This window comes from Eucyclogobius newberryi, unplaced genomic scaffold (genome assembly GCF_026437365.1).
Source record: "Eucyclogobius newberryi isolate DKJ021-1_F unplaced genomic scaffold, fEucNew1.0.hap1 SCAF_13, whole genome shotgun sequence".
NCBI classification, from domain to species: domain Eukaryota; kingdom Metazoa; phylum Chordata; class Actinopteri; order Gobiiformes; family Gobiidae; genus Eucyclogobius; species Eucyclogobius newberryi.
Window position 1 is genome coordinate 26,987,405 of NW_027315757.1, and position 71,323 is coordinate 27,058,727.

At 40.5% G+C, this 71,323-nt stretch overlaps 4 protein-coding genes and 1 long non-coding RNA gene across 11 annotated transcripts in view; 2 read left to right on the top strand and 3 right to left on the bottom strand.

The window, feature by feature from the left end:
• Positions 1-1,674: 1,674 nt before the first annotated feature.
• Positions 1,675-21,447, bottom strand: ppap2d (phosphatidic acid phosphatase type 2D). The gene is made up of 6 exons (XM_072443173.1): positions 21,217-21,447; positions 7,900-8,057; positions 7,486-7,772; positions 7,310-7,367; positions 3,310-3,486; positions 1,675-3,163 (listed from the first exon to the last, which is right to left on the bottom strand). The coding sequence occupies exons 1-6, from the start codon at positions 21,416-21,418 to the stop codon at positions 3,059-3,061; spliced, it is 987 nt and encodes a 328-aa protein (XP_072299274.1). The 5' UTR covers positions 21,419-21,447; the 3' UTR covers positions 1,675-3,058.
• Positions 21,448-30,978: 9,531 nt separating this feature from the next.
• On the bottom strand, positions 30,979-33,571 carry tnfsf14 (TNF superfamily member 14). The gene is made up of 4 exons (XM_072442179.1): positions 33,293-33,571; positions 32,430-32,469; positions 32,270-32,350; positions 30,979-32,193 (listed from the first exon to the last, which is right to left on the bottom strand). Exons 1-4 carry the CDS (start codon positions 33,497-33,499, stop codon positions 31,814-31,816), a joined length of 708 nt encoding a protein of 235 aa, XP_072298280.1. The 5' UTR covers positions 33,500-33,571; the 3' UTR covers positions 30,979-31,813.
• Positions 33,572-39,009: 5,438 nt separating this feature from the next.
• On the top strand, positions 39,010-42,257 carry LOC140357669 (transmembrane emp24 domain-containing protein 1-like). The gene is made up of 4 exons (XM_072442180.1): positions 39,010-39,276; positions 40,515-40,612; positions 41,246-41,423; positions 42,018-42,257. Exons 1-4 carry the CDS (start codon positions 39,112-39,114, stop codon positions 42,240-42,242), a joined length of 666 nt encoding a protein of 221 aa, XP_072298281.1. The 5' UTR covers positions 39,010-39,111; the 3' UTR covers positions 42,243-42,257.
• A 1,068-nt stretch (positions 42,258-43,325) lies between these two features.
• The window catches only part of dnm2a (dynamin 2a), a 29,566-nt gene continuing 1,568 nt past the window's right edge, over positions 43,326-71,323 (bottom strand). The window contains exons 2-22 of one of the 7 annotated variants that reach the window (XM_072443205.1): positions 65,411-65,484; positions 65,157-65,306; positions 63,673-63,876; positions 62,448-62,546; positions 62,199-62,359; positions 61,972-62,114; positions 59,917-60,052; positions 59,763-59,830; positions 59,146-59,284; positions 56,441-56,527; positions 55,464-55,534; positions 54,846-54,899; positions 54,564-54,615; positions 53,540-53,572; positions 51,497-51,607; positions 50,221-50,330; positions 49,925-50,036; positions 49,329-49,493; positions 48,801-49,024; positions 47,718-47,981; positions 43,326-43,467 (exon numbers count right to left, since the gene is read on the bottom strand). In XM_072443205.1, the coding sequence (XP_072299306.1) occupies positions 43,431-43,467; positions 47,718-47,981; positions 48,801-49,024; positions 49,329-49,493; positions 49,925-50,036; positions 50,221-50,330; positions 51,497-51,607; positions 53,540-53,572; positions 54,564-54,615; positions 54,846-54,899; positions 55,464-55,534; positions 56,441-56,527; positions 59,146-59,284; positions 59,763-59,830; positions 59,917-60,052; positions 61,972-62,114; positions 62,199-62,359; positions 62,448-62,546; positions 63,673-63,876; positions 65,157-65,306; positions 65,411-65,484 (2,494 nt within the window). In that variant the 3' untranslated portion in view covers positions 43,326-43,430. Of the gene's footprint in view, positions 43,468-45,764; positions 47,145-47,717; positions 47,982-48,800; positions 49,025-49,328; positions 49,494-49,924; positions 50,037-50,220; positions 50,331-51,496; positions 51,608-53,539; positions 53,573-53,729; positions 53,742-54,563; positions 54,616-54,845; positions 54,900-55,463; positions 55,535-56,440; positions 56,528-59,145; positions 59,285-59,762; positions 59,831-59,916; positions 60,053-61,971; positions 62,115-62,198; positions 62,360-62,447; positions 62,547-63,672; positions 63,877-65,156; positions 65,307-65,410; positions 65,485-71,323 lie in introns of those variants that run through there. The other 6 variants (XM_072443201.1, XM_072443203.1, XM_072443204.1 and 3 more) reach the window with 6 other exon arrangements.
• On the top strand, positions 50,752-52,840 carry LOC140358393 (uncharacterized). The gene is made up of 2 exons (XR_011926707.1): positions 50,752-51,063; positions 51,336-52,840. It is a non-coding gene; the product is annotated as an uncharacterized lncRNA (long non-coding RNA).

Below are 71,323 nucleotides of genomic sequence, written 5' to 3' on the forward strand. Positions count from 1 at the left end.
TTTGAGGTGAGTAGCAGCCCTCAGGACAAAAGACTCCCGGGCAGCACAGTGTCCCTCCTGTGTCCTGCATCACAGCAGCATTCAGAGGGAATAAGACAACTCTGGAGACTCTGGAAAACTCTCTTCTAAGCCCCATCCATTGACTACATATAAATATCTCAATATGTTTTTTTATTTTTATAATCTCATGTACATGTCTTGGTTGAACACAAACATTTAAACAGTTTATCCTTGTTTTGGAAATTACACTGCAGGTTTTTGTCCTTTTATTTGGGAATGGACTCTTTTTTCAGACTATTCTATTTGTTTAATGATACAAAATGTAATCTGTAATCTAATTGTTCTCATCTCCAGAACAACAATTGCAATATCATGCATTTTTGGACATATTCTCCACCTAAAACTCCCATTACTACGTCTAATATTGCAGCTACGGCAATGACCTCATCAATGTTTATCCCTAATACTACTGTTTGTCCTCCTGCACAACCCAGACACACCTGTCAGCCCCGGTATTTCTGTCTCACAAATATATGGCATCGCCCTGCAATCAACTATGTCTCCTTAGTTACTGTATTATGAAACAAAATATGCCTCAAAACCACAATCGCATTCTTCCCACCCTTAGCCCCACGCCCTCCCATCTGCTCTGCCAACTGTTCACACACACACACACACACACGCACACACACACACGCACACACACACGCGCACACACATACACACACACACACACGCACACACACACGCACGCACACACGCACGCACACACACACGCACGCACACACACACACGCACACACACACGCGCACACACATACACACACACACACACACACACGCACACACACACGCACGCACACACGCACGCACACACGCGCACACACATACACACACACACACACACACACACACACGCACACGCACGCACGCACAGAACCATGTCTTTTCCTTTAACATAACAGTGGCGGCCATTAATGCTCCTTCTTCTTCTCCTTCTTCTCCCCCGTTTTTCATTCTTCTCCCACCACCTGGAAGCAGTTCAGCAAAGCAACAGAGGAAATAAAGAAGCTATAATCTGTATCGGGCCAAGCATCACCATGGTAGCGCGACCCCCTAAAACATCCCATCATGCTTCGGTGCACTCCAAAAGGGGCAGAGAGCAGGGAAAGGGCAGAGCGAGGAAGGGGCGTGAAGGGGAAGAAAAATGGCCCGAGAAATAAAAGAAAAATGGTGGCGCGCTGGAGTGGAAAATGGAGGTTAAATCATTTATGTCGATGTTAATATTTGGGCTCACCTCACAATTCCTCAACTCATTAAGGAATAAAATTAACAATGACAGATATGGGATCAATGTGGTTCACCTATGTTTCTGTGAGAGTGTTTTGTAAATGGTTTATAACTTTACTTTTACTTGTTTTTTTTGACGTCCCTTGTTGCAGTTCAACTTGGGAAATGTAGTTGGTGCGAGATAAGGGCTTTCAATACTGAGTTAGCATTAATTAGCTATTAATCCTAACTCATTATTACTGTGAAATAATGTAGAGTAACAGATTTTTATGAGTTACTGCTTTTAGTTACCTGGTTATTACCATGCTATTACTGTGATATAACTAAAAGTGCTGCAGATAAACTGACAATGACCTTCCTTACAATGCAAAAATTGCCATTTACAAATATTCAACATTCATTTATTGGTTTGGTTTTTTGAGTACAGTGGTTATTTGTGCCATAGAGGCGTTCACAGACGACATACAATAATAACTACGAACACAAAAAATATAGCTTTCTGATAATAACTGTGGCTCAGTCTAGTAGTTACAACATAAACTAAAGAGAAAAATCTTCGTACCTGATCAACAAATGTAAAATAAGCAGGTGTACAAACTGTCCAAACGAACTAATACTTTTGAATTTGTGGTTTTCAAAATTAGATATTTACATTCAGTTGAATAATTATCATTCAGAATACAAACATAGTGTATAAGTTTGCCATTAACAAACACTGATTATTTACTTGTGATAAAATACATGTTATGATCTGTGTTCTCGCTGAGAATAAGATGCCGTCATGCTCAGGCGGGCCCCCGCCATGCTCCGGCGGGCCCCGCCATGCTCAAAAGATACCGCCAGGTATTAAGATAACCGCGCGCGCCCGCACGGTGATCTAGATCGCCGTGCGGGTGGCGTGCGGGCGGCGTGCGGGCGGCGTGCGGGCAGCGTGCTGGCGAGCCCCGTGGTTCTTAATTTTTTTAAGTACTTTTGGCGAGCGCCGCCTGCGGCTCGGATTGTCCCACCTCCATCCTTCAACCTGAGCCCAGCGAGAACACTGCTGATTATAATTAGTTTGCATTAAGTACTTTCAAGTGCTAATAATAAAGAGGCACAGGAGAGAGCCCTGTTCAGAGTGGCATAAATCAAGGTGCATGTCAGGAGACAGGAGTCCAGGGCAAAGGTTAAAGGTCACTAATTCAGTCAAACATCCTCCTCTGACACAAAGAAAAGTGGTTAGAACAAAAACAGTAGAAGAAAATAAACATCAACATTAATAATTCCTTTTTACACAAGTTAAAGTTTAGTCGTAGTGATTAAAGATGGCGTCAAAGAGCAGAATTTTGTTGATCCAGAGTTGGACAAATCTGGACAATGTGTTTCCTGATTACAGACAGTCACAGGACACTGGTTTGTTTCCAGGAAAGCCAAGAAGGTCGTCTTCTTGTCTTCACCAACAACAAGGAAATACCAGTGGGGTTTACGAGGATACACTGACCTCCATCACAAAGGAAACAAAAATAAACTATCAACATTAGCAGCTTCTAAAAGTCCTCTCAAAAATAGATGTTTTCATATAAAAATCTGGAATAGAGCTATGCAGTTTATTTCACTGGACGGGTCAGACTTGCAGTCGGGTGCTTCTGTGGTTCACATGTGAGTTAGGTCCCTGTGTTTGTGTTTTGGATTTGATTGCATCGGTTCTTTTTTTCATAGAATTTCCTCTCATTGTCTTGCTGTAGTCCATCTGTCGTTTTTTTTTAACTTCATACGGCTTGGACGAGGCGCTAACAGACAGTCTGCTGGCTGGACAGTGGGCTCTCCAGACACATGGAGGTCGGTGACAGGTCTGGACGAGCGCACGGTTTAAACATGGAGGAGATGTAGAAAGCCTAAAGGCAAAAACAGACATTTAGAAGATCTGTACGCGGACCACACGTCACTGTCAATCACTGTTTATACCAATGGAGATTAGAAGAATGTCAAGTTATGCAGTATTTATCAAGAATTTAGACAAGACAAGTGCTTTGGGACGTACCACCCAGTACGCGGTGAGGCCTCCCTGGATGAAGCCCGTGAGCACGTCCGTGGGGTGGTGCCGGTAGTCGGAGATGCGGCTCAGACCGGTGTAGATGGCGATCATCAGCAACAGGAACTGGATCAGCGGCCGCAACAGTCGAGCTCCTCGCCATGAGAACCGAGCTTGTAGATAAAACTGCAAACACACAAGTTACATTTGATTAGATAAATTAAAATTAATTCACAGCACATTTACTGAGGTTTTTTACTGAGGTTTTTGTCCATATTCTAAAAAGGGTTATTTTTAGAATATGGACACTATTTTTAAAAAAAACCTGGACTAATCTGTTGTCTTAAAACGTTTGTCCAGTTGACAGAATGATATTTTCTTTTGTCATCAAACCAGCCACTTTGACCAGTTGACTTTGATGCACATTGAAGTTAGTCTATTGTGAATTGTAACGATCTCTCACCACCTTTAGCATATTGATAGTAATTACATGTGTGAATTGTTGGCCACAGCTTTAGAACTTTTTTAGACGGCGAAATGAAGGCTGGACCCACGCTCAGTAAATCCCAACGACGCTCACAGCGTTCTCTTCTGGGTTTGCAGTACTTTATATATATTAAATGCAGACAGCACTGCGACTTTTACAAAACACCTTATCTAAAATGATTTACAAATTTACAAGAATAAAGTCTGTTTAAGTACCATTAAGATGTCTTCAAAAACAAGCAAAAATATAATGAGGAAAAGGCAATTGGCTAGTCATAAATAATATAAATGATTATGTGAACCTTGCAATACTAAAAGTCACCGTAGTATATTTCAGTGGCAGTAAACTATTATAGTATATAGAGTTAAAAGTTATTATATTGCACCTTCTCTGTGTAACACGTATACATTATATTTTTCTCATGTATATTCGACCTCAGAACAGATCCTTTGTCCTGTGCTCGTACTTCTGCTTTCGTTGGAAAATAACTTGGCGTGACTTCATTAATGCTATGTTTAGTCCATTTCCTCCCTTTGTCCATCCCTGGCTCCTGCATCAGCATTGTGCTCTTGTGACTGTGGCGCTGTAAAAGAAGGTCGAGAGTTGATGCGGGGGAATTTTATGAGGTGGCCAGGGGCTTTGGGGCGGTCAGTCTCGGGGGACGGCGTGGCCCACATTCCTACAACGCGCTGTACCTTTAGTGAGCAGGTGTCACTCTTTCTGCATTAAACCAAAGCAGCTGGCCACAGTCCGGGTGGCGTGTGCTTACAAGTCTGACATGCTAACTGCTCCAGGCTACACACTACAGGCGGTTGAACGACTTGCATGCAACAGTGTGTGCTGGCGCTGGGGCAGTGCAGAGACGTGGTGTCGGATGTAGAGACAAAACCTGTCGCTGACAACGAGCTCTTTGTGTTTCTCCAGACTGTTTGGGAATTTTGTGCCTTGGATTTTGTCGCCCAAATATTGTCCACGCCTTGAATTTCTTTACTATCTATTAGGGTTGTCAAAAAACGTATACCCAGATACTAATTGATACAAAATCTAGGATCTAAACTACATAACAATTGGAGCAGGTATTGATATATAGTTTTATGCTGCGTTCCAGTTTTCCAGTCTATTCATTTCTGAGTATATTACAGTTTATTTACAGTCACGACAAACCAGGAAGAGGTTCAAATCAGCTAAAAGGTCGACCCAATTAAGTACATTTACTAACCCGAGCAGTGCTATTACATTTGTCAAGCATAAATCAACGTTTGAGAGTGAATTTCTGCTTTCTGTTTTTTTGTCGTTGTCAATTAAGATAAGATATGCCTTTATTTGTCCACACATGGGGAAATTTTGGTGTTGTAACGCAAGTAGATACAGAAGAAAGGAACAGATAACAGGAAAAAACTCTTATAAACAAAACTCCTATGTATAGAACCAATCATATTCTTAATAGGGAATAGAGAGAAGAAATAAATAAATAGAAAAAAATAAAAATAAAAATGAAAAAGCAGGAGCAGGTTCACACACAGAGAGTGGACAGTACAGAACAGCTAAAGGGAAAATAACACAAGTACTATCAATATCTTGACTGTTGGATATAACTCGGGATTCTGAAATGTTACCAGAGTTCCCAACGTAGGAATTCCAGTGCGAATGTACATGTCGCAAAACAACTGGAGCAGCAGCATTAGAACGGTCTTGAGCTATGTTAGAACTAGCAGAAGACCGCCCTGTATTTCTGGGTTGATAAGTGTCGAAATCAAGTTTGTTCAAAGTGTTGTGTCAGCACTACTTACTATTTGGAACAACAACACCCTCAATCTGTTGCTTCCTTGAAAAATTGCACTAAATAAAACCCCCAAAAAACTATGCCCCAAAGTTTGACAAAACCTTGGCTACCACAAAGCCTCCAGAATCTAGTGGCATTCAAAGGTTTACAATGAATTTATTGCTCAAACCCACTGGTAACAGATGGGCAGTATGGCAATTAGCACATCACACAATAGCCCTGTTCATACCAAAATTTAAAATGTACTTTTAAATTTATGCCTTTATTCTTTTTCCACTTTCAATGCAGCAGATTTCATTGGCAGCAGTCTCTATTTTGGCATCTCTCTTTCACCATTAACATAATATTTGGTCCGTAGTGTTACTTCAAATTCTGCTCACATCCTCCATTTCAATCAGCGTGCGGACCCCAGAACGAGAGCGAGAGGAATGTGGACATTATCTGGATAATAATGTGCTTTTGTCTCCCTCTAACTGTCATTTCTGGCGCACAATGCCGCGATGATTACTGGGCAGTGCCGACCCGGAGCAAAAGAGGAGAGATGAAGAGTTCTTGGGGGGACAGAGGGGGGAAGGAGGGTTGTCTCACGCTGAAAGAAGTCTGTCGATCTCTCAGCAGGCACCCCCCACCCTCCCTCTCTCTCTCTCTCTCTCTGTGCTAAATGAGATCCACAACAAGGCCTCCTCTGTCTGCCCAGTCTCTTCAACTATTCATGTTCCCAGTGGAAAACATTCTCCATTCTTTAACTCCCTCGTCTCTGTCTTTCTGTGTTGCTTCTTTTTAGCTCAAAAGTAGAAAAAAAGAGTCTTTAAAGAGTCTGCTCTCAAAGTTCTCCTCCTTCTCGATCAGGGACGTGTGAAAGTCTTTAACGGCGCATATTTTTGTCAGTGTGTTTGTGCATGTGTAATTAGCTTATCTGGTTAATCATTACACAGGCCGTCCCGGGCCTCAAGGGTCCTGTGCTGTCCTGAATAAAAAGGAAGTATGTGTTTTCTTGCAAATGTTAAAATGTGACCACATTTGCATAGAGCTTTAATTAGTAACTTGTTTAAAGGTGCACGACATAACTTTGTGTGTGTGTGTGTGTGTGTGGGGGGGGGGGGGCTGTCACCTGCTCTTCTCCATGGAGATCTTATTCAATCCGTGCAAAGCGTTCGAAGCGCCCTAACGGCTGCTCCTCCTACCGTCGTTCAGCTGTTGCATGTTGCTACAGTCTCGACCACGTCAGGCTTTTCAAGAGGCCTCCAAGACCTTCTGCAAATGAGTATCAAAGAGACTCTCTCCTGCAGTTGATTTCTTACTTAGAGACACTGTGACTTCTTAAGTACCCAGACGAGCAGTGGAAATTACTTTGCCTTTAGGTCGCCTCAAAGCTTATGCACAGAGTGAATTTCTTTGCCTCGAATGTTCCAGTTGTTTTAAATGCTAAAACATGTATTCATACTGTGAGCGGGGTCGCCTCTCCACAGATCTGACCTTGGCCTGGTGCTGTCACCTGCCCGTCTCCATGGGGACTGATAACTTTTATGGTATACTGCGGAATATACACACAAAGATAAGCAGTGGTGTACTGTACCCCCCACCAGAAAGTTCCATAGTGCCCCTTTAACATGCTTTACGGGATTCTGGTCCATTTCATTCTGAGCAAGAAGATTATTGGTCCAGACTGGGCACTACATAACAGTGTTAATACAAAATGAGGGCTCCGTTCTCTTTGAGTGGTCCTGGAGAATACTTACTGCTAGATACATCATGGTGTACATGGCAAACGAGGCATGCCCCGAAAAGAATGACTTCCTGTAAGAGAAAACACAATGAGTTAGTTATTAACAGTATTAACAGCATTAGTCAGGCTGCTGTAAAACCCGCCCTAAATAAATGAACCGTTTATTAAATATTCAGTATAAAGACTGACCTGGCCTCCTCCACCAGCTTGGCGTTGCTCTGCCGACAGGGGGCCACAAGTATGTAGGTGCCGGGAGCGCAGTTTATGGACGAGTAGGTGATGTTGCACACGGACAGAAAGTTCGGTCGTAGTCTCCCTACGCTCAGCTTGGCCATGTTGGTGAGGGACTGACCGATGCAACAGCCAAACAGGAAGCTCCCCAGCTCCTTATATAAACACGACACATAGCGGTTTCGAACAAAGGCCCGCGAGTGCACGCCTCTGAACTTGACTCTAAAACACTCGCCCAGTGCTATCTGAAAAGCAGGATAAAACACCAGCAGTTATTGTAAAACCTGCTTCTCGTAAAAGGAAACATCTGTCATTTCCACTTATAAAATATCAATTTTTTTTTATAGCGCTATAAAAATGAACGTTACTTACTGTGATGCCTGTGATCGCGATGCCACCAGCGATCAGCAGGCCGTCTGGGATCGCCTCCCTCTCCACGTACGGGTAGGTGATGCTCGCGTCTCCGCAGAAGAACCCGCGTCTGTACGGAGTCACTGCTTTCAGCTCACACGCGAAGAATGGGATGGAGGCTGAAAACAAAAGATGGTTTGATCAATTTTAAAAGCCTTTGAAGCATGCAAAAAAAGAAAAGAAAAATGAGGTGATGGTGGTGGGGCATAAAGGAGGTCTTCTTCTGTCCCGCTGGAGCGTTGGCCCGAGATGAAACGTGAACAGGGGGCATTTAATGAGTGCCAGTCGGTATGTCTAGGTTCCCCGGGGATCAGGCATTCCTCACATATCTGATTTAACTGAAGGAAGACTGACCAGGACGGACATATGGACAATGGGGACAATTAAGAAGGTGAAGGAGGAGAAGTTATTGCAGAAAGTATCGGTTACATTCATCACGTTCGGTTCAGTGGTCCTGAACCCGCAGTGAGAAGTGCAGCGGGCAATGCACCACGTATGTAAAGTACGTCCAAGAATAAAGTTTTATTTTGAATAGTTTATGATTATGCATGGGACAGCAACCTGATTTGCCTCTCTTTGCTTGACTGACTTAATTGTTTGTGTGTTTAAAGGGAAAGATTCTAATTTTAACTTTATTTTTGAGGCATAAATGTGGGTATAGCTGTGTAATACATTGAATAAGTGATAATATTGTGAATGTGGTTGATGAAAATCTCAAAATGCTGCCAAATTAAATGATTAGAAATTAAAATGGAACAAACTAATGTTATAATATTACAATTAAAGGTATAATGTGATATTTCTGCACTTTTGTTGCTCATTTGTCAGCCCTTTTGCTTAAACCTCAAATACGACATTTCAATTCAAACTTCACTTCACTTCCTTTTTCCTTTTCGCCCTAGATACCAGCTCACTAGTTAGTCACTAATTAAACACAAAATAACATAAAGCGCTGTGCTAGGGGTTCAAGATCTAAACCATTCCACAGAACTTGCTGTCCCCCCAAAATGCTCCTGGTTTTCTAAAGTAAACCCTAACACAGGCAAAAGACATTGTTTTTGTTGTTGGACATTGACAACATGTTCCATTTTTTTCTGTTCCCAATCCCATGTCCCCTTGTCACCCTGTGGAATGCAACCAGAGCAACTAATCATTAACCTCCTCTCTCTCTCTGTAACCTCCGGCCTGCTGCTGGTTGGCTGGAACACTCCCAGGACGACACACTGTCCCAGCCAGGGAATTGCTCCAACTACGTGACAGATATGTGCGCTGCAAGATACATGCTGCGAGAAAAAAACCCAAGCCAAAACACACAATGCACACTATTCAAACATGACGTGCAAAACGCTGAACTACATAGCCCCAACAGCAGCGAGCGTTTGACTACTTTTGTACATTTCTGTGCCAAAGACCAAGGTCTACCAGTTGCAATAGGGACAGTTTGAAGCTGCGCCCCACACGACTTTTGTATTTGAAGTCACCCTGCCCTGCTTTAAAGACGAAACACAGATAAAAGGCCAGGACTACTTCCATTGACAGGAGAGTGAGGAAATGTTGGGAGGGCGGGCGAGAGGGAAGCACGTTGCAGGAGAGACGGTGAAAGGTTGCGACGCCGGCAGAAACCAGGAGCAGACAAGGAGGACTGACCACGAGGACTGGTCAAGCAAGCGTAGGTGGGTAAGGAGATAAATGAGAATGAGTAACACAAAAACATTCAAACCTTTCTCCCTACATGTGAAGTTGTGTGATGAAATAATATGGCATTTTTCTAAGAACTAGAAGGATCTCCATATCTCTATATCTCGTAATCCCTTTATCTGTGTTTGGTGCCGTGTTGGAGACCTACATAGATATGGTGCGGTTCATATGTGGTTCATCTCCATATTTTCATCCATATATTTAAAATATACAAACGACTAGTAGACATTTTAAATAACGTTTAGTATCCAAGATGAATATATTTAAGGCCAACATAACTGTTGATATAATACTACTTGAATTATGACAAAAATGAATGCAATTGACTTGACAATGACAATTGAAGATTATTTTCTTAGTTGGATAGTGATTGTACAAGCCCTATGACAAATAGATCAGCTAATTGTGTACTTTTTGGTGGTTTTCCCCGTTTTCATTGAGTACATTTTGCCTCCAGGCCGGCCCTCTGACAATAATCAATTTGTAGGTATTGACCAGGAAGTCATAAAGTGATTCCACATTAATGGCAGCTCTGCGGTTGCAGGCAGATCAGTTTCAGAGGTTGCAAACATCCGTCTAATGGAGCTCAGACAGAGCAGTGAGGTAAACAGCTCAGCTGGCAGTGCTAATGTATCTGAAGTCAGACGGAAGTAGTTCCCACACATAAAGTAGATCAAACATAAAAAGGAATGCCTTTTGAGTATTCTTAAGATCAAGTATTCCTTTGTCTGTGATATAATTATTTATCCATGTACTTCATGTGCAGCCTCCTTCACAAGTCTGCAAACCTTGTTGTATTTAAACATTTAAAATGGATCAGATTTCATTATGTTGTTGTGGCTGCATTCTTACATTGTAATGTCATCAATCATATTTGTAACATGTTGTAATATCTTGTAGTAACTTGCAACTCCCTCAAAAGTAAATACTTTCAACTTTCATTTTCATTCTCCAGGAACAGTTTCTTGGCTACAATGCTGTAGTAAACTTAGCACACATCTTGCTGTAACTTGTACCGTTCACAACAACATTCAAACGGTTTTCACAACAAGGTCCCAGAAACTAGAGGCACAGCCTCCTCATCTGTCAGGCAGCTGCGAGGCTGCACCTGGCCAAGATATTGTCAAAGGAGGGCCATGCCAGGGGAGGCCTTAGAGGGGACCAGCTCTGGCACTCTGCAACGCACCCACACTCAACGCAGGAATGCTTTTTCAAATTGTGAAAGGAGATGGAGTGAAAGAAGCCGGGGCAAAAACAGGGGAGGAGGGAGGAGTGCGAAACTGTTCTGGTTCTAATTTACACATCTATGACCACAGCCCAGAATGAGCTCACTAAGAGAAATAAAAATTACAATAGGCCCGGCAGACTGGAGTTGTTCAATGGTTTAAGGTCATATTATAGCAGATCAATACACCATCAGGCTAATGTAGGCCAAAGTGCATAGTCCAGTGGATTGGGAAGTAGAAGAGAGGAAACGATGGAGCGGAGAGAGAAAGGGGTGAGAGAAAAATCTGGGGAAACACAACTGCGGAAAGAGGTTTGTCGTCGACGAGCGGCACACGGAGGTGATTAGTTGTGCTCCAGGAATGCGAGGGTCAGAGATGTGGACTCTTTTGGGAGCCACTCTGTAAACATAACCTCGCCTTCAACCATGCAACACATAGATGCCTGACAGAGTCACATATATACGACAACCGCACGCAGATGCAAACAAACCCTGAGCCACAACCACACGGGCTTAAAAGACAACCAAACAAACCACAGATAGCCCACTAACGCCTGAAAAAAAACAACTTGGTGAACCACGCTCCATCCTGGAAACCACATGTAATCAAGTGGTTTTAGAGGCAAACATGGGGCCTTCTCATTATCACAGATCTAACTGTAGGGAAAGAGCGTGTGAATTGTCCACCACAAGTCTGAAGCTATCTGTAATCAGCATCATTGCGGTCGATAATGTCCCGACTGTAGCGGCCTGGTTCTGCTTTAACACATGGAGAGGACAAACAATTAGCGGCCCGTCAACAGAGGTCTATGTGGCCCACAGCTCATGCTCGGGTCTGAGCACTTGAACACTTGATCCTGTTCCTTCTGGGGTGGTCCGCCACTAACCCGACCCCTCTCCCGGGCCTCACCAGCCAGCATGTGCCAATGTTTCCCAACTCGCCTAATTCGCCTTCAAGACATCATTGCAAAAAGAAATTAATAAGCCAGAGAACTTGGCCGTAAAGTGTTGTAATGTGAATCTCAGAAAACCGTGGTAATCCCTGGTAACAGCATTACAACATGGAAGCGTGACAGCCGACGTTACATGCCCCGTAAACAGCATTTTTCCAGTTGGGCTGGGCGGACTAGTGCACTTATGTGTGCAGTGATGTCTTTATGAGCAAAACTTGACCTCATTTTTTCATAGTTTTTAGATGAAAACATTTAAAACAGCAACGGTATTATTTGTTTGTGTGTTAGGTCCAAGAATGAAATGGAAAAGCAGTAAACTTTACAATTGTCACTGACGCATAGGCTGTGATTATGATTGGCAAGACATAAACTGTCAAAACACCATTAAGTGGCAGGCCAAGAGTTACGAGATATAGCATTTCCCACTCTTCCTTGGTGGGCTAGTCTAGGTAGTAACAAGATAGGGAGTATTTACCGTGCCCCCTTTTTGCTCCGCTTTTTTTTTGTACCTGCTTATATACCATCTTCAAGGTTTGTTTAGTCTGCCCTGATGGCGGATGGAAGAGCTTAATCACCAAAGAACAAAGACGCCAAGTCAAAACAAACCACAACAACCCAAGTGCTATCTTCCCCATCTGCTATAAGACTCCATTTAAACATTTCTCCTTCACTATATATACCACGGAGTGAGTACTGTTCTCATTAGTATGTAAACTGAACAGTATTCTTTTTTCTATTATTTATAATGTAAAACCATAACATACAAAACAACTAACACTAGTTCATTGAGCAAAGTTATAAGTTGCAATCTAAAACCAGTAGTTTTCTGTCTGTCTATGTATCTTTTTATTAAACACGGATTATAACTTAACATACTTGTAATTCAGTCAATAACTGCTTGATCTATTTAGATCTAAGCATTGGGAAAAAAACATACTTTGCGGTATTCCCCAAACGCACAGCCTTTAAATCTTGCAGCGCATTAATATTTATTCACTCCTTGAATATCCTTATGTAGAAAATCAATACTTTGCTTGACTCTCCATCAGGACATACCGGGAGACTTCTGCCTTGCCCCCAAGCATTGTTTCTGTTGCCACGGGCCAGAACTTGGAGACACGTTGCCCCACAGCTGGGTCTGTTCCCTCCACACTTCGCTGACCTGCTTCCTGGAGTTCAAGGCCTGACTGGAGTGGTGCCGGTCTGATTGCTGAGGAAACACAAAAGCGCCCGCCGTTCTGACACGTAGCACACTTGAGGAGGATCTCTGAGGTGGTTTCGCGGCGGAAAGGTGTAGGCAGGGAGGTGAGGGCTGCCAGTCTGCAATGTGAGACCGACAAAAGGCTTGTGGTTGCACAGAGGAATTTAGCATGGAACTAAAGTGTGTGTAAGGAGTTTTCAGAAGCTTCAGGGCTGTTTTAGTGTTTTTTGTCAGAAGACTGGAACAACATCAGGGAAGCTTTTTGGATGATGAAAGGTAGGAAATATCCGGCAGGTGAAACATGACAAATTATTTTAAAAAAAAGATGTTTCAGATAATGGGAAACAATGAGACAAAGCCAAGGGGGGACGTCCCGTTATGGGAAGAGGACGAGTCATTAGCTTTGACAAAACACAGAAGGCAGGGCTATGGGCTGTGTGGAGAGAAGAGGATGAACTGATAGGAAGAACCATTCTATCTAATGAGCATAGGGGATTACAGAGCTGCATACATCTTAATAGACTCATTACGACTAATACCTACGGAGCACCCAGGGCACTTATGGAACCGTCATCGAGTAGACGATCGCAGCTGCCTCATTAAAATTACATTTGAAGCTGTTTACCGGCTCAAGTTTTGCCCGGTCTTCGACAAGTCTTTGCTTAAGACATAAACAGACAGCTGTGTATCCGATCTCTCAGGCGCCCGAGGGTCTGACCCCTGGCCCCCCAACTAGAAATTCTCTGTCCCTTCTCCCAAAACACTTCTCACACTCCCCAACCTGATCCCTCAATCAGGCTCTCACTCGCCCAACTTCCTCCAGGCGGCGCAGACAATATGAAGGCCCTGACCGGTTTTCTTGCTAATGGTGTGCTAAAGGAAGTACAGTGAGTGCACCGGCTGCAGCTTGTTCAGGGAGGGCTTCTACTAATGGATGCAAATGGGAAGGACGTGCATTAGGAAACAAGGACGCGAGAGTCAGCAGAACATATCGACTGAGGATGTGACAGACGCCGTTTCGATGCAGTTTGGTTTTGGTATGGAAGCAAAGTATCCAAATACATGCGATACACATACATACACGCGTAAAGTAAAAGTGCTGAGTGATTTGTCAACAAAGCCGCACATGGCAGAACATACTTGCGTTAAGTGACACACCGGCGGCATGTTATGACGCATCAAATTCCCACCGTCTTAGTCACTTGACAACTTTCTCTGCCAAAACAGCTTCCAAAGAAGTGGCCAACTGCCAAATATACAAATGTAAATACACAATTTAAGAGCAGTCTTGTCAAACTGAAACACCTGAGGCCCTGAAGTAGAGTTGACGTGATGTAGGGACCGGCGGGGGATGCTAAGATAAGCTGCTGCTATAGAGGAGGAGAGCCCCAAAGGTACACCTGATCTCTTAAGCAGATACAGCAGGTCCTGGCTCGCTCCTACGTGCGGAGACCAACAACAAAAATAGCGATCCAGCTCTATCTATTGATCTAAAATATATCACAAAGATCCATAAATAAATACAACTCATGTTATTGAGAATGACAAAACTGCAGCCGGGCACTTTATAATGTTATACTAATTGGGCCTGTCAGAATAGCAAATTCAGATGAGCGATATCATTCTAATGAAAAAAATCACAGTGGCAGAAATTGATTATTTCAGATAATCGTCAACTAATTTAGTATTGAAATAATCGTTGTCTGGACTGTACAGACTCCAAAACATGCAAAGTGCCGAGAAGAGTTTTTACGACTCAAACAAAGCAAGAATTACTTTTAACTGTACATTTTGTGTTTTTGGTGAAGAGTCAGTATGTCCTCAATTTAGCTTCATTTCGGTCAAATATAGTAAAAAGCTGATCTTAACCGGCATTTCATGTTCTAAGCAACAAAACGATTAATCAAAAGAATAATCACAGACTAACCGATTACCAAAAATATTGTTAGTTGCAGCCCTAAACTATATTGAAAGTACTTTATGCCATTGACAATACACAAAATTAGGATAATACCAGTAAATAGTTATCTAAATGTGCAATATCATAAACAAACATGAGCTGCAACAAATAAATCATTTAGTCTTTTAGTAATTTAGTGTCTATAAGAAGGACCTTTACGTACTACAAAAGTCTCCACATGTGCCAGAAAAAAGTACACACAATAAATATTGAGCCTTGAAATATATTGTTTCATCTATTGAACGAAAACTTGATATAGTAAATATCGCGATAGAGTACAAAATATTTATTGACCACTTTTACACTTTTACAGTTTTAAATAATCTGTCTTTATACTCAAAAAGATGATATTTCAATATCAAAGAAGTGCATAGTCCTCCATACAAATTTGTAATCTGCATTCGACCCGTTCTCCAATGCCGTGCTAGGCGTGGTCAGGACTACACCGTGATAGACAGCTTCAATAAATATGCGTCTCAAGAACAACTGCAATATCGAAATACAACAAAACATTTATAAAGAATACTTGTCAAGGCTAATAAAAACATGTTTTCATTGTACTGTAAATTATGTTCTGCTTTGTCTTTTTTGTTCAAAGCAAAATGACATTGCATGTGCACAAAAGTAAGTAAGTAAGTACATTTTATTTGTATAGCACCTTTCACAGACAGAAGTCACAAAGTGCTTCACAAAACACAGAATAAAACAATAAAAACACAAAAACTTACAGTGAGCAATACATTGATTTTATAAGATAAGATAAGATATTCCTTTATTGTCCCACATGGGGAAATTTCCCCCATTAGTGTGTTTGTTTGATTTAATTTTCTATTTGATTATGTTTTTATATCTTATTTTATTACTTTTATCCTATTTATGCCTCTGTAGTCTTTTACCTTGCTGTGAAGCACTTTGGAACCCTCTGGTTGTATAAATCGTGCTATATAAATAAAGTGGATTGGATTGGATTGGATACATATACAACAATATACAGTCGAATCAGTCCGTAAAACAAAAGCAATTCAAAGGCTTGACTAAATAAAAAGGTTTTAAGCTGACCCTTAAAAGCAATAACTGAGTCCAGTGACCGTAGGGAAAACATAAATATAAGTTTGTGGATCTTGCTTAAGGGAATATTGAGCAATTGGAAGTCAAGCCCCAAAGGAAATCATGATAATCTTCCTAATCTTTATAGGCTAATGGGGCCTTTACCTAACACTGCTCCCAATCATCTCCCCATTTCACTTAGACAGTCTGTAACTGCCTTTATTGGGGCGCTGACAGCCTAAAGACCACCTGTGCAAGGGGCCAAACACAGTGCGACTACAGCGAGGCCTGTCCGCGCACGCACCGCCCAAACCACAAGCACCCGGCATCTCCTGACTCTGGGACGGCTGTGTGGACCCGTGATCTTATCCTCCTCCTCCTGCCTCGTCCCCTATCGCTGTCCCACCAGGGAATGCCTGCACGCTCTCCCTCTCTCGCACACAAACACTCGGGACGTTCAGGTATGCAGTTTACGCGGAACTCGCTGACACTGAGACCGACCTGAACAATCCGTCTTTGTGGGCCGTCCATCAGCAAGTCAGAACAGCGCTGTAAACATATAACCGCCACAATGGGGAACAAGTCCGGGCTATTGGGAAACGGAGGGATCATCCAGGCAGACCTTTAAATCTAGCAATTAGACGGCGTTAAACTTGTGATGCAATTTCGACACAAAGCCACATTTTTTTCAGATCAGAGGTAGATAATGTATAGTCTCTACATACTCTCTGGTGGTATGAGGACATTTAGACAACATTTTATTCACATTTTAGTTCTTCCTTGAGCACTTCCTTAGTTAAAACTTATGTGGCAATAATGTATTCATACTAAAGACCTGGTTTAGCCCTAATTTAAACCTGGAATAGTCCTATTATAGACCCAATTTAGCTCCGGTGGTACTCCAAACCTTTTATTTGGCAGTATTTGATGTTTGATGATTGAGAACCACTTATCTACAACATAATAAATAAAGTGTTGTTATTGTGAACAGAATCATCGAGTATTTTGCCCACAATAAGAAAATTACCGTATATGGAAAAAAACACGCACAGCAAAACATGTAATTCAATAAAAAAGACAATCGGACTGTTCTGCACTATTGTGGTTTCTTAAACTTCTACCAAGACATTTCCAGGCACGTTTTTGCACATTTCGAACATTGAATTGTTTGTTATCATTGAATTTTTGGTCAATATCGTCAACCACTTGAGAGACTACGTTCCTCCCGCTGATAACATAATAAGGGGTGCGCTTTGGGGGGGAAATTCCACAGCTACAGTAGAGAATGGGCCCTCTTCACAAGACGAATTACGCCCGCGGGTCAAAACGTCTAGGATCCGATGATGCCGTTTTGAAAGGAAAATGACATTAGCCAGAGATAAGGGGGGGTTTTGCTAAATGAAGGGGCTTGATTCATGTCCGGTAAGTGATGACACGCTGCATCAGAATGAGACGAGCCAAGGTCAGGGCTGTCGGCTGATAGGGCCGCTGTCATGGGGACACGAGAGATAGACAATGAACAGGAATCTAAAAGTCTAATGTAATTATAGTCAAAGTGGATCAGGAGTAGCTTCTTGTCTTGATATAATGAGCTCATTATGACTGACTGTATTAGATGTTTTTTCAATCTTTAAAACATGTTTTGTGATCTCACTGTATCAGGGGGTTAGAGGGGGTTAGTAATCCATGGGTTAATAACTGATAAACAACATATATAATACAAGTGGCATCATCATCATATACTAATACAATTACTACAACTTAGGAGATGTGAAATAATCAAATATTAATTGAGTTTGAAAATCAGTTATGTCTAATTCGAGAGGTTTACAGCCAATCTTTTGTCAGTGAAGAGACAGTAGAGTTTGACTGGATGAAGAAATGTGTATATTTTTTGTTTTAAATGTCAATTATTAAAAGTATGTCTTGTTTGTGTTCAGGAAGTACATTTTGTAAGACATTTTTGTCTTAAAATCGAGTGGAAAATTGTGATTAAACAAAATTATGAAAAAGAAACGTGTCGTCCCGCTCTACTACAACAAATTAAGGAGCTCGTTAAACTGCTTCTACTACGATAAAAACTACTATTACTATGACTAATAATCTTAGAGCCATATTGAGAAAATTAAGATGGCTTTCACTCAGATTGTAGAATGATACCACTTCTACGCCCAACAATAGATTGTAGATAGATGATTTTATTGATCCCTTAGGTGAAATGCATGTGTTCTGCAAAAAATAAACATGCTATAACTCACACATAAATGAATGAATAAAGTTTACGATCAGTACTAATAAAGTGCTCAGGTTCAGTTCAGTGCAGACACAGATTTTCTGTCTTACTGCAGACGGGACAAACAAGTCCTTAAAACGTTCTGTTCTGCGTCGCAGAGAAGAGCCTCCTCTGAGCTGCCATTGTGTCACGCAGAGGGTGTTTACTGTTATTCAGGAAGTGTGTATGTCGTGTATGGTTAATCTATAAGAGATATCCAAAAGGGAAATGCAAACATTATTAACCACGGGTCTCATTTATAAAACTTAACATTCTTACTAAAAGTGCACGTACAGACAAAACACTAACTTCCTCTAACTTCCTCAAATTTCCACAAACTTCCACATACGTGCTAATTCCTCATCACTGTGAGCGCAGATCTCCTTCTTTCTCATCTCTAAAAGCTCTGATGTGCAACTTTCTGGATCAAGCCGCTTATTTCCATGTAAAGTAAAGTAAAGTTGATGTTTTTTTACACATCACAAACTTGCACTTTATAAACGAGACCCCTGAGACCCCTCACTTATTCAGTGACTGGGCCCTTGAACTTGTATTTATAAAGTCCACAGCTATTTTACACTTGATGACATATTTAAGTCCAGTAGGACATTTTAATGCCATCTGAAACGACCTGCCTGCAAGTATGACAGTAACGACTAAAGATCATCTAAAAACGGTTTCATCACGTTTAACATCTGACGTCACGTAATAGTAAACAGACTCGGCGTCCCATGCGGTTGTCGGAGGAGGAAGGATACTAAAGGCCGTCACACGCAACATTTGTCAAAGAGCGTGCCCAGAGAGCCTTTGTGGCGAGCTCAGACAAACCCATTTCCCTCGTGGCGCTGACAGATCCTGCATCAGCGCACCACTTCCTAATCGCAAAACAAAAACCTCACGAACAATGTGACGAGTGTTAATTATAGCATACCTGCCGGGAGAGCGTATGAAGGTGTTTTGTCTACACCGGGGCCCCCTTTCCCTTACGCGAGCTCTAACCGCCAACCCGGCTGAGGACCTGTCAGTCTGCTTGGACGGGTTACGCCTCTTTGCTGTTTGCATCGCGCTCATTAGAATCACTCTCGCTCCAACAACAAGGGTGTAATAGTCATGTGAGGTGACGGCAGGGACCATATGGAACAGACTATGCAAACACGAGAGCAACGGGTAATAAACGGAAAAGCATTAGGCAGCAGTCGCTAAAGATTGTTTCGTTGTAGAATTTGATGATGTAATATTTACCTGTCAACCGTTTGAAGTAGGGCTGGGCAACGTGACAAAAAATGTACGATTTTCTTGGGGTCAGATTGCAATTTCGATTTTTATCACGATACATGGAAGGTGTATTGATAAATGGATGATATTGTGATTGTTCTTTAAAAAATATGCTAAATTAGAATATTGAGTGTTCGTCTATACTTAAAACGATTAAAAATGAGCTCAAAAAGAGACAAAAACGCCTGGTAAAAGTGATATTTCTGCAGTTTTTGGGTTCATTTCATGGTCTGTTTATGTTTTGTGCAATTTACAGACACATTTTGCACTTTTAAGAGAAAATCGCTGAATCAATCACGTCGATTTTACCAAAATGGCAAACTGACAGAGAGATCACGATTTGATTTTTTATCACCACACTGCCCAGCCACAGTTTGAAGGACTGAATTTGACGTCATCTTTTGTCACGCGGACAAAAAACTTTTTGTTATCATGTCCAAAGATGAATTCTACCAGAACTCTTCGTACCTGCCTTCATCTCCGATTTTAACTCTGGGGCTTTTATCATTTGTGTCATATCACTCGAGACCTTGTTATGATAAAAACTCTGCCCCTTCAAACTCTTCCATGTGTTCTTATGTTCCAAAACGCCTAAATGCATTAGTATAGAGAGCAGCTTTTTTGAAATCTCAGCTTCTGTCAGTAGCCATTGGGACACCACATTCCTCTCCTGGTGTTTTTAATCCCCATGTGAAGATTTTCTGCTTAATTTGACAGAAATGATAGGCCTGCCTTCCTCTCCAGCTGAGCACTGTAAATCATTCCAGTTTGACGTTGTGTGCCGTGCTGCAGCGGCGTGCGCGTTTCCTCACAAGTCCTGGGGCATGTTTTTATTCCCATTCCCACGTTCTTCTCCCGGGAACTTCAGGGGGTTGCCATGGAAACTGATGAATTCCCGGGACAACTCTGCGGCTGCCAGCTGAGCTCCCCTTCCTCACCCCTCCTCACCCGTCCTCGCTCGGCTGCTTGCCCCACGTGCAACAAGGGAACTTGGCTTTAGTTCTTCAACTGCTTTGAACTCTTTCCCTTTGACTTCTGGGAAATCTTGAGCTGCTCCTCTAACTTTTTAAAATCCCCATGTAACTGCATTTTTCCTTACCACAACTTTTAGGCTGAGCGCACAAAACAGTCCGAGTGTGATTTTGTAAAAGACATTAGTGTGCGTCATGTCGTGTGGTGTTTTTGCTTTATCTTGTTATCCACACAAATTAGACTTGTGGCCTCAGTTTCCTGCCTCACGGTAATCCATATCCCAGCATTTCACAACAACTCCACTAACACATTTTACACCCACATGTTAGCAATAAAAGAGCAAATCAGATTACCAAGGCCACACAACAACATGTTATATCAAGGCTTTGGGGTAGGCAATTTAATAAAGATTATAAAGTTTTGTCTATTGCTGTATATACAATATGTAGTGTACACATTGCAGAGTAATAATGAATGCACTTTGAAGCTTGTTTGTGTCTGGCTTTGTTAGAAGAAGGTAATTATGACCATTTCAAAGAGTAAGAGTAACCTTGTCTCCAATAATACTGCTTGTTACTGTGTGTTTAATAGTAATAACGACTTTATAGACTACTTATGAATAGGTAAAGTTGTTGTTACAGATGATATTAGTGTTGTAGAGTGCATCATTCTCACCAACACAGAGGCAGATGACATCCAGGCCCACCAGGACCCTCCTCTTGGTGCACAGGGGACTCTGCTCCGGCTGCTGGCTCACAAAGTGCTTCCCAGCCCCGTTCTCCCGGCTCTCTCCCGGGGCTCCGCAGTCCGCCAGCCGCAGCTGGAGGTCCGCGTCCCGGGGCAGCGTGTCGTCGCGGCCGGAGGTGAACTTCTGCATGTCCGCGCGTGTGTCCCCCGACTGTGTCCGCGAGACAAACCCCGGTGCAGATGCTGCGAGCGGCGCGTGGATCGTGTGGGGGGGAAAAGTCCTGAGTTTAGTCCCGCTGTCTCCCGGGCAGCAAAGCCATGTCACAGTCTGACAGAGAGAACCCGCTCCGAGACGCTCCGAGTCAGAGTGAAAAGTGAATGTCCAGAAAACTCTTGTAAATCGATGTGGATGATAATTAAAACTCCCGACAACTTTCCAGAGCTCTTCTTCTTCTTCTTCTTCTTCTTCTTCTTCTTCTTCTGTGGTGTTTTAGCTCTCCCAAACTTTCTTCCTCTTCTTCTTCGGCGCTTTATGACGTATCCAAGTGTTACTTTATTGTCAGACTTTATTCGTCAGACTTTATTTGTCAGATTATGGCGGCTTGATGCGTCGTCCCTCCTAAACTTTCACTGGGAGCACGTTAGATCCACGGCATGTTCTGTCCCTGATGACCTCCATTCGTGAAGTGAACGTTCCACACTTTGAACCTTCAAAGTAAAACACGCGCCGGAGGAAGTGCGTGTGTTTGGCGCTAACCTGCCGCAAACGCGTTTATTGCACCGGGGTTTTGGTGCGCTAACTCTGGATGTGTCCACGCGGATTTGACGCAGATCTGAGCCCATGTGCAGTAAAATCCCCCCCCAAAAAAATCGAAGTTTTAACGACCTGCCTCGAGCTCCCAGACGTGTTCGATCCACCTGACCCGCCTGAGTAACGCGCGTGCCCCAAAAGAGAGACCCCTGTCCCGCCACGGTGCCCCGCCCACCGCGCGCCATGGGACAGCAAACTGAGCCCACCCCAAAGAAAAGTAGTCCACACAAATGTTATCATGTGGGCCTTATTATTTAAGATATTTATTCATTTATATGTTTATTTGGTTGATTTGGCTTATTTGTTACAGTTTGTATGGTTAAAAACATAGGGGGGATAAAACATAAGAGAAAATGAAGGCGCACATTGACCAAAGTAAGAAAAAATCAATATTTGTGGGCTTCAAATGAATGCAAAGTTAATCGTTTTAACTTTGACATTAATGTATCATTGATATTTGCTAAAGGAGACATATTAAAACATGTCATTTCATAGGTTTCAGCTTCATTTTATTACTTATATGAATACGAATGGAGAGAGTTGGACTGCAGCATTAACACATTAACAAGACATAAATAAAACACACATAACATATATTAAATAAACATTGCACAAGTCCCTCTGGTTCCGGTCAGTCCATATTAACAGGCTGAGACATGAATCAGGTTTAGAGTCTCACTTTTCAGGCTGCACACATCAGAACAGACAGATGTTGGTGTTGAACGTTCACTCACTGTAGTTTCCTGCCATCTGCTGTAAACACTGCAGCACTTCAGAGGATCCTGTGCACGACATGGACCTCAGATCTGGGCTGCTGGTGTTTCTTTGCATTTAAACAGTCGTAGCAGGAAGAAGCTGAAGAAGCAACAGGAAAAGAACAGTTACACGGTCAAATGTGTACTCGAATACAAATATGACTTTGTAGAATACATACTCAACTGTTCAAGGAGAAGGCCTGTTTGGGAGGTTTTTTTTTTTGTTTTTTTTGTGTGTAATTAGCCCCAAAGGTTTAAGCCTACACAACTACAGTAACAATCATAATGTTGTATATTTCATTGTATTTTTTATTTTATTTATTTTTTTCTTAATGTTTTAATTTATTTATTTGTTTATTTTTAATCGATCAAGGTATAAGGGGATAAGGAAACGATAAGGACAACGATTAGCTAAAGCAAGTGGACAAAATAAATAAATAAATAAATAAATAAATAATAATAGCAAAGCCTATACAATCAAATAAGGCATGCATGAATTTAGAATTAAAACAAATAAAATAAAGCCTGTGGACAAAAACAAAGCATATGCAGCAGTAGTTTGTTCTTTAGTACTACATTATTTTTATTCTTTATTTTACTCTGACGTACATTGTTTTACATTTTTATAAATTGCATTGTGTTTTTATTTTTTTAATTGCGTTTTAAACACTGTAAAGCACTTTGAATTGCAGTTTGTATGAATTGTCCTTTATAAATACATTTGATTTGATTTGATTTAGTGATCCTCAAACGTTTGTATTGTAAGTGTATTTACTGATCACTAGATGGCAGTAAATCACTTTTTTGTGGTGAACAGCCTCAAAAACATTGAAAGGTGTTTTCACTGTTTCCCTTTTACAGTTCTTTGAATATGCTTTGAAATTTATATACAAATGTATATGTATATGTGATATAATAAATCACTAAATACCAGAAAAACTTGACTTACTTTTTCCCATTGAACAAGAACCACAAATGTAATTTGGCAATTTGGTGCAAACACATGACAAAGAGAATAGGCTAATAAAAAAAGAAAATCAACACGTTGACAAACTCATTATAAAATATATAATAAAGAAAGAGATAATGTACATGTAAAAGTAAAAAGTAGGCACTAACATAGACTAACGTAGATGACATGTTCTTGGTCCTTAGGGAGAAGTCTTCCCAGAATGATCAGACTCCAGGCAGAAGCCGTTTATTCATATATAAGGTTTTGACATATGACATAGGTCCGACTTTGGGTTATCCATAAACAAATGTGCGCTGCAAGAGTTACTTATCACTCTTTTATCTTGAGCTACGTGCTATGTCACAGAGTTTGTTCCACATGAGACATTGACTCATTGTATGGGGATTTGGACCGCATTAGCTATCCAAAACAAATCTGCAAACTTTTCCTTTGCATTTGGGTGTTTTATGTACAAACCCACACAATAATCAGTAAAAAGAGTTTCCCCACCTTTATGTGAGTGTTATCTGGTTTAAAAAACAAATGTGCCATCATAAATGCTGCTGCATTATAGAGCTGTTGGAGTTACCAAAGTGGAACATTATGGCCACATGTCTGAACATGTTGTGTTCACCAGAGCCATATGATAAAGCACAGGTGAGATTTCAGCTGTGCTGACACATACCTGGACCAAAGACATCCTGTTTTGATGCCACAGAACTTTCCCTGGTCAAAGGGTACATAACAAACTGATATTACACACACCAGTCTGATTCTGCAGGGAAATCCAGCTACTGTAAAGTCTAAATGGCAAATAGCTGTGATGAATCAATTTCTACTTGTTTCAGAGTTAGTCACAATATTTTCAGCAGTATTTCTGGCACATTAGTGAATATTTGGTCACATTTTATTTTACAGCACTTGTTACTATGTAATAGCATGCAAACACATGGTAATAACTTGGGTTAATTAAGTGCCTGTGTCATAATGCAGACACTCGAAAATGATTTTTTATACCTCTTTACGATCGTTTTAACTGTCTTAGGAGTGCTAATACTTTTGACATTTGAACAAGTTTGCAGTATTTGCAAAAGTATCAGTATGTTTTCCCATTGAAATTAATGGGGTATTGAACACAATTCAGTTTGACTTTCTTTTTTCAAAATCGTCCTAGGTTTTTTGTCCGATCGAGCTCAAAACAACACTTTTTGCATCTAAAGACATTGAAAATTAATAAAAATTCAAAAAAAAATTGATATTCCTTACGGTCTCCACGTAACACGCCCTCAAAAAAGGTTCAATTTCCTGCTAATGCTAACGCTAATGCATTAGGAGGGGGTGCATGAACAACTTGTACGTTTTGCAGTATTTGCAAAAGTATCAGTACCTCACAATGGTAATAAAGTTAATCTTAACCTTACAGTAGACACCACATTTAAAGTTTTAACAGTATCTAATCAGTATTATTAGTTTTTTGTTTATTTCCCCCCACAAAGCCCTTTCTTAGTTTGAAACACCTTTAATGTGTCTAAATGTGAGCGCCCAATTTTCCTCTTCAGCAATTTTACACAATTAAACTACTTTACACAACTTCACAATTCAACAAATTAGTGCTTACACACATTTAGTACTCTTACAAACATGCAGTACTTTTGCACACATACAGTACTTTTACACATAAAAGTACTTTTTCCACAAATTTTGCACAATTACTCTTCTTAACACAGCTAAACTACTTCATCTTAAACAAACTACCAGTACTACTTACTCACATGTTGTACTCTTACACACATGTTGTACTTTTACGCAAGAATGCAGACACACATTATCTAGTGTTATTTTGTTTTTAGTTGTATGTGCATTATATTCAGTGTTACAGAATATGTATTCAGTGCTTATAATAGAAGGATAGATTTATGATAGATTATCATTCATAATATGAAATATGAATATGAAGTGGATGGGTTTGATAGTATCACAGTAATCCTTTTATCAATAGAAATAGCTGCAGTATAGCAGAGGTTTTCATTTACTCATATTGCAGGCACATTAGCAGTGGAAATGGCAATGTAAGCAGAAACAATATAAACTTAATCCACACACATCCCAGAGGATTCTGCTGAAATTGTGAAACATTCATTTCCATTATATTTCATTTCTAAGACTGAACAGAGCTCATTAATGACGGGGACTGAAGACTATCCATCCATCCATCCATTTTCTACCGCTTGTTCCCTTTCGGGGTTGCGGGTGACTGGAGCCTATCCCAGTGACTTCGGGCCTTAGGCGGGGTACACCCTGGACAGTGGCCAACTTGTCGCAGCGGACTGAAGACTAATCTTAATTAAAAACATGCTTGGACATGACCAGTTCTGATTGGCCATTGGCTGAATCTGGTTGAAACTTTATATCAATATCAGCCTAAACACCACGACAACACAATCAAACCACACTGAAAGAGAAGTTTGTCATGATTCACTGTTCTCCTATTTTTCCTTTCCAAACAGACAAGACTGCTTCCTCTTTTTTCGTGTTCACTGTAAGTAACATAAAAAAAGGGCCTGTCCCAATAAATGGCACATGCGATCTCACGGCGCTGTGTGGCTCGCCTGACACCAGGGGAAAGTACCATGTGGACCAAACCCAGGGCCTATAGCTCTCTCGAGGAGGCAGTGATCACAGACTTCAGGAAGTGTCACGCTGCTGTCACTGCTGCTGCTGACACGCTGGGAGACACTGCACTTCACTCATCTCCTCTCAACATCTGCCTCCGTCTCTGAGCTCCTTGCGAAAGGCTCCCGGCCCCGACCATGCCCCAGTCCAACCACAAGACCCTGGTCCGAGTGCTGCTGTGGTGGGTCGCCCTCCTGTCCCTCTGCCAGGGCGCGCTGCTGGTGCTGTTCTTCACCGTGGGACGCTTTGGACAGGTGAGACGCTCGAGCCCCTTTCACGCATGGCAAAACACGCACGAATGGCAGATATAATGAGGTTTATGGTCGTTGTATTATAGTCAGAAACATGCTGCGGTATCGGGGTGCTATGGGTGGCTCTGGTGTGACACCTGCGCGCTGCATCTGCTCTCTGTTGTGGTCGGGAGTCGCAGGTGCTGAGTCACTCCACATCTGCAGAAAACACAGAATCGCACCACAACAAATGACATCATAGCAACAACATGAAACATATATCATTTTTGAAGACTTTCACTTTTTTTTGAAAACTTTCTCTTAATCTGTGAGGAAAATGTGATTCGTTTGAGCCATGTTTTAATACAAACTAATCCCCCCTTTCCTCCCGTACAGTCCCAGGACAGTGATGCGCAGAGTCCCGTCCTCAGTGACATGCGCGGTGACCAGTGGGTAAGCTACGTAGCAGTCTTTATTCATACCGTTGAAATCAATGTCTACCCAGCATCCTCAGTTCTCGAAAGGAAGTTTGGTGTGACGTCGCGACCACATTCGGGGAAAAGCCACTTGTTTTTTTTTCTTCTCTCTTTTGTATCACGTTCAAAACACACGATTTCATTCTCTGCACATTTCGTTCTTCTTTGTTTGTCATTTTCATATACAAAATGATAATGATTTGTTCTTTCTTTTTCATCAGCCGTCTTCAGAGCTGGGCATGTTCACCTATGAGGCCAAAAGAGGTCATTTTGAACTAAATCATTCCATTACTTGAACAGAAAGTCGTAGTTCTTCCTTTTTTATGTTCTTTTTTCTTCTTTTTTTCCCCAGATCTCATAAATCACAGCGTCAGGTGGACCGCGGTGAACCCTCCCACTGACGAGGGACGCCTGGACATCCAAATGAAAAACGACGCGTGGGTCTTCGTGTGTCTCAGGATAACTCTGGTCAACTGCAGCAAGACTGAGGTCACGTGCAACGAGGTGGACGAGGTGAATCTGGTGAAAGACAATGACACGATCCTCACTGGCTGGATCAATAATAAAACCTTGAGCACGGGTCTGCTCTGTAAGACGGTGAGGCTTTTGAGCAACAACGCTCTGAGAGTGCAGATCAAAACCAAACACCCAGAGAAAGTGAAGATCCAAGAGTCCCAGAGGCTGAGCTCGCTGGACCTCATCTACCTGCCCGACTGAACCGACTTTATTTATTCATTTCTCAAAAGCAGGAGAGTCTTTTGATCCCTCAAATGTGTTGTGTACTCGGGCAAGACGCTTCTGCCGCACTGCCAGTATTCACAACACCGTTTATGGAATGTGCCGGTCTTAGCCTGAGCGTGTCGGAGGAGGGGATGAATGGTGAACTTAATCAAAAACAACAAGTGTCTGCAAAGTGTGGATGAATTGTTGAATGTGTTTAAAAGTGCGATGGATGGTGGTTAAGACAGTTTGTTGCTCGCTTTTACCTAAACTCAGAGGCATTTGGTGCTTTCACTACAGATGTTTGTGTGTTTATACCTATCGTAGGACTGATAGTCAGTTTTTGTTGCTTCAACGTGAGTTTACTTTTGTATATATATTTATTTATTTATTTATTTATTCATTCATTTATTGGACATATCAGGTAAATTGAGCTTTTCTGATGAGGTCTTGATTCACGTGTCATCCTTCACAAATGTTATTTATTTAAAAGGATGGATGCTATTTTTATTTTTCTTAATCCATAAATTGAATGTATATCATTTTGGCTCCCCAGATTTGGTATTTTTCTAAATTGTATTGTTTTAGGGGCAAAAATGACACCAAGCCAGTGTGGCCGGTGTGACTTCTTATTTCTGTGTAAAGTCATGAATAAACAGTATTATTCTGCGTATGGATCATTTCTAATATTGTCTTTGTCCAATGTAAACAAAGCTAATATGGTTCTGTGAGTCATTAGGGACCCCACCACGATGTGAAAGTGAAAGGTCAGTTTCATCTGTGCGATACCACCCTCACGTCCCTCACACATTATTAAGGATATTATACAAACAACTCAAACCACAAATAGGAACAAATGAGTCAAACTGCAACTGAGACGAGATTCTGTTTCCAAGTAACTTCTCTAGCAGCCGCACGACGCGCCATCAGAAGCAGATAAGTCTCTCTACCTCCCACTGAATGTGTTTGTTTCCATGGATAGTGTTGTACAGGACACACACGTTCACGAACATGTGGGTTGAGAAACTTTTTTGCTTCTGTTCCTCCCAGACTTGATGATTGTTTGGGTTGAAATGGTTTCGATATTCTGCCTGTTATTACTGGAGAGCTTGATATGTCAGGGGTCTCGAAACAGGGGGTTGTGATACGATTTCAGGAAAAAAGATAAGATATGATATATAACCTTTATTTATCCACACAATGGGGAAATTTTGGTGTTGCACCGCAAGTAGATACAGAAGTAAGAACAGATAACTTAAAGGAAGCTTGGAAAAAACACTCTTAATAGAAAAACCCTTATAAACAAAACTCTTAAAGACAAAACCTCTCATTTTCTTAATAAGGAACAGAAATAAAAGTAATTAAAATTAAAATTAAAATAAAATAACATACAAATATAACAATAATACTAGTGGCAAAAGTAACCACTCTTATTTACAGCAGTTATATGCGCATGAACATGACATTATTGTGTATAAGTATTGCAAAAAGACAAACTATGACAATGTATAATTTAATTTTTTAAAAATTAAAAAAAAATCTTTCTATCTCCAAATATCACAATAAACTACAACATCAACAACACAAACCTGATTTAACATATTTCTCAATTTATTTTTGTGTGATAAGTAATTTCTTATTTTATACTTTCAACAACACAAAGCAGTGGCTCATGTACATCTACAGTTTAAATACTTATACAACAATAATCTTAAATAAAGAATATGAAATAATATGTTTGTTCCTCCTCTTAAAATTATTGCCACAGTCCATTTCAGTTCATTGTCTGGGAAAAAAAAAGGGGGCTGAAGCTGAGGGCCAAATCTACTTTCCTGACCAGCAGGGGGCAGCATTTACTCAAGCTGAGCTCTCACGCTGTCACGCCGCTGCTCCGTTACCGGGACCGACCCAAACAGAGACAGAACATGAGCTTTAGACTCAGACAGAACCGCAAAAGAGGAAACGGGGCCCCCTAACTTTGTCATTAAACGTGTCAATATTCAAAGACATATCAGATGGAGGTCATAATGGATCAAAGGAAGTGTTCTGCCCACACTCCGCACTCTGCTCCGCGTTCATCAGAAATGTGCGCTGGGTCCGGAGGTGGAAAATGAGTCAGGTCTTCGAAACTTCTGTAATAGTCATGAACCGCAAGCATCTGTAGGTGTTTACTAGACAGAGACAAATACCAGATGTAGGCCAAGTGCAATAGGACACCGGCCCAAGTAGTGGAAACATTGATGTAGCTGTCCTGTCCGGAATAAAGCTTAATAATACATAAAGAAATAAGAAAATACATGAGAGAAAAAAGCAATGTATGTTACAATCACTAGTCCTTTTTCTGCTTAATAAAACATAAATAAATAAGAAAATACATGAGAGAAAAAAGCAATGTAGGTGACAATCACTAGTCCTTTTTCTGCTTAATAAAACATTTAAAAATAAGAAAATACATGAGAGAAAAAAGCAATATATGTTACAATCACTAGTCCTTTTTCTGCTTAATAAAACATTTAAAAATAAGAAAATACATGAGAGAAAAAAGCAATATATGTTACAATCACTAGTCCTTTTTCTGCTTAATAAAACATTTAAAAATAAGAAAATACATGATACAATCACTAGTCCTTTTTCTGCTTAATAAAACATTTAAAAATAAGAAAATACATGAGAGAAAAAGCAATGTATGTTACAATCACCAGTCCTTTTTCTGCTTAATAAAACATAAAAAAATAAAAAAAAATATGCATGAGAGAAAAAAGCAATGTAGGTGACAATCACTAGTCCTTTTTCTGTTTGTCTGCCCTGAAATGTTCCACTATATAGCATTAAAATGACCCAGCTCCATGGAAACAAGCAGGTGATGCGTTACGTATATCTGTATATGTTTTTCAAGGCAATATTCAGAATCAGAAAGGATTTATTGCCATTGTCAATGAACAAAACTCACAAACATAGGCCCTTGTCTTGGTGAGGTTTTTATTGAGAATAAAACCGACCTACATAATTTAACAAATGTAATGTAATAATGCCATACTGTGGATAATTTCTGACAATGGAATGAGATTAGATCGAAACTTCTCAGCTCATGTAAGTCAGGTGCTGTGGAGTCAGAGTGAAAAGCAGTAGCTCAGAGTGTTGTGGGTTTCAGCAGGTCTTTGTGTGAATGTGGGAGAGAGGTGCTGCTGCTCAGACCACTCTTCAAAGGCCAAGCATCGCATCTCGACAGGAAACACTGCACCAGAGTCACACAACCGGAAAAGACTATACCCCTGCCCCACACATACTTTTACATCTTTATTATGCATTCTTAAACACTCAAGGCACTTTTCAACATGCGTAATAAAAGAGCAGAGCAGAGTAATGGCATTATAGCGCACAAAACGTCCAAAATGTTGAATTATTTGCTTTGTCGCACTCCACTGACATGTGAAAATGCAGATTCAAATTCAACTCACAGCAAAATCTGCTGACAAAGCCTTTATTTACAGTTGAGTATCTCTTTAATACATTCAATCGTATCAATACAATGCGAAATACAAAAGTAGCCCAAAAACAAAACGCTATATTTTTGTTACTGTAAGAATCGGTGCATGCATAGTTATAAAACAGAATTCATTTTTTTTGTGGATGGACAGCATTTATAAAACTTAGCAATTGAGGCAAAAGCACTAAGACAGATTTGTAAAAGTAGATTAAATAAAAAGTAAGCCTGAGTTGTTCTTTAAAAAAATCTTCTCTGCTCAAAAATTGATCCATTAATTCATCTATTTTTGTGAGGGATTTGAATCAATTCTAGAAAAGTGGATTAAGTCAAAAGTAAGCCTGAGTTGTAACAAATTATTTAAAAAAAAATAACGTGCAGGCTCAAAAATAGATCAATTAATTCAACTATTTTTGTGAGGGATCTGGATCTATTCTTTACCTTTTATTTACTTAATTTATGCGTACGTTTTATTACATTTTCCTCATATCATGTACGCACCAAACACGTTTTCTGTGGAATCATGACGTGCAACATTAGCAGTATCACTGACTTGAACAAAAATGGCATCATCTTTGTAGAAGTGAAAGATTCCGGCCAGAAAACTGTTTGCGTGTTTACCAAGTGAGGCTTGCATGGACTTCAAAAGAGTGATGGACTTTTTCGAAAAATAATATTTGGTTTTCAGTTCAATTGAGTGATGGACAAAACCCTCAGTTCTGAACGAGACTTTGGAGTAAATGTAGTAATATCCATTTTCCTGGAAGACAAGACGGCCATCTTTGTACTTGACTTTGTAGAGAAGGGGGTCTGCGAGCTCACTCCAGGACATGATGGTCTTTTCATGGGACACATCCGACCCATCTATAGGAATGAGATAAAAGACAAAAAATAAGACTTTGAATAACATTTTTACTAACATGAAGACGTGTGAAAGAACCTGTGAGATGTGCAAGTGGTCTGGACGGGGCTTCGACAAGTCTGGGCCATTTGGTGGGTGCAGGTCCAAGAGTTGGAACATCTAGAACAGAGTGAGAGTCACGCGTACAAAGATATATATATGTATATATGTATCAGGGTTTGAGTAAAAGGACGTATACCTCCGGTCATCTTCGCTGCAGAAGGCAGTGCAGTTTTGGTCTGTAAAGAAATAGAAAAACATATTGGGAATGATGGTCGGCGGGGTTAATTCATGGGTTAATTATTCTATAACTTTCCTGCATTGATAAAGGTTAAGTTTATTGCATTAAACCCAAAGAGAATCCACTTTTCCCTGCAAATGAAGCCTTTCGATTTTGATTACCAGTATTTTCAGTTTTAATTCATATATTTTCATGTCTCGAATGTTGACTACTTTACTTCTCAAGAATATACTCGAGTTACATTCAAGAATATTTTTTTCTTTTCTCATTTCTTTCACCATCTATGTGCATGGCCTGAATGTCAAGACCACTTCCTTTGCGTGACTGAACGGGGCTATTTGTGATGGCACAGGTAACCAAACCTGCACCGGAGGAACTTTCCACTCAAAAAGAAAACATCACACATCAAATAACTCCTGGGCCTGGTTCAAAATGGCCAAATGTACTACAACAATTTTATTTCACATATAGTTATATGGACCATATGCAATGCCCATTTCCCTATATCCTTAAATATACACTTTGGTGTTAACGAAGAGGTCCATAATTAAGAATCAGTGAGCATTTACAGTGTCTCAAAAACCTGAGCGGAAACTTTCACTTAAGTAATGACAGCACAGCACTTTTCCTGATGTGACTAAGCAGAACTAAGCTGAGTCAAAAGTAATAAGACTCATTAACGGTGTTACTCAGGTAAAAGTAAAACTACCAACGTTTAAAATACAGTTCACACAGTGCTTGTAATTGTTTCGAGATCCTCATTATAACATCTAAACTAACTAAATGAAATGATTTATAGAGGTTGGATTTGCAGTACTCACAGGTTCCGTCTGGGGATGGTAGAGGCGGTAGATGAGCCAGGCTTCCACGACCATGCCGCTGAGGGCCACACTCACCAGGAGGAAGAGCAGCACCTGGGCCGCCCCGATCTGCCGCCTGCGCCAGGGCCGAGGGGGCAGAGGAGGGGGCGCCGTGTTGTAGCTGTCCACCGTGTAGACCGAGGGATGCTTCACGCTCTCCTTTGTCATGGTCTCACTAAGTTCAGTGTCTCGAGTGATGTCAAAAAGGCTCTTCCAGTCAGACCAGAGCTCAGAGAGGAACTGCACTCAGAGTGTGAAAGAGCATGGGTGGGCTTCTCTGTGATTGGTGTGAAGGCAGAGACACGGTAGATCAGTGAGACGTTTCACAAGTCAGAAGTATTCAAAATGAAGCAATAAATAAACAAAATAGATTGCATGTAACAAAAAAAAAAATCCCTAAAGCAAATGCAATGTTTAGCTCCTAAAATAAGTTTGAGTTTTTTGCATCTCGATGGGGTGGGATGTTCTCAAAATATCAATAAGCAATATATCGTGTCGATACAGGGATACTTCTGAAAAACAGGAATTCATTATCAATTGTCGATTGACACACTAATTACTGCATTCAAGCTGAACGTGAATTATTCATAGGACAATTGTAATTCTGATACATTCTGATTAAGGCCATTGTGAATATTAAATTCCAATGCATTTTGTAATGCTACCGAATCCAACCATTGATTAAGGGATAAGGGATTCAGGGCATGTACTCGAGTACCAGAATATATATTGCATCGTGAGGTATAGGGCATTACCAGCTCCAGTATGTTTAATTATAATATTCTGTGTGCTTTATTTTAAACATTTCATTCATTCATTAATTTTATTTATTTATACAGGGAAAACCCCAAAAAAGTTCTCTTTTTCATGGCTACGCTGTTAAAACAACACAACATAAACAACAAACAAACACAGTACACTAAAACACAAATAAAACATTCAATAAAATGTACCAATACATGGTGAGTTCTGTATTCTTCTCCTGTAATGAACCTTAGAGCTGAACCTCAGAGCTGAACCTTAGAGCTGAACCTTAGAGCTGAACCTCAGAGCTGAACCTTAGAGCTGAACCTTAGAGCTGAACCTCAGAGCTGAACCTTAGAGCTGAACCTGAGAGCTGAACCTTAGAGCTGAACCTTAGAGCTGAACCTCAGAGCTGAACCTGAGAGCTGAACCTCAGAGCTGAACCTCAGAGCTGAACCTCAGAGCTGAACCTTAGAGCTGAACCTTAGAGCTGAACCTTAGAGCTGAACCTTAGAGCTGAACCTTAGAGCTGAACCTCAGAGCTGAACCTGAGAGCTGAACCTCAGAGCTGAACCTGAGAGCTGAACCTTAGAGCTGAACCTTAGAGCTGAACCTTAGAGCTGAACCTCAGAGCTGAACCTTAGAGCTGAACCTCAGAGCTGAACCTGAGAGCTGAACCTCAGACCTGAACCTCAGAGCTGAACCTTAGAGCTGAACCTCAGAGCTGAACCTGAGAGCTGAACCTCAGAGCTGAACCTCAGAGCTGAACCTTAGAGCTGAACCTCAGAGCTGAACCTCAGAGCTGAACCTTAGAGCTGAACCTCAGAGCTGAACCTCAGAGCTGAACCTTAGAGCTGAACCTTAGAGCTGAACCTCAGAGCTGAACCTTAGAGCTGAACCTTAGAGCTGAACCTCAGAGCTGAACCTTAGAGCTGAACCTTAGAGCTGAACCTTAGAGCTGAACCTCAGAGCTGAACCTTAGAGCTGAACCTTAGAGCTGAACCTTAGAGCTGAACCTGAGAGCTGAACCTTAGAGCTGAACCTCAGAGCTGAACCTTAGAGCTGAACCTTAGAGCTGAACCTCAGAGCTGAACCTTAGAGCTGAACCTCAGAGTTGAACCTTAGAGCTGAACCTTAGAGCTGAATGATAAACCGAGTTCAGAGGTTTTAACACTGTTGCTGTAGAATGCATATATATAATATCATAATCTAGAACTGAAAGAAATGTCGCCTGGATTAAAGACAAAAACACGTTTTATTTCAAAAGAAGAATGACAATTTGGCTTTAAGATTATTTGTCAGCTCTTGTATGTGTTGAAGGAGAGTTTATCATCGATCCAGGGGTACTACAGTGTTTTAGATTATGCTCAATTGAGTTCATATAAATTGTAAATAACAGTGGTCCAACGACAGAGCCTTGAGGAACCCCTTTTATTAAGGTAAGAAAATGTACATTGAAATCCATCAGCAGAAACAGCTTGAGCTCTATTTGTGAGGTAATCTGCAAACCCTTTTTGGAATTTGTATCGAACCCAAAAGCATCCAGAAGATCCAAGAGTGAGCTACTGAATCAAAGGCCTTTAACAAATCATCAAAACATCAGCACATTCTTCATGATTATCCAAAGCAGTAGCAATATAATGAATAACTTTAGTAGCCGCTGTGATAGTTCTCTGCCCTGGTCTAAATCCAAACTGGTAAGTATTAAAAAAGCACGCACCTGGTTACTTATTAGCTTCTCCAAGAGTTTTACCAGGCAGGATAGTTTTGAGATTAGTGCAAAATTATTCAAATATTTTTTTCTGGCCTCCTTTGTGCAAAGGGAGAACAGAAGCAGTTGTCCATAGTAATGGGATACTTTCAGTGTGAATTGTGAGATTAAAAACGTGAGTTAAACAATTTACTATTAGTGGGGCTGATAACAAAAGTAATCTAGGTTCGAGGGTGTCGGCTCTAGTGGACTTTTTTGGATCTATAGAGAGCAAAATCTGTTATACTTCATACTGTGTAAAGGGCTCAAGGGAAAATACTTGATCACCAGGTCTATTCTCATGTGTTGGAGTAACAGAAACAGAACAAAAATATTTCCAGAGTGCTGATCAAACGCAGAAATAAATAAGAATTTAACCGTTTGCCAAAATGTTGCAGCATTGCCCTGTGATTCCGTGAAAGTTTTGTCGTAGTAAGATGTTTTGGCGTCACGAACAGTCGAGACATATTTATTGCACTTCTGACAAAACTGCTGCTAATGTGGTTTCCTTGGCTTCTGCCCAGGCTTTGTCACGCTCTCGAGATAATGATGCGACGTCTGGACAGAACCAGGGATTATTCTTATTTTTGAGCCCGACTCTTAAGAGGAGCAAAAGTCCAGTGCTGTGTTCTGGGATATTAGTACGGATCAGACAGAAATACTTGTTCATTAAACTTCTCATAGCACCTTATACTTGATTTGGATTTAACACACACTCAATAAGACGGTGGTCACTCCAATCAAGAGGAAAGACACCACTGGTCATTCTGAAGCTTGTTGCGTAATATAATGTCCAGTAATGTTGCTTTAAGCGGGTCTTTAGGGTCAGGTTGTGAGGCTTAATTCATTACAATAGTTTTTTAGGCTGTCAGAAGTTTCAATGTTCATGTCCTAAAACAAATAACTTGGAAAGTGGAAAGGAAGGTAAGTCCTGACATTTCATTGGACGATTATAAAATATTCTGTTGTGATGGACCCAGTAAAGGAGTAAAATCTTGTTTGATTGCAACTGTAGATTCCAAAGTCAAACAGTTTTTAATACACAGCTCTAGAGGTGGGTTAAAAATAATAGTGGGAAAATGAAAAATTGTAGGTTTTTAGTCCTGATCTAGTCCTTGTTTAGTCCTGATCTAGTCCTTGTTTAGTCCTGATCTAGTCCTTGTTTAGTCCTGATCTAGTCCTTGTTTAGTCCTGATCTAGTCCTTGTTTAGTCCTGATCTAGTCTTGATTTAGTCCTGATCTAGTCCTTGTTTAGTCCTGATCTAGTCCTTGTTTAGTCCTGATCTAGTCCTTGTTTAGTCCTGATCTAGTCCTTGTTTAGTCCTGATCTAATCCTTGTTTAGTCCTGATCTAGTCCTTGTTTAGTCCTGATCTAGTCCTTGTTTAGTCCTGATCTAGTCCTTGTTTAGTCCTGATCTAGTCCTTGTTTAGTCCTGATCTAGTCCTTGTTTAGTCCTGATCTAGTCCTTGTTTAGTCCTGATCTAGTCCTTGTTTAGTCCTGATCTAATCCTTGTTTAGTCCTGATCTAGTCCTTGTTTAGTCCTGATCTAGTCTTGATTTAGTCCTGATCTAGTCTTGATTTAGTCCTGATCTAGTCCTTGTTTAGTCCTGATCTAATCCTTGTTTAGTCCTGATCTAGTCCTTGTTTAGTCCTGATCTAGTCCTTGTTTAGTCCTGATCTAGTCCTTGTTTAGTCCTGATCTAGTCCTTGTTTAGTCCTGATCTAGTCCTTGTTTAGTCCTGATCTAATCCTTGTTTAGTCCTGATCTAGTCTTGTTTAGTCCTGATCTAGTCTTGATTTAGTCCTGATCTAGTCTTGATTTAGTCCTGATCTAGTCCTTGTTTAGTCCTGATCTAGTCCTTGTTTAGTCCTGATCTAGTCCTTGTTTAGTCCTGATCTAGTCCTTGTTTAGTCCTGATCTAATCCTTGTTTAGTCCTGATCTAGTCCTTGTTTAGTCCTGATCTAGTCCTTGTTTAGTCCTGATCTAGTCTTGATTTAGTCCTGATCTAGTCTTGATTTAGTCCTGATCTAGTCCTTGTTTAGTCCTGATCTAGTCCTTGTTTAGTCCTGATCTAGTCCTTGTTTAGTCCTGATCTAGTCCTTGTTTAGTCCTGATCTAGTCCTTGTTTAGTCCTGATCTAGTCCTTGTTTAGTCCTGATCTAGTCTTGTTTAGTCCTGATCTAGTCCTTGTTTAGTCCTGATCTAGTCCTTGTTTAGTCCTGATCTAGTCTTGTTTAGTCCTGATCTAGTCTTGTTTAGTCCTGATCTAGTCCTTGTTTAGTCCTGATCTAGTCTTGATTTAGTCCTGATCTAGTCCTTGTTTAGTCCTGATCTAGTCCTTGTTTAGTCCTGATCTAATCATTGTTTAGTCCTGATCTAGTCTTGATTTAGTCCTGATCTAGTCCTTGTTTAGTCCTGATCTAGTCCTTGTTTAGTCCTGATCTAATCATTGTTTAGTCCTGATCTAGTCCTTGTTTAGTCCTGATCTAGTCTTGATTTAGTCCTGGTTTAGTCCTGATCTACAACTGTCATTTTCCCACTATTATTTTTAACCCACCCCTAGAGTATTAAAAACTGTTTGACTTTGGAATCTACAGAAATATTGCTACTCCACCTCCTTTACTGGGTCCATCACAACAGAATATTTTATAATCGTCCAATGAAATGTCAGCGTCTGAGATCCTGGAGGTTAACCATGTTTCAGAGAATACAAATATATCCGGATATGCCCACACTAAACATAAAGTCTATTTTTGATTGAAGACTTCGCACAATCATGTGAATAAATCAAAGAACTTTTTTTAATTTTAATGTTGATATATTAAAGTCAGTGTTTGAACATTATCAGATCGAGTATTTGATGACGGCTTTTCAAGTTGTTTTCTACTTTAAAACATAATGCAAGATAAGATAATCATTCTTCACGGTCTCATGCAGGAAGCAATGACATTTCTGAGGTTTTGTGCCGACCAATTAGTAGTTTGAGTTGGTCCCTCGTTAGTTTCCGGGGTCTCCTCCTCTGTTGGAGAAGACGAGAACTGCAGTACATGTATGCAGTACTTATTCTGAGGATCTGGTCAGTCTGGTCCAGGTTCATGTGTGGTCATGTGACACGCTCTCACACACAGTTCTGCATAAGTCCATTTCTCTGTGTCACTATTGGTCAGCGCTGATAACAACTCCGCTCATTTTTTTCAAAACAAGGAAGTACTAAATGGTTCAAAGCCAAATGGACTTTTAAACAGTTGAGAAGTTTTGTATCACGAGTTACTTTGGTGAGCAATGTTTGCAGAGGCCTTTTTGCTGCTGCTGCTTTCCTCCATAGACAAAACTGTGAGTGTGGGACCAAAGAGAGACATGGGATTTACATTTATATTACCTGCTGGTTCTATTGAGTGTTTCTATCAGCCCGCAATGAGAGGGGACACTATGGAGTTTGAATACCAGGTAACAGCCTTTCTGCACCTCTTTATACGTCACCTTTCAGTTAAATCTGTTCATACGCTGCATGGATGAAAGGTTAATAAGGCTCTGAACTTTGAACTTTGGTCTAGCGTGCCGGCAGATAAGAATCCCTTCACCCTTGAGACATGTTTAAGCACTAGGAAAACAAAAAACACACACACACACAAACAGACCATTTAAGTTTTTTAGTCAGATACATATTTCTTGCATGTTCTGAAAAAAACACATAGCATATATTTAGTCTCATTACTTATATACAGTAGTAAGCTGTTTGCATGTACTTGACATTACCGCAATGACAAACTAAAATGCAATACACTTGGGTTAGGGTTCCCCTGTTGTGGTTTTGATTTACAGAAACAGTCCAGAGCGTTCAAATGAGTTTCCTGTTTGCGCTCTCTTAGAAATGTATCACCAGTCACTTCATGCTTTTAGCCTGTGCACTGTTTATGACGCTGCAGTAACCACGGAGGAAGGATCCAGAATATTTGGCATCACTATTCATGTCAAAGTACGGACAAAAGAGCAGTATTCAAGTGTGTCATTTTACCTTCCCAAATGTAGCTTCATTGAAAAAAAGAAAAAAAAAGGAATTTGCCTTTCATTTACCTAAATATTCAAACAGGGCAGAAGAAAATGACCTTAATAGATCTATGAAAATGACCAGCACTGACTTCGTACTTTGTTGAAACACATCCAGGCTCGGTCATGATTTCGAAGTGTGATATATTGCTGCAGAAAAATGTCACAATAAATATTAATAATCATATTCTGAAACTACTTCATACCGAATCAAGATATGTCCAGTAAATGCCTTAAAAATCCAGATTGAAACACTTTAGAAAATATTTGATTATTTGCTACTCAAATTTGACTAAAACAAAAACATGATTATTAATGAGCGCCAAAAAATATAGTTCCAGCTATTTACTGAAGTCGATACAGTAATGACTGGGACAGACCTACACATCTCAACATTCAGACCAAACTTGGACTAGACCAGGACTAAACTGGGCTCAACATGGACCAAAAGTCACTGTATGTGTTTTCAAACTTCATTTACATGATTCTAATACTGTCTTTTAGCCACGTGTAAAAACTCACAGAGGGCAGAGCCAAAACGTTCAAACAAACTCAAAATAAGTTGTTTGATTATGATTGTAATGGTTGGGAAAGTGTGGTTCTTGAATGTAAAGTGGCTGCTTATCGTGTCCAAACAGGTGGTCGCCGGCTCAGGCCTGGACGTCATCTTCTCCCTGTTCTCTCCCACTGGACAACGGCTGGTCGCGGACTTCAGGAAATCCGACGGCATCCACACGTGCGTTTGACCTTCTTTTTTAAAAATGTTTTCTTAAATTGTTGTTTGGTCAAAAACAAAAGTTAAAAAAGTTATTGTGCCATTCTCTCCAACTCTCACATTGGTGGACATTTTGTAGCACACAGCGGACATTTCATCAACCAAAAAAAAACATAATACTGAACAGGATGCTCCCAAGTGCCATCCACAAGCGCTCCAAACAAAACAAAATGCAAACAAAATGCATTTTTATTCAGCTAAATATTTTTCTCTGATTACTTTTATTTTATTTTTATCTTTGTTTATTTTCCCCTCCATTCCTAGTTAGGAAATGAGGTTTTGTCTATAGTTTTTTTTTTTATAAGAGTTCTTCTATCCTATAAGTTATCTGTCCTTTTCCTCTGCATCTACCTGCGTTGCAACAATGAAATATCCCCATGTGTGGACAATAAAGGATTATCTTATCTTTCTTATCTTATTTTTAAACTGATTTTTTTTTTTTTTTTTAATTCATCGCAACTGTTCCATAATAAAACTCCTTTACATGATAAACACTGCTCCTTCAGCGTCGTTCTCATATAACCCTAACGCCAACCTTTGAACCTCTCCAAATCCATGTCTACTTGCACTCACCGTGACCCGTCTCCTGCACAGGATGGACCCCACGGAGGACGGGGACTACCGCATGTGTTTCGACAACAGCTTCAGTAAAATGTCCCTGAAGATGGTGTACTTCGAGGTGATGCTTAACGCCCAGAGCGGGACGAGACAGGAGTGGGACGAGGCGGACAAAGAGGACAGTCTGCTGGAGTATAAGCTCAGTGACATCAGGGTAAGAGTTATGTTCACAGTTGTAGAAGTACAAAGTCTGACAGAACAATGGACGCAGTACGACACAGAATGACGGGCATGAAGGCATCGATCGACTTGAGAATCGAATAATCATCTGGACTGTTCAGCCTCTGACATTGTGTATCAGAAATGTGCTGAAAGAAGAGGTCACATGACTCAGAGCAGCAATAACTAAATCAAAATGACATAGGAAACATCTCAGTTTAGTATATTTTTATTTAGATAAGAATGAGTTTTAACTGTGAGACGTCCCTAAGTGGAAAACCTTTGACCTCATCTGGCTCAAGTATGACTAAAATCTAATATTCACTGGGCATTTGCAATCCAGCTAAGCTTAATAAATGAGGAACATAGTTGGTGACTGCAGAGAGATGAATATAACAGTGAGTAATGTTTCAATGATGATGGACGATGACAGATGAGAGGAAGTAGTGTTATTCAAATCCTGATGTTTGCCCTTGTCTGGCTTCTTAACGGGTAATATTGTAACTTACCGCTAAGTAACAGGTTCAGTGTCCTCGTGATGAATAATCTTGTAGTCACTTTGTCTATTTTCTTGTGTTCTCTCCTCCAGACTAGTTTGGAAACGATGCGCAGACATTTGGAGCGGAGCAGGCAGTTTCAGGCTGCGCTCCGGGCGTTTGAGTCCAGGGATCGATATCTCCTGGAGGATAACTTATGGAGAGTGTCGTTCTGGTCCTGTCTGACGCTGCTCGGGATGCTCGGAGTTGCATCGGCCCAAATTTACACTCTGAAAAAACTTTTTGATGATAAAAAGTGCATGCGTGCAAAGGCCTAGGAAAATGATTATATTTTTTTTAAAGTTATTTATAAAATATATTATTCAGACACCGACTGTGTAAGTTTGTCAATGTACAAAAAGGTGCAATGTTATCATGTATAGAGTATAATAATATAGTTTGATGTTGGATATATGCTCCTCAAATTGAGAACTAAAATAAACTAACCAAAAAAAATCTGAAATTTAAATTTGAAAAGTATCAGCAAAATACATCTAGTGTTGCCCTATTGGGATTTTTTTTAAATACAACGGCACGTACAATGCATTATTGTTTTCATTAATTAAGCAGCTAAAATCACCTTCATTTAACTAATTTATTTTGATTTTAACTACCCAAACAAAGATTTTAATAAAAAAACCTTTATTTACAGATTTTCTCAATGCAAAATATTGTGCTTACTATACATTTATAAAAATGTACAACATGTATTGCTTTGGCACATCTAGTGATAAAATATATTTAGCATCTCATTTTGGTTTAAATGCAAATCACCTTTAATGAAACATAACCTGGTTAGAATGATTCCCCATCATTAATTTACTCAGTTGTTTTTCAACATTCATCTTCTTCATTCATTTTCTACCGCTTGTTCCCGTCAGGGGCCGCGGGTGACTGGAGCCTATCACAGTGACTTTGGGCCTTAGGCGGGGTACACCCAGGACAGGGGCCAGCTCGTCGCAGGGCTGACATTTTGATTGACTTTGATTCATGCATGTTTGAGTAATCCTGTATTAGAGGTGTTTTGTAAAATTCCTGTTTTCACCCACCTCCTATCCCCCCCACAGCTCTGTATTTAGTGAACACTCTTGAGTGACACAAAATACAATACAATTATGTATTCATTATTTGTGGTGAAATGCCAGTTTTGCAGTTTAGAACAGGAAGTCAGTGAACCTGTTGCTATTACTATCACCAGATCAACATTGCAGTTTGAAACAAAATATAAATTAATCAACCTTTTTTTTTAAATCCTTTTAAGAACCTGAAAAAACCATAATATACCTCCTTTAAAAGAATCTAGAATTTATAAAATAAACTAGAAGCACATTTTAAGATAACTTGTATCCATAACACGCAAACATATTATTGAATTAAACCATTTCTAATTTACATCAGTAACACCATTGAATAGTTATTGTCCGGGGGCCATCCTGATGCAGGGTCCAGTGTGCAGGGGTCAGCGGTCACCACTGGGGGCGACGTGGAGCAGGAGGAGGACGCCTGTTCAGAACAAGCCAATATTAATCATTCGATCTCATTAAGAGGACTAGTAAGTGGTGGATATTTTAGTTTCAGCAAAACCAAAAAGAATGTACAAAACAATGGTGGGACAAGCTTTTTAAGCGGTTAAGAAAAAGACCCGAGGTTAGGGCTGGTTTAAACATAGGACCTATAAAAGCGAGATTAGTAGATAAAATGTTAGAGCTCCAAGATCTAGGGAAAGACCAAAGAAATGAGATGAGCGATGGGGGCAGAGGGAAGCACTGTGGCTCAGAATGAGTCAAATCATGACCTAAGGAGACTATGGACAGATGGGCTGATTATTTGTACTAAAACATAGTTAAGAACATAATCATTATTTAAGAATTTGCTATTTTTTTTTTTTTTTTTTAGGTTTATAATTTTACTTCCTGGTTACACATGACATCACACAAGTAAATTCCATCACTGTTACCTAGCAACCATCTTGTACGCTGGACCAAACTCCTCTGTCGTCACAGAACACATTATTTGACAACACAAATATATAAGAACACATAAACTGTGAATACTTGTGTGAATTTTGAGTCAATTGCACAAAACGTTTGAATGGAATTTTGAGTCTTCCTCATAGATGTGTTTCAGTTTTACATTCATTTTTACAAGAGACGTCTACTCTGTGTATTCCATGTGCACATTACTGCTGATAGGACGGATTTTGAACGCAGAAGGGAACAACAAAAACAAAACAAAGAAGAGCGGTAACTTGTAAACCACAATACATAGATTATTCACGAGTCGTCCTAGTGTGACACCATCTGCTGTCACTCTGACCACATTGTCAAACCTTTCTTCACACACAGCTACTTCATTTATAGTTACAACTGGTCTTAACCCATCAAATATAGTCAAAATTAAAACATGTAGACACCACTTTAATAATTCAAAAGGTCATTTGTCACGAGGAAAAACTAAGTACCAATAAAACACGTTGAAAGAACTAAAAGTCATTACGAGCGCGTGTGCCATTCACTTGCTCCCGGTGCACCTGAGACGAGGGCCATTGTTTTAAGCGCCGCCTGCGAGGACTTGCCGGGTTGCCATAGTAACGTGTGCTAGAAAATGTTTGGATGTCCAACAGTGAAGCGATGAAAGTGTCAAAAAAAAAAAATACTGAAAAGGTGGTGTTTGAAGAGAGAAGCGGGGAGGGAGGAGGAGGGGGATACAAACGCACAGGGAGACACCAACCACCAGACGCCAGAGCCTTTTATTATTCACAACACCCTTTATTTCTCTTTCCCGTTTCCAAATCAGGTCAAATCAGTTCCCAGAGGCACTTGACAGAACAAAACAGAAACATAATAAAGGGCTTTCTTGAAAACAAAACAAAAAAAAGATACCGTGGAAGTGTGAAGTGGGCGTACACACAATTTAAAAGGAAAATACTACAATGTTACAGAGCATTTACAGTGTTCTTATAGTGCTGGTTTAAGTGACAGTCAAATGTGTCCAAAGTCCAATTCGAAATACCAGCTATAAGAGGCGTTTAATTCATACATTTTAACAATTTTGGAGGGGCGTCTGTATCAATACTGTCACCATAACCCAAGACTATGCACTTACATCAAAAGTATACTCTGTCAAAAGCCCATTTCATTTCTCTATAATATTATTTATGGTCATATAAAGGCGTTTCAAGACAGAATATGCTTTTTTTTGTACACAACTCACCCACCACCGTCACCTTGACTACTGATTAAATGAAAAAGAGCAACGTCAAATCCACCCGATGGCACGTACACTTTCCACGAAGGTCATAATATATATATATATAACGGAAAATACATCATGTTAATATCACAGAGGCGATATTATGTACCTGAAAGTACATTGCGAGAATTTGAAATGATAAGAAAAATGCCCCGGCTGATAAATAATGGTCTGAAAGTTCATACACCAATTTATGAATGTTAGAGCTCGCTTAAATGTTGTAATATTTAGATGGGGCAAAAATAATGTCAAGTAAAAGATAATATACAATGTGGGTCTGCCATGTAAAAAGAATATGAGGAAGTCGCATGCAGATTTTCTTGCCCAGCTTTTGTCTCCGATTTGAAAATGACGGAATGAACAAAGTTACTATAAATGCTTAGTGTCTTTTGGGGTTGAACTGACATCAAGATATTGTTTTCTGTGCAAGTCTATTCACACAACTGGAAGTGCTTGAATTCTTATGAAGACCCACCAATTCAAAAACAAAAAAGAAGAAAAAAGCATCTCTTTCAACATACAAATTCCGACTCTTTTTGTGTTTTTAGTTTGTTTTTTAAAGCTACATTCATCATTAAAAGTCACTCGAATAAAATACAAGAATGAGATATTGCAAAATAACAGTTACAATTATGTACTGGTTGAGATCTAGGAGGATTCCAGAGTGGGACATGATGTTAAGGAGGAAACGGGAATGGCTGCGTAGAGGTTTTGGAAAGGCTAAACATCGGGTCGGAGCAGGCTGTAAACCGGGGATCAGAAAGTACTGTCCTCATCCAAACAGTTCACGTGGTTAAAAGTGGTAAAAGGCGTAATCATTTTTATAGAGACTTAAAGGTGCACTGCGTAACTAACTAATTACACTTTACACAGAAAGAAGAGAAGCAAGAATGCATGTTTTTTTTGAGTATTTCTGAGCAATAAAAACATCTGTGGCGAAGTAAGTGGTAGGATGCGTTTGAAGGCGTCTTAAAAAGCAGAATCAAACTGTTTGCAGAGGTCCAAACGTATTTCTTACATTCGTAACGCATTCTTAACATTCTACCGTAATTCTTCAGTATGTTTCAGTATGTTTCAGTATGTCTCAGTATGTTTCAGTATGTTTCTGATCGCTTTTCACAACTTTCGGAGACCATAGTAGAGTTTAGCTAACAATAACTAGCATGCTAACGACGCACCAGCCATACTTCCTAGTTAGAGGGCTATAAAAACTCTATTGGATGCAGAGAGCGCACAGCGGTCTCATTTTGACCCCAAGAGCAGCTTTTACAATGTTTATGTACTGGTGCAAGACAAATGTACTTTATAACAGGAATAAAAATGGACATTTCATGAATGTTGACGGAAATATAGAATATAGAATTATAGTTAAAATGCTCCAAAAAGGAAATTAAAATGAAAAAAGTGATATTGTAAACTTTCAAATAAGTGTATAACGTAATCTTCTGGCAGTTTTGTCAACAATTTTACAGACATTTCACATTTGTCTGAGAATTAAAACACATATTTCTGTTGGATTTACAAAATATCGCCTGAATATCGTTGTCAGGGAAAGTCAACCAAAAAAATAGAGCTATACATCTTCATAAATCTTCCCCAACCCCTTTAATGCCATAGTGTGGAGCATTCAAGACAGAAATGTTACACAGTGCACCTTTAACCGCTCAACATTAGCAGCTCACTGACGTTGCTTGATCAGACTGGTTAAAACTCTGGATGATGTAGCCTTTCCCCTCTCGCGCCCGTGCCACGTACAGGCCTAGAAAGTGTGCAGAGGAACATATAGAGGAAGCACAATCGTCCCCATCCCTCGCTCCCAAAACCCAACACCATAAGACGGGCCCCGGACACAGGTCTAGTCTAGCAGGGAGGGCTCTGCGGGGCGGATAATGGTGGGTCGGTGAGAAGGAGCACCCGGGGGTCTTCGGCTGCAACAAGGAGAGAAGATAGAGGAGTGAGAGAGACCAAAATAACCCAAAAGATATAAAAGGAGACAGTATGTTGGGTTCACGTGCTTGTATTTGGTGATGTCATAAATATCGTATGGAGAGCTCATGGTTAACAAATCCACAGAGCTTTAAACTCATGATTTCTGTTAGAGATCGGATCCAAAAAACATAATTGCGTCAGTGTTTTTGAATCATGCCACGATTTTTTCATTGAAGGATCATTTGAAATTGAAGTCAGTTTTCTAAGCTTGAATCCATAACAGGGGGAAATAGTTTCAAACGTTTTGCTTTTCAGTCAGTAATTACCGGGATATCACCAAACACCAGGTCAAAAACAATCTGCATTTTGGGTCATACACTAGAATTCAGACCTGCCTTTTCCTCTTAATGCTAAACTAGTTTCTTCAGATTCTTATGACATCACATGAACCCAACCGATGGGAAATGCAGAAAGGAAAAATACAAAAGTCAAAACAGTCGTAAAAAGATGGCACCGGTGATGGAAAAAGAAGAGGAATTGACACATTTTTGGGCTACTTGTTTCTGAAGTACCTGGGCACGCCTGGAGGGACGCGGGCCGGTCTAGAGGGGATCTGTGGGGGCGCGGCGAAAGGGTCCTGGCCGCTGTTGAAGGCGTTCATAGGCGGGCCGGGGCGAGACGGGATGGGAGGAGCTCCGAAGGCTGGGGAGGGGTTAAGAGGAGCCCCAAAGGGAGGAGAAGGATTCGAGGGAGGACCTGGAGTCGGGCCCCGGACTCCAGGAGGGCGACTGGGGGGTGCGGTGGAGGCGGGAGGCGGTCTGCGCTGAGAGTTGGGGCTGGAAGGGACAAACAAAGATGAGTCAGTACAAAAATGAGGTAGTTTCTCAAGTGAGCCAAAATGTACAGTGATCTGATTAGTCAATGAATATTAAGCCTTTTAAAAGCAATCTTGAATTAAGTAAACTTGAATATCAAGTGTTTTTTTTTTCTTGCCATTTGTGTTGCAAACAGTTTACCAGATTTAAATCTAACTTTGCTAATGATAATATATTAGACCCAAGAAAACTGAAGGATTTTGCACTGTAAAAAAGTGAATGAGCTGAAAATAATAAACCACAAAATCTGATCTTTGTTGAATCTGTCGGTCCCGTCAGCCGAACACAAGCAGTTTATTCACATTTCGCTCTATGGGAAAAAATTCTAGACTGTAGAGGATTTTTTTTCGCTGCAGTACCAACAAACTGGCCACTGGAGGCGACTCACGACAGCTTTAAGCTTGCAATGCCCCATCCAGATATTTTAACAGATACATGTTTAGACCAGACCTGGGCATTATGCAGTTTAAGGACCACTTGTTTTAATCCAGCCAACTGCATGTTAATGATAATTATTATAACATATTTATTTTTATTGTATTAGTTGTTGGACATGTGTCTATAATTGTGTCCTTAATAAAGATGAAATGAAATCGATTACAATGGCCTATAATTCAAATTTACGCAAATATGAACCTCTGGGAAAAAATATTGCTAACCCTGTACAAGACACCGTGAATGAAAAAAGATTTCACTGATGTAAAGTTGAACTCTTTTGAATATTTCTTCTCTCATCACATTGCACATGCAGTCTCTGAACAGAACAATGGTGAGTTGTACCTGGTCTTCTGCATCCATGAGTCGCTGACCGGAGGCGGCACCGGGGTGGAGATGGTGCTGGCGCTGATGTCTCCAATGAGGGTGAGCGCCTCCTTCAGGGCGTGGTACATCCTCAGCATGTCGTCTCTGCGCTGGGCCTGGTCCGCAGACTCCTCCATCAGGCTGTTCTGGTCCCCACTCGAGTACAGGTAGGCCAGGAGCTCAGAGTGGATAAAGTCCTTAGACTTAAGGAGACAAACAACCAAACAGTCATCGGTCAATATAGTGTGAAGGGGAGATCCTCCTCCCACGGACAGACAGACATTATTTATTGGCCAATAGATTTCACTGGATAGAGAAAAGAGGGATGCTCAGCTAATTGCCTGAGCTGGGAATTGAACTCACAAAACAGAATCCAGCACAGAGACTAGGTTTTATTTAATTGTCAGTATAGAAAATATGTAAATATATTACTATTTTTAGTGGCTACAGGCAACACAAATAAAAAATATATTCCAAACTTTAATTATCATAAACCAAATGACTTACATTGTTGATCATGAGGTGCATGATGGTTTTGGGCAGCAGGTCACGGATGGATTTGTTTATGATGCCGATGTACGAGTCCACAAGATTACGGATTGTCTCCACCTGTCGCTCCAACTGAGGGTCCATGGAAAATGTGTCTGCAGGGGTCGATTCTTCTACCTCCGACTGTAAAACAAGGGCAATATACAGCACGTAAAAATATGGAAGCATTACACTTTATGTCTACACTGAGGACAATGTGAGGATGTCATTCTCCCAGACGGGGCACAAAAGATTGATATTGATATTCTCGATAATGATAGTCAAATAGAAAATATGATGTAAATCCAACAGAAATGTGTTCAAACATGTCTTTAAATGTATTATTTGAGATTGAATTATCAGGAAAATATTAAATGTATCGCAAAACTGAAGAAATATCACCATACACACATATTTGTATTCTTTTTCAGCTCTTTCTGTAGCATTTTTTACTATAAACGATATACTCAATACTCAAATTTAGCCAGTCTTCAAAACAACATTCATCATATGATCCAAATTCCGATATATTGCCCGTCTCTAGTGACTCCAGATCTTATAAGCCATGTATATACCTGGTCCTTCTCCGGGTAAACTCCAGCCCTGAGGAAGGAGGCTTTCCAGCTGTCCACGTCTTCTTGAGACTCACAAGCCAACTCAATCTGACGAAGGTCCTTGTACACGTTCCTGGACAGTTCATTGCAATACATTGTAAATACTTTGTCATTTTAAAAGGGCTTATGTTATTTTGTAATTAATTTGGATATGTCCATCTCTTTTAGCATGTACTTTTTGTCTGCTCTTTGTGTTTATTTGTTTTATTACTGTTACAATTCTGATATTCATTCGGGTAAGGAGTAAGAATACCGACCTCTGTTCTGTGTTGAAAATTCCAAAGACGTGTTTGGTGGACATAAAGCCTTTCTCTACATCTCTGAGCTTCAGGTTGTCCAGAGGAAGCATGTATTTCTTTTCTTTTTCCTAGAATGAAACATAAAACGTACACACGCACAGACGTATTATAAAAGTGAAGGACTATTTGTTGACACTATAAATGTATAACTAGAGATGACGGCATTTGTTTTCATTGCGATCTGCTCCGCATTTGGGCTGGAGCAGTATTCGGGGGGGGGAGGTTCTTGTAGAGAAACGGGGGTGCCAGCGATTTCTGTTGAGCAAAGACATCTGTAAGTATTTACCCTCGCACTAACAGAGCGGCAGAGACCCGGGTTACATCACCGCTCCCCCACCCCCATCGCACGCGTTCACAAAGGCCAACGGCTCTACCACATGTGCGCCACAAACAAACATGTTGGACAGATTGGGTGCGCTTGTTGAGTGACTTTGGCGCATCCGCGAACAACTTCAAAACCAAAAACTGGGAATTATATTTTTCAAAATTCAAAACCGTGGATTTGCATTTAAGACGTGGTGCACGGAGTCACGCCGCCCCCTCCGGCCCCCGTAACCCAGTACGATTTCCTGCAAATTCCAAAGTCGGATCCCGGCTGGAACATTTCAGCCCGCCTGCCACGTCAGTTCGCCTCTACCATCCTCCATCGCCGGATCGCTCGCTTCTTGGCTTTCGGCACGCGGCATTGCTACGTTGAGCCGGCCTTTATGGACATTCTGGCCAACAAGCGGCATCGTTAGCGATTATATTTACAACTTAAGGTTTTAGTTAATGACTTGGCGGCGTTGAGCAGTAAAATTGGTGAGTACTGAGCTGCACTTTGGCTGAATTTTGCCAACTTGGGTGGTCAATATTTCTGCTAAATAAGTTTATTGCAATATTAAATGCCTGTAATCTATGCTTAATATGTTACTGTGATAATAAAATCATGTATTTATCCATGTAGCTATTAGATACAGTCTGTACTCCAACCGTTCTCGAATAGTGTCTTTTAGAAACACATTTCAATAGTTTGGTTAATGTTAATATTTGATCTCTTTGACCGCTGGTGTTTGCGTTTGCCTACTGCTCAGGGTGAAAGCCGCGGTGACCTCCAGGTCCTTCCCCCCGCGCTGCCCCCCCACCCCGCCTGCCCAGTGTTCAGACTACCTGTTCCTGGGCCCATCGCCGAACAGTAGTCTGCACATTGGTTAGGCTGGGCCGGGACGTCCCACGACACCGGCGCCGCACTCACCTCCTCGTCTTTGTACCAGGACAGCGACTCGGCCGTCAGCACGAACCAGTACTCTTTGGAGCCTCCCTTCATGATGCTGATGTTGATGGTCAGCCAGCCTTTCCGGATCACCTGGAGGAGCCGGGACAAAGGCACAACAAGATGCAAAGAAGAAAGAAGTGTTTTATACTTTTCACCTACGACATAAATGATGATTTCAACTGGGGCAAGATCAGATCGTTTATACTTACCATCAAACTAAAATTACAACTAAATACTGGGTGGAGAGTAACAACGTGCAACATGAAAGTACTGTACTTAAGTAGAAAAAGATCGCTTCTTTGATCAGTTCTTTGCTTAAATTTTTGAACTGAAAAATAGAAAGTGACTTTTCTTATGGTTGAGGGGGATTATTTTAGTGCATTCAAGGGGACATTCTGACTAAAGGTTTTGAGGAAACAAATGTATACATAAATCACTCTAGAAAAATGAAGAAATTGATTTGAATTGTTCTTGTTGATAAAACAACACAAGTTTTTATAAAAAATAATTAAATTTAACACTTTAACACAGGTACTTTAAAACTTTTACTTCAGTAGATTTTTTTATGTGCTACTTTTTATTTTACTACAGTTTTTGCATATAATATTATATAATATTTCTATTTTGACTTAACAAAATTTAGTACTACTTCCACCACTGCAGCGAAAGTATCTTCTATCTATTTTAAGGCTCAATTTTTCCACTTTCGACATTGTTCGATGTTGTCAGGACGATCCACATGCACCGATCCATAATGTATGTCAATGACTTTATGTAGACAAAATAATTCAGATCTCTAGCCAAGAGATCATGGATGTTGTAGTTTGTAATTTTGTTGTTTTTAATTTTGAAGAATTCTCTAAACTAACAAACAGGAGCAAATGGAGTCCAGACCATGGAACTCCTAAAGTCAAAGTTCAAGGGTCAAAGGTGGTGTGTTAAGAGTTAGTGGGTCAGTAAAACAAAAACAAAAATTGCAGCTTGGACAAAACAGTGTTATTCGGTTACTGGATTCAATCATAACCACAAGCTGTATAAATGATGTTAATTAATGACAAAAGATTAGTATAACAGATTAGGAGGTGAAAGGAACAGACGTTGTATTTAAGACGAGTTGATGGGTTGAAGATGAGAGTTACATAGGGATGCAACTTTGAATCCAAGAGCGGAGAGGACAACGGCAGACTTATATATTATTTTGTGAGTAGCCATCGATAAGCTACAGCTGTTAGCCTGCTTTTGGTGTCTCCTGCCCGCTCTGTGCATTCAGTATGTCACTAAAACTATAGATCACAAGCAGCAACATAAAACAAAAAGCAGGGACGAACAAAGGAGCTGAAGAGGTAGTTTGCCTCAATGAGCCTTTTCTTTGTTGCTTGTCATCTAGAAATTGTGCTTTTGTTTACATCCGTGTGAGGACAATTTAATTCTAATGTGAAAATTATATTTAAATCATAACTAATTAAACAGGTGTACTCAATAAACATGCATTGAGCTGCCTCTGATACACTATGACCAGTCACCATATTAAAGAATGATTAGTTCTGAATAATGGACTAGATAAGAGATTGTAAAGACCCAATGTTTTCAGAAATATTGAATTTTGTTAGTTCGGTTTTAATGAAAGATGTACACTGCATGCATAAAATCACTAAAAAGAGAGGATCAAAAATATGAATGGTCTATGTTTAGTCACCCAGATTCCCTCCCAATTGTATTCCCGAATGATTCTCACAAGGCAAACTTTCAGCAGCCGCGCACAAGGCCGCAGCAGAGGTACGACAGAAAAAGAACTGATGGCATCCACATCTGCTTGTATAGTATTTCTGCATTCACAGAGAAAATACTAGTTCAAACCGCAAAAACGTATTCTATTTCAGGGTGTTTCGTGTTAGTACGTGCTCAATTTTGCGCAATTATGCACAATTACAGTCCAATTATGTTTCAAATGGAGTTAAAGTGCTGACAGTCCCGAATTACTGAAAGTGTGTCAGCGGGAAATGTGGGTTCTGTAGACGGTACCTTCACTGGCAGGACCTCTCCGAGTTCACCGAGCTGCGGGGGTTAGAACCATGACCACATTTGTACAGGAGAGTTCCCATCCAAACCGAACGCCACAATGGTTCCTATGTGTAATGTTGTCAGTTCTTTTGCCTGGTCTACCGCTGCTGCCCTCGCGCAAAGCCGGGTTTAAAATCTGTGGGGTACTTACCAGAATCTCACCCTGCGGTAACAAAAGGGGGTTAAAGCGAAGAGGGTGGGGAGGGGGGAATTGTAGCAAAAAGGAATGACAAAGCGCGCCAGCGAGGAGGGCATGAGTTTGTGGGGTTGAGGAGAAAAATAGATGGAGGAAGGAGAACGCAATGGATATGGCCAGAACAATAAACGTTGGAGGAAACGTTTATTGATGCAAAAGGCCGGTCGAAAAACAAGAGTGATACAGGTAGAGACAGAGAGAGAAAGAGTGAGAGAGAGAAAGGGGGGACAAGAGCAAGAAAGTTACATGCAATTAGAATTACTTCCAAGTCATCCACATTTGGTTATGTCATAATTGCTGCTCGGACTAAAAAAGGTGCACGGGGTCCAAGCGCATTCTGAATTCAACACAAAAGACGTCTGTGAGTTAATAAAAGAGCATCGACACCACAATTGTAGCTTTGGTTGTAACATGCCGGGTTATCATGCGATTAATAAAAAGCCGTCCAAACAAATGCCTTTTTAGATAAGCAGAAAAGCAGGGGATCCGTTTTAGTTCAACAAATATACCGACCTGGAGACGGCCCTGAATCTTGTACACAACTTAACCACTAATGTGCACATGGTGAAGAATACTAATGTAGTCAAATAGAAAACGAGGATATACAGTTTTTTTTAATTAAAATCAACACGGAGATGTTAACTGTGAAGAGAGTTCAGATGGATGGGTGGCTGTGGGCTACTTCATTACGGTGTCGGGTGTATTCACGTGTAGTTGATTAATTTGCCGCTAATGAGGGGCGTCAGTCGGGGGAGATTAAACGTGGAGCCGTGAAAAGGGCAGACGTACCTGGTTGGGCATGGGCCTCTTCTTGTTCGCCGCTGTGCTCCTCTGCTGGGCACTGAGAGGGACAAAACATGATGAATACGAGGGTCACCGTAGAAATTATACAGTCACATCCAATGCATTTATCAAGCTGGTGTGCGGATGAAATTGTACTGAATTGAGTTGTAATTATAGCCTGGGTTTTAGACTCGAGAAAAGACGCAAAAGTCCTTTCAAGTGCAAAGCCATTTCATGCGTCCCCGTACAATGGGCTTTTATTCACATGCCTACGGCAGGTCGGCCCACCTGCTGTTGTTGTACACGGGGCTGCTACCATCGTCCAGCCTCCGGTAGTCGGGACTGAAAGTAACGTCATGGAAACCGTTAAACAGCCCCAGCATATGGTGCATAATTTGGGGGAAGCCATTCGCCATGCAGAGGCCGGGCGGGAATGAACTCTCACGCGATTACTGGGTTAATGAGGGGAATGTAGTTAATTTTACTTTTGCAATTAAGACTTTGTTATCTCCAAAATAACGGCAAAACAAGGCTGTAGTAAACACTAGTCCAGCTGCAGTCTATGTTGCATGTATAGTCTCAATCTTTGACTCAATCAAGAGCCTTTGATTGACTTGTAAAGATGCATTTTGTTGCATGCCGGTTGTAAAGACAAGCACATAATTCATCCATAATCACCATAATCTGCCCTCTCCCAGAGGAAAACACATGCTCTGATGTGGCCTGCTTTTAATTGGTGTTCTACATTAAATCTACCACAGCAAAGCTCTCAGCATGGGTGAAAATGGTAGTTTATAACCATCACGATGCTTTTCCATGTAACTCAACAGAAACACGGGTTCATTACATACTTTGAGCTCAGGGTGCACTGTAACGGGCTGTGAGTGAAATGAGCAGGGCACATACTTAGCGAAGCCAATGAAGTCCTCATGGTTTGTGTTGATGTAGGACAACTCAATGTCAATCAGCAGCAGAATCTTAATTAAAGCAGAAAATTGTGATTAGAAGCGAAAGGTCTCGATTAAAACATAATTTAGGAAGCAGGTCTAGCCTCGGATTTCACGCTTGATATTTTTTTTCACACTGACAAACTCGACAATGACAAAGGACCACATTGATGGAGCAAAATTAGAGAAAAGGATCGGCCAAATCAAGTTGAAACTATTGCTCCCTGGTAGGGGTGTGAATCCTGGCGATTTGATACAGAGTTTTGGGGTCTCGATTTGATTCAAAAACGATTCTCAATTAAATGTGTGTGTGTCTCGGCTGGTGCGAAAGAGCGGAGAGAACGAGTCCAGCCGCACACAGGGTTTTGATGAAGTTATGTTGTTTCTATGAAGTTGAGGCATTACTAAAAGCATTTAATACAACATTTCAACCAGTTTACTCAACTGACGAAGTGAAATGTGGGTTTAAAGTGGGCCTTTTATTGTAATGGACAGTGAATGCAGCGGAAATACTGACGCAATTTGAAACCATTTTTTTTTAACACACCCTACTACCAAGACATAGGCTACGTGACAAAGAGAGTTCACATCTCAAAATGACTGGACAAATGTATCCGTCACTACACTGAGAATTGCACAGTTTGACCATTTGCAGGAGACGATGCAAAAAAGTAGCTATACTGTGTTTGAGTATTAAAAATAAAAGTGCCACTCTCCAAATTGTCACAGTTTCAATAATGATTTAATGTTGTATTGCTACCATTTCCATTATTTCTAGTTGATCAAATCCATTGGCTTGTTTCATTGCTTGGCCATTGGTTTTGGGAAATTCTGAGAATTGAAGTGAAAATCTAAACATTTGAATTTGATTACTCTACCATTGTACAAGCGCTATATCTTTTAATTTGTACAACATGCGAGACACTTGGCACTGACCTGGTCCTTGGTTTTCCCCTCCGTCTCTCTGATGTGGGTGGTCACGATCCTCTCCGTCTCCTCCCTCAGTCTGGGGTAAGAGTTGAGCTGAAAAAGACCACATGACAAAAGAACTGCAGCCGCGGTCGCAAAAAAGCACAAACTTGAGCTTTAGCCTGGTTAGACTTACCCACGACATCACAAACAAACAGGAAGTGAGAAGTGAGAGAGTAAGTAAACAACAGAGAAAAAGGGTCAAAGAGTCAAAGTTACACAGCCAAAACACTCGCACGAGAGATGGTAGTAAAGCGTCTAAGAGTAGAAATGGCTTGGAAAGAGTTTTGTTTTGTTTAAAAGTTGCATTATGTAACTTTTTCCATGGAGGGTTAAACAAAACATATGTATTTATGAGACTACTGATGGAACTAGGACGCGACGAGGGAAAAGTAAAAGTTTGAAGTGAATAGTTCGGAAACGAGACGGAAAAGTATTTGTGTGCAGTGCATCGCTTCGACCACAAGATGGCGGTGGAGATGTGTTGCCATGGAAACGCAGTATTGAGGCAGACAGTGTCCACATAGCTATGGGCCATTGCTATCATCTCCCTTTAAACTACAGTCGCTTCTCATCTAGCTCAGCCGATTGCAGAATGTCAAGAGGCAGCGGCGGGTCAATTCTGCCCGGAATAACAACAGGGTTTTGGAGAAAGCTTTACCACAACCTGAGTCACTGTGTAAAAAAGATCATAAACAGTATTTTAAAGTTTCCTTCTCCGTTTTGCCTTGACATATGTGCAAGGAAAGAGCTTGGGTAACACTTTATAATAACTACACCTTAATTAGCCTGAATAAAACATGAACTAAGACTTAATTCATAGTGAACAAAGTTTATCAAGATTGATTTAGGCTTAATACCTACGTAATTAGTACCCTACTCCTAATAATTAGTTACTAAGCTTGAATCCTTTTAATAAACCATGTGTTCAATCTGAATTATGTCGTATTATATCTAATTAAGGTGTAGTTATTATAAAGTGGTACCAGATCTTAATCCTTTTATCCATTATTATTTAGTTAGTTGTTTAAAAATACATTAAGTAGACCATTGCAAAGGTAAAACTAAGCTATTTTACTATATCCAAAAATAGTGAAATGGTCTAAAACAAATAACTCATTGTTTTTTTATTCCATTCCATTCCCCAAATTATAAGATTATGTTTTGTCTCTTAGAGAATCCTGACCCAAACCGAATAATGTTCATGCAATGGTTTCTGGCGAATTAAGTAGTTTCTTAATCAAACAAGTATAAAACTATTCAGAATCGATTGCACTGTTACGCATAAACTTAAGATGAGATCATAAAACACTGATTTCAGTGATGAAACAGAGTAGTAATAATAACGGAGGTGGTGTGGACGGATTTGGAATAAAAACAACAGTGGACTACGGTGGGAAAGGCGAGTGACGCTGCTCTGATGTGATTAGCGCTTCACAGGGGACACACACAGAGGAAAAGGAATTGGATTTCCTCCTGTTCTCAGTGTATCCCTGGTTACCTTGATGGCACACTTGACAGCGATCGCAGTGAGCTCCGACACGACCATGTCCACACACTTCAGGCTGGGAGCGCGCAGTTTGAGAATTTGCTTTTTGACTATTGCCTCAAAAGCCAGGTCAGGGGTGAAGAGACCCGTTCTGAAAGGGGGTCGAAAAGCAATCGGGCAGCAGCGGAGGAGGAGGAAGGATAGACAGATATTGATAAGGAAGAGAAGAGAAAAGAGGAAAAGAAAAAAGGTATTTGCTCAATTAGTGATTTGAGTAAGAAAAGTCAAGCAAATAGAAAAATGGACAAGCCCCAGTTCTTTCACATCTACTTCTGCAAAAAGCCACTTCCTTTAAATGTACGACAGTGAAGACAACATCACAAATTTAAACTCCATATTGTATTAAGCATTTGACGTAAGGGTTGGAGGCAGAATGAGGATGTGAGGCCTGCGGCTTGTCCAGAGCAGAGATGCGAACAGAGGGACACAGAGCGTCAAGAGTCCCAAAAACATCTCCGATCCAGCGTCACGACACGGCACGCGTCACCACACCAACACCGCACAGCACAGCCCTCACACGGGACGACCGGGGCACGCTGAAGGCACACTGCACGTGGATGTGTGCACTTAAAACCCAAGTTAGAATAATGATAATGCACGAGAGGTTTCTGGGTTGACAATCTACTATTTTCAATGGAATACAATAGTAGGTTGTCAGTTAATTGGGCTTTGTAGTGAGTAAGCTGTTGTAAGTAGAACCTCCTGAATATGATATCTTCTGTACACCGTTTATCAAGTCACACATGGGTTTTTTCAAGGCTGAACCATTGTTTTTGAACCAATTTAGATTATTTTCCCTAAATTCTATCATTTGAATACCTCCACAGCCTCGTTTTACTACAAGCCTGGTATGAGAGAAGTCTAGTCCAGTTTTTTTTCACCCTCTTTGCACTAAAGTATTCAAATAAAACTTAATGTACCAGTATATTCTTTGGGCAGCAGTTTGGCTCAAAATAAATATCAGCCTCTTGCTGATGGTAGTACCATGGTAATGGTAGATATGTTTAAAAAAAAAAAAAAAAAAAGGTTTGGTTATGTTACTGTTTGTGTGTCAGTTTGCCGACAGCCCGCCCCGCTGGCACTCGTCTCCGTTGTCGGGGGAGATGCTGGACACCTGCAGTACCTTGTTGGTGCACTGCCTGACTGTGTTGATGAGCTCCTGAATGACCATATCGACACATTTGACACAGGGCGTTTTCAGCTTTACGATCTGCTTTTTGACGATGGCCTCAAACGCCAGGTCTGGAGTGAACAGGCCCGTTCTGAGGACGCACAGAGAAAGACCGGCGCAGAGCCAGACAAATGTGGGACAATTAACAAACATAATGGACAACAGGACCGGACGTGATGATAAAATGACAAAATTAAGAACGTACAATATGTGCAATGCCAGGGAAAACAACATACAATGCAACAAGGCAGCTGTGATAGTGAGAAAGATGAGTATTTTCAGGACCGGCTGTAAATATTTCTGAGTTGAAGCAAGTTCTAACTAAAAGCTTTGGTTGCTACGGGAAAATGAGTGGGTGGTGCTGCTCTGAACAAGAGAAAGAAATCAAACGGCAGAATAAAAGGCATTGAACATCCAAGAGCAAACACTGTGATTAGAGTCCGCCTAAATACCGACTTTCTGTCAAATTTCACAGTAAATAATGACTGGAGACAAAGGAACAGTCGTTTTGCACAGGAGTGGTGCGAGTTCTGCGTGAGGCTCGACGGACTGCGAGGACGTGCACTTGCCTGACACCGTGGACGTTCTTGATTGCGTGACTGATTTCCCGCCGGAGCTCCTTCTCATCGAACACAATCTGCGGCAGACAATGAGAAAAGGGGCGTGAGCATCATTTGGGGACAATTATTATCTTGCCCGTGCACTTTAGTGTGAACGTCGTACCCTGATCAGTTCAAAGGGGAAGCGCTCGTGGAAGATGCGGTTGATCTTGGCACCTCCGGACAGTTCTTTGGTGTCGACTTGGTCTCCAGAGCCCTCGATGCATTTTTCGAAGTCCACGCCGAACTGCTGCACCATTCTAAAAAAAACACAATTTAATCAGGGTAAATGCAGCATTACGTCCAGATTCATACTGTGAATACGCTTTAAATGACACATAAAACAGATCAGCGTAACGGCCATCTTCATTTCGTCACAAAGGCGCCGGTCCAGCTGGCAGCCCGGTGTAAACGCTCCGCTCTTTTCTCACACTTTTTTCACACTTATTGTGCTTTATCTTTTGTATTTTGTAAAAAAAAAAATCTACTTTACTTGTACAATAGGGACACGTGCTGGAATCGCTTTAATTTAACTTGTTTTTGACTTTGTTCGGCTGGATTATTGAGTGTTTTCGTCGTGATGTGCGCTAGCTCTGAGCTAGCCCCCGGCCCCCCCGCGCCCTCCGGCCATCCTGACGTACAGTATGCCGCCGCCGGTACACGTTTATATAAAAGAGGAACTTCATGAATGATCGGGACACGCACTGGAATCGCTTTAATTCAACTTGTTTTGACTTTGTTCGGTTGGATTGAGTGTTTGTGTCATCGCGATGTGCCCTGGCTCCGAGCCCCCCCCGGCCCCCCTGCGACCCCCCGGCTGGCGCCGTACCGCGTTTACACAAAGGAGGAACTCATGAAACTGCAGAGACCAGTCGTCTTACCCGGAGATCGTCGCGTTATCCCGGCGGACATCCTAAGATTTTTATAAGAGATCTTCTACTGAGAGTGTTTTTCAAACTTCCTATAAGTTATTTGTTCTTTTCTTCTGTATCTATCACTGTATCTACCTGCGTTGCATCAATGGAATTTCCCCATGTGGGACAATAAAGGAATATCTTATCTTATCTTATCTTATTTTAAAAACATTGTCCGGATGAAAAAGCCACATAATCTATTACAGTGAGACCTTTCAAACAAGACATACCTTACTTAGTTACATTAGGCGAGTGTTTTTTAATTTGTTGTTTCACGGATTTTCCTTGGCATTTTTAAAAGGGGAGGATGGAATAAAAATAAAAATAACATTTTATTTTCCCATTATCAAATCACATTTCTACCATCCAAGAGTTGAATTTAAAAATATTTTAAATTTTCTTGGATTCTTAGAATATAGGCCCTACTCCCACTTCTCTACATAAGTATAGTTATCAATGCAAGACATAGAAAATAACTCTTAATATACTGTGTGTACAAAAATACTTTCAATGTCATAAACTAACTGCTTAATGGAAGGTGGAACTCAGTGATAAGACAGAAAGTAGTCCCAGACTGACAGCTTCTCAGAAAATGAATCATCCCGTGACCAAACAAGTCGGTTTGATAGACTTTATTGAGTCTTGACAGGAACACAAAGTGTGCAATGAATGAAAATGTCTTATTTAGCTATCTTAAATTTGGCCACAGTGATTTGATCCAACGGCGTAGTAATTTTTCACACACTCAAGTCGTGGACGCGCAGCTCATCTCATCGGGATAAGTAGCATCCTTACAATGTGATCAGATGAGAACGCGTGACTCCAGACGAGCTGGACATGTCCACATGACATTAAGTGCTACTTAAATGGCAACGACAAAATGATTCTGATATAATCGGTTAAGACGCGCATTCTTCATATCCTCGTTCAATGAATTGGAGCTCGGGCCAAAGCCACGCCCACCCCGCATCCTTCATGTTAATCTACCAGTCGATCTCATGGAGCTATGGTCATGCCGTGAGTTTTAAAGCTCTGATGTTCGGACGAACTCGGGATCGTGCAGAAAAAGTCGGAGATGCTGGTGCAGAATACATTTTTATTTTTATGGAGGTTTTGGCAAAAAAAACTGTGGAAAATCCGTGAAAACAGGAAAAATAATATATATATTTTTTTTTATTATAATCTCCGTTTTTGACGTGGGCGGGCCCCGTCACGTATATGATATACATTCGTGTAGTATTAGCGTTTGCGTGCTGTGTACTCACTGCAGTAAAGCTTTGGTCTTGCGCGTGGGGTCGTCCGGTCTGAAGTTCTTGTACTCCTCCACCTCCTTCTCCAGCGACAGGAGCTGACTCTGGAGTTTGCTGCGCAGGCCCGGCAGCGTGTCTCTGATGTGGTTCGTTAGTTGCTTTGAAAAGACAGACAGAGGTCGCACTTCCGTTCTCGTGCATGGAAGAAGTATATATTAGTTTGACCCCGCGCGCACACACACCTGGTTGAGCGTCTTCTGCAGGTGAGGCGTGCCCATGCGCTCGGCCAAGTGTCGGTACCCCGGGTGAGACAGGAAGAACTTCCTCTCAGCGGCCATAGCGGCACGAATGTCCTTCTTCCCATCGATGTCCTTCTGACTGCGGTTTACCACGCCAATGTAACCTGAGCAACGCAAACAACAATAATAATAACACACGACTCAGACGCGCAATAGAAAAACGGCGGGATAAGTTAAAAGAATTGTTTGTACCTCTGCGCAAAGGAAGAAGTTTGTTTTCCAGAATGTCCTTGGCGTCCGTCCCTTCATCCATAAGATCCAGTTTTGTTATGACGCCAATGGTACGCAGACCTATAATCAAACACAGTAACAGTTTCAGAGCAATCCTGTATCCAAATAAATGTTTTACTGTAAATTACTGTACTGTAATGTTTATTTTATGTTTGTATAAAGCATTTACAAAAGGTGACTTTTGTACCACAAAATGTTTGTATAAAGCATTTACAAAAGGTGACTTTTGTAACACAAAATGTTGCATATACTATATATGCAGCTCTTTGTATCAAAATGAGACAAACGCTGTGTGCTGTCTGCATCCAATTATAGAGTTGTTTTTTCTCTCAGCGTACCAGGAAGCTAGCCGTTAGCATGCTGGTTTTGTTAGCATTAACGTGATGGCAAAACTGCTGGTCTCTGACAGTCGTGAAGGGCGCTTATAAACTCTTCACGATTAAAGTTTAGGAATCTTAAAATTAAGTATAGATTTTCACGTTTTTAAGACTGTTAAAACAAGATGATTAATAATTGGAACTGTTGTCATAGCAATAACGTATTGAAAACAAAATATTATATAATTTGAATGATTAACGGTCCACAAAAAAGGTACATATGCTGAAAGACATGACTTTATTTTTTAAAAGTTTGTAAATAAATCATTCTAAATTCCATAATGGGATTAACCTCATAATATCAAATCATAAATCAAGATGGTTTTGTCCACACTCAGATACATGTGAGTGAGACATGATCCTGGCTTAGAGACATTTACTATTGTGTTTTATATTATTTGTTTAATTAAAAGGGAGATTATAAGTAAAAAGTAAAAAGATAAAAGTATTTTGGATGAATGCAAAATCTGTATTTTTTGGTTTTACTGGACAAATACTTACAGAAATGCTGACCCCACATACGTTTTTAATTTAATCTACAGCTATATTACATACTTTACCATAAATTATACTTTTGTGAAGCTTGAATTCAATTATGAGGCTGGAAAAGTATTTTTAAAATCATTTGTGAATGACATTTCTTCCCTGGAAATTAAAGTTATGCTCTAAAATCCTGGGTCGACTGGAGGCAAAATTAATAAAAGGGTCTATTCTTTTATTTATACGTAGTAGTCTCTCTCATTTGTGTATTAAAGTTTAAAAACATGCATCGTGTTGACTCGACCGGTTGCTATGACAGTCAGGCTCACCCTGTGGGTCCACCTCCTTGGCGATCTTGAGGGCGTCGGAGTTGGCCAGGTCGGTGTTGGCGGGGGTCACGGCGAGGATCAGACAGCTCTCTCTGGTGATGAACTGCATCAACATTTCCCGAATCTGGAACTCGATGTCATGTGGCTGGTCTCCCACGGCAACCTTCGTCATGCCAGGAAGGTCGATCAGGGTCAGGTTCAGCACTGAAGGGCAAAGTATTGGCATAATGACATGGGTTGTGTGTGGTATTAAAATACCTCTTAAACATGCGTTTTAACCAACTTTGAGCACATATTTAACAGTAAATCAGTGTATATTAGTAGTGTAAGTTCAGTAAAAGACGAACAGTGGAGTAAAGCTCCAAGATGGGGCATTACTCCCGCTCCAGCTCCCCTCACATAAATCAAAAAGGCGGCTCATTCATATTGTGGTTAGAAAATGAATAATATAACGCACCAATATAACTAGGAGTTTAATCAACACAATCATGTAAATGCGTTGTTTTAAATAATTAAATCCTTATTTTAACAACCATTAACGGTTGATATTTCAGCCGCAGATTGTGCAGCCACAGGTTTAAAAAAGGATTGACTACCAGAAAATGTGTTTATTATTAGTACAGATATCGATTTGATTTGTAATCTGATTTTCTTGTGTTGTTCTGTATTGCATTTAGTTTGTGGATGTGAATGGCGCAATTCCCTCAATGTCTTTGACGCAAACTAAGAAAACCATTTGAGTTTGTAATGAATATTTAATGAATTTGTATTGAGAGATCCATTATAATTATTCTGTTAGTAGCAGTTAAAATGTGCTTTAACAAAGCCACAAAGACACTTGAATCTGCCCTTGGGTTTTAAGATAAGATAAGATAAGATAATCCTTTATTGTCCACACATGGGGAAATTTCATTGATACAACGCTTTACAGATTTACTTAATGTAAATTAAAGGAGAACTCTTTTCAGGTCTGCCACCACTTTGCAGGCAAAGCGATAACCTCTCCATGGAGACAAGCAGTATGGAATTAAACGTATACATCTCCATGGAGACAAGCAGGTGGCGCCACCAGGCCAAATAACAGGTCGGATCTGCGGAGTAGTGCGGTCGCTAACCTCTGTAATTGAATAAATGCAAGATAGATAAGATTAATGCCATTCTGTGGAACATTCCAAGCAAAATATCGAAATAGAAACAAGCAGGTTCTTCAGTTCAAATGAAAGTCTGCTCTGGATTCTTTTATTTTTTTTAAGGATTTTGTGGCCATTAGGCTTTATTAGACAGGGCCGCTGGGTGTGAAATGGGGAGAAGAGAGAAGGGGGGACATGCAGTAAACTGTCGGAGCTGGCATTCAAACTCATGACACTGCGGCCGGGTGCACATGGAGCTGGCATGTGTGCTGCCGCCTTAACCACTCCACCACCGGGCAGCTCTGCTCTGTATCGTAAACATTGTGTCGAGCTAATGTCTCATGTGTCCATTACCGTGCGGCGAGTAGACCCTCAGGTTAATTGGGACGGCAGAAATGCCTTTGTTGGAGCCCGTAATCCGGTCCGTCTCTGCTTCAATCTCTGACCGTACTTCATCAAAATCCACAAATTTCTTTCCTTTACAGTGCAGGAACTCAGCATATTCTGTAAAAAAAAGCCAAGTGGCATTTAGCAAAGGTAAAATATGTCATTAAAAACATACATGAGATGGAGAACGCTTTCTGCGGCTTGACAAAGGATTTTCACACCTGCTTTATTGTTGATCAGCTGCAAAATGAGCGGTCGGCGGGTTACGATGCCTGAACCACGGGGAAGGAAGTCCCTGCAAAGAAAAGCATAAAAAGAACAGTTTAACTTTAGATGAGATGAAAGCTTAATTATTCATTTACTACGGCACTCTGAGACCCGTGTTAAATTCATATCACAGGGACAGTTCACAGCTCACTCTGGTCTCACAACAAATTAAACCTGACAGTCATTTTCACATCATCAACACACACCCACTGGTACAAGCAACTCTGGCGATGCCCGCACTTCACAATCCAATTAGGAATTAGGAATTGATATTATATGCTGTGTATTTAGCTGTGCAGGCGACTAAAAGGATTTTATCTGCACTCTTCTCTTTTATAGTCAAATTTCTAATAGTTATTCATGTTTTTATTTGTTTGTACTGTGATTTTAATGCACATTTTCCTGTTATGTAAAGCACTTTGAATTACTTTGTAGAGCACACATTGTACACAAATAAACTTGCCTAGCCAAATGTTTTTTTATTTAGCTCTTGGTTTAGTTCAAAGATGGAAGGGATACGATATTAAAGGACTGCTCTAAAAGCTGTGCATTACAGCAAAAGATAATTATTTTTCTTATTTAAAACTAATAAATGTGGCCTTTACCAGGATTTAGCTTTAAAATAACTCTCCACTTAAACAAAAATGAATGCTTTCCATGCCAGTACCATTTAAAAAACTGCCTTGGTTCTCAAATCAGGCAAGAGTTTTCCATGTTTTTTCTTTGGTTTAGTCCTCGTTTAGTTTTTTCAATGATTAGTCGTACTTGGTTTGGCGCTAACTGAGACCTGCCAAAGTCCTGTTTCAGACCTGGTGGTACTTTGTGTGAACCATCATCAACTATTACTTACCAAATAAACCACCATAAACCATATTGTAATAAACACTGGATAACTGAGGCGTGCATAGACGGAGAACATGTTTTGTAAAGCTGTAGTATGTTTGGAGGAATTTTGAACCGCCGCAGCCACTGAGCCGGCGTTGAGTCTGGACCCTTCAGCTCCAAGTCCCACTGTCTGCTCCTCTTCCCCACACTCGCACACACTCGCTCACACTGCACACATCTGGGGCCAATCACAGCTCTCCCCTGGACTTCAGGAAGAGGAAGAGGAGCCGAGGAAGCAAGCTAAACCTCATTATCTCATTCACTTCCAACAGAGCTGTCAACTGGGGAGGGCAATGTTGAGAAAAGGGAAACTCGCACCATTTTTTGAGACTTCCTGAAAACAAAATCTGCACCATGTAACTTTTCTCATGTCTAACACTAACCCTGGAGCCAGGCACTTCCAGGCAAACGGGTCTGGGGAACTTTTATTTGCCCAAAAGGAGAAGAGAGTGCAAATAAACAAAAGTGCTCAAATATTCCTTCATAAAGTTTGAAGTGTATTTTTTTTAATTGGTTGTTACAATAGATACTACCATCTTAAAAACAATTATTTGTATATTATGTTGGACACAATACGCTGCTCATCTCTGGCTTTGAAGGCAGAAACAAAAGCCCGGACAGACTATGGTAAAGAGGGAACGTTCTGGAGTCTGGACATTGCCTCACACGTCAATAGAGATACCAGAGCTTTGTCAGTGCAGCCGGTGGAGTTCAAAGTCCCGGACAAAGACAGGACGTATATTTGCATGTACATTTCATAGATCTTGTATTGCCTTGAACTAGCAAGTCACTAAATCATACATTGTAAGTTTTGGGCTTTTGGGATATGGACAAATCAAAATCATCAAAATGTTTCTCCTTGTATTGATCAATCGCAATTTTCTTTTGCATTTTAATAAATACGGCATTCAATTGCATTTTTATGAATATAAACAAGGCAGACTTTAAATTGAATTATTCCTCCAAGTTTGAACGGTGCTCCAAACCACAGGCTTCTGCCAACAGAACTGTCTGTGGAGCATTTTAAAATTCACTTGTTTTATCTGTGTGTAACATAAGATAAGATATTCCTTTATTGTCCCACATGGGGAAATTTCATTGGTGCAACGCAGGTAGATACAGAGGCAGATACAGAAGAAAAGAACAGATCACTTATAGGAAGTCTGAAAAACACTTTCAGTAGAAGATCTCCTATGAACAAAAACTCCTATAGACAAATAAATAAATACATAAATACCATTGCATGTGATCACGACAGTAATTGCACATGAATGTGTCACGACAGCACATGGATTGCACATGAATTTCACAGTAATTGCACATATGATGGAATTGCACATGGTTAGGTCAGTATTGCGAGTGTTCAGGACAAACAGTGTTTGTTATAAAGTCTGTATGCTTTATTGTTTTAACTTGTTTTAACTGTAACTTGCTTGTTGTTTTTAGCCTCTGTTAGCACTTTGAGATTCCATTGGAATGTAAAGTGCATTACAAATAAAATCTATTAATATTATTATTTATTACCTTTCCATTACAAAAACCCCAAGCATTGACTATTTGAAACGATTGGATCTATTGGATTAATTTAAACAGCCCTAACTTTAAGGAAGAATGTTTTGTCATATGTACACATACATTTGTAAAATAATCAATAGTCAACGCTAAAGTGGCAGGACTAGACGTATCTAAACCAGGACAAACGTAAGAAATAAATGACAGTAAATGACACATGGAATACCGGGGAAGCCAATATTGTCAAATTTGAAAATGACGGCCCGAGTTCACTCCAGATGGTTTCGGGCAGAGCGTCAAACACCTTCTAAGGACTTCGGTGCCCACACACATTCTGTGGAAACCCGGGGAGCCATGACTGGTGCCCTGGTCGCACCAAACGCCTGCAGAAGGCCCCATGCTCTCGCTGTGACTCTGCTCCTCGTACATCCATAATGCATGAGACGATACACAATCTGCTCAGCCTCGTCTATCATTTACAGGGCATCAATAATAGAACTCTGGCCCGGCGCTGCGTCTTTTCAATATGCCACCGCCATTTATCCAATTCATGAAGATGGAGCGTTTGTGTGAAGCGTTATGATTTCAGAAAGAAGGAGCTGCTTTGACCGGCTCGGCGTTCACGGTTCACCTCTTTGTAAACGTGTGTCAGTCCAGTCTCTGACCGTTCATCGAGCAGTGGGCTTTGAAGCCAGTGAAAGTGAAATGAGAGAGACGCATGAATGTGCCCGTGTCAGCCTCTGTAACGTCCACTCATGCCAAATGTACAGCGTTCGAGCTCAGAGACACAGAAGACCAGCTGGACTAAAGGAAAGGACTAGTGTGGCTTAGACAATACACAAAAGCCCAAATCGTCACGCTTTCAGTGTTGGCATACAAAGATCTTCATAAGCCACATCAGAAAAGCTGGGTCAATATTTTGAAATGGGCGTTGGGCAGCAGTTATAGCTCACTGAACATCACTGTATCCTCTGAATAAAAACGATTATGTTATTATTTCTTATGCCACTCTGTTGTTATGACTGTTTGGTTATCTAATATATTGCAACTCTGTTATATATAACGATTACATTTACAAGTCTTGTACCATAATCTTCCCCACAGTTACATTTGACATTCAATAACTTCTCCATGTTTGTTTGTCTTCTCTTTGTTCATGCAAATGCACTTCCCGCTGCAGGACATGAGGAACAATGCCGAACTTTCCTCAAACTTAACTATTACTTGGTTATGAGTCAACATTTTGGATGAAAAGCACTTTATAAATCAAGTTAAATTTGATTTGTTTTATTTTATCATTTTCGTCTGTCGTTAGATTGAGCCACTAATCATGACTAGTCGACAATATATAATAATAGTAGTCATATTGGGATAATTGACTATTCAAAATATACACAGCAAAAGGCATTTTTATAACAGAGGCAGTGGAATTATTTAATAAAAATGTCAAATTCAAAATCATTCATATTTTCCTCAATAAAACACTTCTCTATCCAGAAGCCTTCAGTTGCCACATTTCAACATTTATTTGATTGATAATGTATTCAAACGTCTTTATGTATAAAATAAATAATAATTATTTGATTTATCCACTATTAAAGACATCCTTACTTGCAGCTCTATCCTTTGTATTTATTTACTATCAGGCTCATCTGTCCTGCCTAGTCGACATGCTGGTCCCGTATTTTCCGCTTACCTCATCACGGGGACACAGAAAGTGAAAGAAGTACATGGAATTTGACCAGCACAGATACTATAGTGTCAGCGTGTATTCATTACATGTCATAAATGAGCTCATCCTGCTTGAACACATGGTCCAGCAGCAGCAGCAGCAGCAGCAGCAGCAGCAGCAGCAGCAGGAGCAGGAGCGGACTCAGCTCAGTGACTTCTGAAGAGACGGAGCCGATAAGAGCCTCCGCCCGTCGGCTTGTGCGGGCAGATACCACGTTCTGAGGAAATATCACTAACCTCATTACAGTCTCTTAATTTCAACAGAAGGAGGATTAGAGCCGGGGAACATATCAAAGTGTAGATAATATTGTGGTTGTCTGGAAGCTGTGCGAAAATTTCAATATCAAGTTCATTGTTTAAAGTAAAAAATGCTAGAAAGAGGAGAGTGACGTCAATTTGATTCACATGTATCGTATAATTAAACCTCAACTAATAGGCTTAAGGACACGTTTAACACATTTTTGTTGGATTTACATAATATTGTTATCGGACACTCCAAATAATATGAAATTATTAGTTTAACAATGTCATCTCCATATCAAACGTATCGTCTTGCCTCCTCAAACTGTCACTAATTGAACTATACAGACTTGACGTGTCATTCTCTATGTGCCACTCCTGATTGCAAACAAGTCATGAGATCAACAATGACTCAGGCCCCATGCAAACGACGGTTGCTATAGTAACCGGTCGCCCTCCAGGTGTGACCAGGTGTGACTTTGAAATCTGTCGCGTATCAGGGCCTCGACGGCCGCTAATCTCGAAGCCATTATCTAAACTGAAATGTTGTTTTCATATTTCACAATTCAACTCCTTTGCAATATTTTATTTGTTTGTATATTTTTGTTTTTCCATTTTCAAAGCTGTTTTTTAACCAAATGAGGTGTGGAATTATTTAAACATAGCTTTTCTCTCCATGTCAAGCGTATTATTGATGCAAACATTTTATTTTTACATTACAATATAATCTATGTTTTCAGGATTCAAATGTTAGAAAAGAGTCGATTTAGGTTATGATGTTTACAGGCGTCAAAAATATAAAAAATTAGATTTCATTTATGCTAAAAAGTATCAATACAGAAAGAGATCACTTATTCTTGACACATTTTGACATTTCCTGAACAGTTTTAGAATGATCTCAGGCTTTATCATAACTAGTATAAGACCACAGGGTAAGATAAAGAAACTAACATTATTTTGTGTTGTGTTCAAGTGCTTTTTTCCTTTATTATCATTGTGTTATCAAAATTATTAACAAGTATGGTATCGAAATTGAGTTTGAAGATTTAGCATCGTGACAACACTAATAATGATTCATATTTTCTATCTTCTGGATGAAATTCGACAGATTCACAACGCATAGGCCGAGTTATGCTCATATTTGTGCTGTCGAAAACACAACGGGGTAATTGCAGACGATATTTGTCAAGTTCTCCAGTCGTGCGACAAAATGCAAACTCATCAGTCGCTTTTTCCTTTAACTTGCTTACGTCGGTGACACAAATTCACTTCCTTTCTCTGGCTGGCGTCTGGGCTGTGTGTGCGTGTTGCTATGCATTCACTGTGGGTTGGGTTTCACTCGGAGCGTATCTCAATGGGGCGGAAACCTGCTAAACAAGCTCACAGTCTGTTTTGTTTCATTATCTCAAAGGTGATCTCATGTGTGGCCGATGTGGGCGAGGACGCCCAGACTGTTAAGACCATTTACTTCAGTCTGTTGACAATATCGGACAGAATTC

What these genes read in the sequence shown, in the direction of transcription:
- ppap2d (XM_072443173.1), bottom strand. Translation starts at nt 21,418, where the DNA reads ATGCAGAAGTTCACCTCCGGCCGCGACGACACGCTGCCCCGGGACGCG. An exon ending in AAGCTGGTGGAGGAGGCCAG is followed by an intron (nt 7,368 to 7,485) that starts GTCAGTCTTTAT and finishes TTTCTCTTACAG; the next exon opens with GAAGTCATTCTTTTCGGGGC. An exon ending in GCCTCACCGCGTACTGGGTG is followed by an intron (nt 3,164 to 3,309) that starts GTACGTCCCAAA and finishes TTTTGCCTTTAG; the next exon opens with GCTTTCTACATCTCCTCCAT.
- LOC140357669 (XM_072442180.1), top strand. Translation starts at nt 39,112, where the DNA reads ATGTTTGCAGAGGCCTTTTTGCTGCTGCTGCTTTCCTCCATAGACAAA. An exon ending in CTATGGAGTTTGAATACCAG is followed by an intron (nt 39,277 to 40,514) that starts GTAACAGCCTTT and finishes GTGTCCAAACAG; the next exon opens with GTGGTCGCCGGCTCAGGCCT. An exon ending in AAATCCGACGGCATCCACAC is followed by an intron (nt 40,613 to 41,245) that starts GTGCGTTTGACC and finishes TCTCCTGCACAG; the next exon opens with GATGGACCCCACGGAGGACG.
- tnfsf14 (XM_072442179.1), bottom strand. Translation starts at nt 33,499, where the DNA reads ATGACAAAGGAGAGCGTGAAGCATCCCTCGGTCTACACGGTGGACAGC. An exon ending in ACCATCCCCAGACGGAACCT is followed by an intron (nt 32,470 to 33,292) that starts GTGAGTACTGCA and finishes ATTTCTTTACAG; the next exon opens with ACCAAAACTGCACTGCCTTC. An exon ending in ACCACTTGCACATCTCACAG is followed by an intron (nt 32,194 to 32,269) that starts GTTCTTTCACAC and finishes TCATTCCTATAG; the next exon opens with ATGGGTCGGATGTGTCCCAT.